This window comes from Natator depressus, chromosome 3, assembly GCF_965152275.1.
Source record: "Natator depressus isolate rNatDep1 chromosome 3, rNatDep2.hap1, whole genome shotgun sequence".
Lineage (NCBI taxonomy): Eukaryota > Metazoa > Chordata > Testudines > Cheloniidae > Natator > Natator depressus.
In genome coordinates, this window is record NC_134236.1 from 5,488,184 (window position 1) to 5,560,272 (window position 72,089).

Genomic DNA, 72,089 nt, shown 5'->3' on the forward strand with positions numbered 1-72,089 from the left:
TCCATTTTCACAGTGGAGAGAGGTAAATAGTGGTGTCCCCAGGGATCTCTACTGGGAACAGTACTGTTCAACAGATTCATAAACGATCCGGAAAAAGGGGTAAAGAGTCAGGTGGCAAAATTTGCAGATGATACAAAACTACTCAAGCTAGTTGAGTCCAAAGCAGACTGCGAAGGGATCTCACAAAACTGGGTGACAGGGCAAGAAAATGGCAGATGAAATTCAAGGTTGATAAATGCAGAGGAATGCACATTGGAAAGCATAATCCCAACTATACAGTGAAAATGATGGGGGCTAATTAGCTGTTACCACTCAACAAGAGATTTTGGAGCCATTGTGAGTAGTTCTCTGAAAACATCCACTCAATGTGTAGCAGCAGTCAAAAAAGGAAACAGAAAGTTGGGAATCATTAGGAAAAGGATAGATAACAAGACAGAAAATGTCATCTTGCCCCTCTAAGAATCCATGGTACAGCCAGATCTTGACTACTGCATGCAGATGTGGTCTCCCCACCTCAAAAAAGATATATTGGCATTGGAAAAGGTTCAGAAAAGGGCAACACAAATGAGTAGGGGTATGGAACAGCTTGCATATGGGGAGAGATGAATAAGACTGGGACTTTTCATCTTCGAAAAGACAAGTACAGGGGATATGATAGAGGTCTACCAAATCATGATTCGTGTGGAAAAAGTAAAGAAGGAAGTGTTATTTACTCCCTCTCATAACACAAGAACTCAGGGTCACCACATGAAATTAAGAGGCAGCAGGTTGAAAACAAACAAAAGGAAGTATTTCTTCACACAATGCACAGTCAACCCAAGGAACTCTTTCCCAGAGGCTCTTGGGAAGGCCAAGACTCAAATAGGGTTCAAAAAAGAACGAGATAATTTTAATTTCATGAAAGATAGGTCCATCAATGGCTCTTAGCCAAGATGGGCAGGGATGCCACACCACGCTCTGAGTGTCCCTAGGTTCTGTTTGCCAGAAGCTGGGAATGGGCGACAGGGGATGGATCACTTGATGATTCCCTGTTCTGTCCATTCCCTCTGAAACACCTGGCATTGGCCACTGTCGGAAGACCGGAGACTGGGCTCGATGGACCTTTGGTCTGACCCAGCGTGGCCGTTCTTCTGTTACAGCTCTTCAGTCTCCTTGATACCTGTGATGTCATAATCCTGCTCAGTTCTCCAGTCTTCCATGGAGTCTGGGTGGAAAGACAGGGGAGATGTCACCTCGTGAGCTGGGCCTGTAAGAGCAACCTGTGTTCAGGCAGAGAGGGGCTCCTGGGAGAGAAGAGCCAGTGCTCCGTTACAGAGCCGGAGACAAGGGCCTGACCTGAGTGTAACCCACCAAACTTTGATTACACCCGTACCCATAATAATTCCACTTTAGTGCAGGGCTAGTGAGCAGGTTCAGTCTGTTCTGACCGCGGAACTCCCACCTGTGGAGAACAACACAAATATGCCAATTGGGGCAGTTGGGGATGCCAGTCACCTGAGTTGCTCCGATTTGGAGGAAAGACACCACAGTGTAGTAAAGCTGCTCAGACTAAACAAAAAAATCCTTCCCTTTATAAGAAGAAAATCTGTGGGTTAACTAAGACGCCTCATAAATCTAAACATGCTCTTATCATTACAGCAATACAGCACCTAGCGGTCAAAGAAAAATAATCGTGTCCAACAAACAGATTTCTTCACTACTGAAAGGCACATGGGCCACTAAGCCTATGCATTTGAAGCATGCGCTGCTTATTTGGCATTTATGTCCTCACACCCTCCTGAGCTGAGCAAGCAACAAGCACCCTGTTCTTTGAATGGGCTGGGATCCTTCTCCTGGCAGTTCTCTGCTTGCTGCAGGTAGTCAAAGCAGGCCTGTGAACATCAGTCCTCAGGGCAGGGATCTTCACCGCCCCTCCGATACGGCTGTCTCCCTCTGGCGCTGGCTGAACTGGTGGAACAGGTTGGCACTCCCCTTTTTTTCAATTTGGGAGTGAAATTGGCCCTCCACCCTTCGAGATGCCCTACTGAGCATGTGTGACCCAAAGCAGCCCTCTATTCACACCCTACATGCTATGGTAAGAATCTTTGTACGAAATATGCCTTGTGAGGTACCATTTGAAAAGGAACAACTCTCTGGTCAATAAGATCATGTTGCAACGTCACATATAGAGTTAGGAGTTCCCCCTCTACGACATTACTTGGGAAAACCTGACAGCCCCTCCTAGGCAAACGTTGTTAAAGAGGTCTATCCTAAACAAAGGAATGGGGGTTTACATCAGCAGCAAACAGGGTCCTCAAGACAGCAGGGGAAGGAGACGGTAGCCAACAGAGCAATTTACTTTTCAGCAAACAGAAGGGGGGTGGGGAAAGAAGAGCATGCGTCATGTTGACAGACCCTGGTTGTTGGCAGAGCAGGATCAAACCTGGGACCTCTGGAGCTTTGTGCATGAGGTGCTACTGGATGAGCTCAGAGCCGACTGGCTGTTAGCTAAGGCTGTAGAGCAGATTCATTTCACTGTCTCTAAATGGTCTCGGTGCCACTCGATAGGACAGAACACCACACCCAGGATGTATGCGGGTTTCACCTTACTTAGAAACTACTTCTTTACAAAATCAGACATAAAATGCACTCAGCACACTCGTACTGAAAAATTGCTGACTTTCTCCTTTTGTCTGCATGAAATGTTAGTTTGTACTTCTTTTGCTCATGATTTTTATGTAGCCTGCTGGAAAACTAGGCAAATATCTACAGGAGTTGATGTACTCCCTGGAAGACCTCTGTGTACCCCATACCCCTGGTTGACAACCTCTGCTGTCAAGAATCAACTTCCAAGACTCAATGGACTATAAAAGAAAGGGGCAGACAACCCCACATTCTTTCACTTAAGAAACCAAAAACACCAGCACCTTTGGGCCCTTGGAAGAGAGCCTGAGCAAGGAGAGAGACAGTCCCCATTTTGCCGCGAGACTGTGGATGAGAAAAACCATCTTCAACATAGCCTGTGTCTTGCTAGATTAAGTTTTAGACCTTGAAAAGTGTACTTTGTTTTGTTTTACCTGCAACTCTTTCTATCGGCATTCCTTATACTTGACTTCAATGACTCCTATGTAGGTTTTGTTAATAGATTTGTTTCAGTTTTACCCTAAACTAAGGCTGCGTTTCAAGGGAAGGGTCTAGTAACCCCCAGTTGAGTTAATAAGCTGTGAAGGGCTTTGGTGTCTTTAAAGGAAGAAACAAACCATATGATTTCTCTGGACTGTCCACGGGTTGAGGAAAATCCAGGACTGGGCGCTTGATTTGGAGCCCTGCAGCACAAAACACCACCCCTTAAGCTAGAGCAGAACCTCCGTCAGCTGACACCAGGACAACACCCACACTTGTCTGCTTTGCCCATGGTGGAGAAATAATATTTATCGCTATGTTAAAAGAGTAATAGGTAAAGCAAAGCGTCACTCCCCGAACTCCTGCTTTTAATACATTCCTCTGGAAATGACTAACCCTCTTTTAATTGGATTTGATTTTTGCAGAGACAGAATGAATACAAGAGCGAAGGGGGACGCGGGGAGCTGCAAACAAACTCAGCTGAAAGGATCCGTTCCCATGACTCTGAACAACCTTCGTCCTATGAATTACCGGGTTTTAGCCCCATTTGATGGCTCCTCCCCAATCTCAGATCTCAACCGTAGGGTCGTCTCTTATTTCCATATGTTGCTTTTTATTAAACCCCACACCTGGGGCTGGATATTTAGGTAGCCACATGAAATGGGTTGGAGGGTTTGGGGGACCAGGGAACCAGGGCCCCACTGTCCTCTCCCAGTTATTTGTGGGCTGAAGCCAGCCCCTGCAATCACAGGTCTCCCATCCTCAGAGCAGGAGCTCGGGGCAGAAGCACCAGGACGATGGTGGGGGAGGCATCTTCACAGCCTCCTGGTCCCAAAAGGATGGCACCAAATTCTGCTTTCTACCTATGCACTCTGGAGACTCTTTCCTCTCTACTGATTGGCTTTTTGTGGCAACATCCTCTGAACCATCTCCCGCAGACAGTCTTACTCTCCTGCCCTCCCTGCTCCTCCCTCCTTCCTTCCCTCCTCATCATTCCCCCCTCCCCACGCTGTCATGTCCCTTTCTTCCAGGGCTGGATTAACTTTTTGTGGGCCCAACGCCAAACATATTTGTGGGCCCCCCTGTTGACCGAAATAGGAGCTGAAATTAAAAGTGGCCCAGATTTTTTGGTTTTAGGTTTGTTTTTTACCCGTATTTATTACCAGGGGCTTGTAAATTTTACATAAAACTTAAACCAAGAAAGGTACAACAGAATTTATTAAAGGGGGTGGCAAAAACTCCCGGGATAAACTAGGTAAACAGGTAACAATTAGGCAAATCACAAAATGAGGCAAGCTGTACCAATAAAGGACCTGTGAACACAATCGAGTGATGGTGACAGGACCATTTTTGGCAGCTTGATTTACAGATGTTTTTTCCCAAGGGTAGCACAGGACAGCAGGACTGCTGGATCCCTCCGATGGAACCAGGGAACCCGGGACAGGGTCAGGCGAGTGTTTTTTTAGGTAAGTTGCTAAAACCCTTCCACTCCCTATTCTGCGTTGCTGTGCGTGTGGTGAGTGAATTCTAGACAGTTGGATTAGGTGTGTGGAGGTCAGTATGACAAGTAACCCTTGTGGGGTGAATGGCCTACCCTTAATTACCGAGTTTGTCTTCACCAGACACTACCACTCAGATGGGCCGCCCCGATCTGATTTGAACACTGCCTTACCTAGACTTTTGGTCACTAGGCAGATTAGGAGATTGACAGCTCCTGTCATTTTCCGCCAAAACAGAAAAAACGCCAAACTGCAGGTAGGAGGGGACGAGAAGGGCTTACAAGATGGATGCTCAGTTGTTCTTTAGAGGAATTCGAGATGGCCTTATGATTTTATCTTTACACCCCTGGGGAATGAAGAGGCAAGGGGCAAGAGCACGGGGGGGCAGGGTGGATTTGATTTAAATCACGAGTTAGGAAGACTCGATTTAATCATGGGTTTCGAGATAAAAGTGCCTTCTTGTTGGTTGTTATAACCTGAATACATATTCTTCACAACTCAGAGATACATGTAGGTTTCAGTTTTACAATGTACACACTACACACTTTTAAACCGTGCAGGAAGAGGCTGGGGTCAGGGTCTGGCAAGGAGCTAGAATGAGGGAGGGGGCTCAGGGTTGGGGCAGGAGGTTGGGGTGTGGAGCGCTTACCTGGGGCAGCTCCCATTTGGGGCAAGGGGTGCAGGTGGGTATGTGGGGGGAAAGGTAGAGGAGCTCCCGTTTGGTGCTCAGGGTGGGGGTGGGAATGTGGGAGGGGGGGTTTGCAGGAGTCAGGACTGGGGTCTGGGTGTGTGTGAGGGGGTGCAGGAATCAGGGCAGGGGGCTGGGGGGCATGAGGGTGGTGTGGGAGTCAGGGGAGAGGCAGGGCAGGGGATATGCCCCAATTCCACCCCCTTCCCCAAGGCCCCGACCCCTTCTCTGTCCTCCCCCCCTCGCGTGGGCATACAGCTGACTGGCGGCGGGGGGGTGGTCGCAGTGCGCTGGGGGCAGAGGCGGGGGAGGGGGAACTTGGCGGCTGTGGAGCCAGCCCGGCTGCAGCAGGACAGAGCCCGGGGAGCCGCAGCACCACAGGGCCCCCCGTCCCGGCCCCGCCCCCATTCCAACCCCTTCCCCAGATCCCCTGCCCGGCCTCCTCCCCCGGGCACGCCGCATTCCCCCCCCCGCAAAGCTGGGAGGGAGGGGGGAGGAGCAGAGCGGCGGCGCGCCTCGGGGAGGAGGCGGAACAGAGGTGAGGGGGGCAGGGGCTCAGGAAGTAACCCTGGGGGGGGCAGAGGAACCGCTCCCCGCCCCAGCTCGCCTCCGCTCCGCCTCCGCCCCCGAGCGCGCCGCTCCCTCTCCGCTTCTCCCCCTCCCTCCCTCCCTCCCTCTCCAGCCCCGGAGCACCCCGGAGTCGGCGCCTGTCCACAGCACCAAGCTGAGCGAGCCGGGGAGCGCGGGGGACGGAGCAGAGCGGCTGCCGGGGCCCCTTAGGAGCGTGGGCCCGGCGCAGGGCTGGCGCCATGGTAAATCCGCTCCTGCTTCCTTCGTCTATGTGTAAACACTCTGCACACACAGCTAGAATAGATGGTCATTCATGATCCCCCTAAGTGCCTCTTATCGGAACTACAGGGGTTTCAAAGGCATTGCCCCAGGTTTTTCCTCTCATTTCAGAAATTGGGGCCATATCCCCTGTCCTCAGTCACCTTTACAGGCTTCTCCAAATCCTAGCCCCTGTAGATCCAATTCAAAATTGTTCTCGTTGTTTTCCAAACTCATTTGACCACGAATATGACAGCCACCGATTCTCCCATTTGGTTGCTCTCCCTTTCTCCACTCTTGTTCTCTGCTCTCCAGCTCCACATAACTTTCCAGAGTTGGGGAGGGTCGCTCTTTTCACTTCCTCCCAGATTTATAGGGCATTCTCCCTTCCTTCAAGCTACTTCCTCTCTTCAGATCTTGTCTAAGGACCATCTTGGTTGTGTTAGTTTGACTCAGAATCCCATTCATCTTTCCCTTCCCTCCCATTATTTCCTACTCCCATTCTTCTCCAATTGAAACTAATGTGCAGTGATAATTACCTTTTAGTTTGACCAGGACTGCTCTTAAATTTCAGTTTCCTTTTCTTTTACTTTCCTCCATCTTTGCACATTAGCACTTCTATAGCACCTACCAGCCAAGGATTTCAAACCACTTTACAAACAGTTTTGCCTCTATACCCCTCAGAGGTATTAGCCTCATTTTACTGAAAGGGGAATGAGGTAGAGATAGGACTAATCATTCTAGGTCTCACAAATCCATGGCAGAGCCAGGAGCTGTGTTCCCTCAAAGCTGCACGGTCACCCAGGAGTGAATCAGGTACCGTGCACATCCGGGGGTGTGTGTTCAGGCGCCCTCCCCCTGCTGCTCTGCAGTCACGTTGCTCCTGCCCTCTGCCTTGGAGCACCTGGCGAGCTGCTCCTGGGACCCTCCTGCTTGCTGTGCAGAGCACGGCAAGGGCGGGAGAGAGAAGGGGGTACTGATGCACACGCACGCACACACACACCCACCTCCCAACACATACTTGTGTTATTGTTGTTACTTCTTGGTACTTCCTGCAATGCACATATATTCTTGGTAATTTTATTCTTTCAAAGTGCTGTTATTTGTGGTTTTATTTCTCTTTTATGCTTAAATTTAATTCTTTGAGTAGTGAGTTCTAAAATGCTTAACCTGTCCTGACTGGAGTAATTATCCCTATGGTAACTTTTTAAAAATATATATATTATAGTGAGGTTTTTTGTTTCTACTGGTGGCGCACATCACCTCGATATTAGTGCACATGGATGGAAAAAATTAGAGGGAATATTGATCAGGCGCTGTACTCAGATGAGGAGACTTCCAGCTTTGTCCTAAATTTTGGTTGCACTGTTTCCCCTGCCCTTCCTAGGTTGCATACTAACAGATGCCCAAGTTCTGCTACACACCTGCGCCCTTGCAGACCGCCATTAACATCAGAGGCGCCATGTGTGAGCAGCTGGGTCTATGCATTCAGAGCTCATAGTGGAATGGGAGCCTCAGATTGTAAGATCTTCAGGGCAGGTATCGTGACTTCCTATGTGTGTGAATAATGCCTAGCATATTATGCGCATCATCAGAACACAAATTCCCCCACATTTAGGTGTATAATCTCAATAAATATTGGAGGCAACAAACCCTCCTTAAGCAGGGAGAACGAGACTTAACATTTCTGAAAGTTCTAGGGTTCAAAATAAGCAGAGAAAGCCAACTCCTGAAAAAATATTTTCTGGAAATGAGAGGATACAAACCCAATTTTTAAGCAATCCTTTGCAGGTCACTGTTATATCAGTACATATTTGTTTAACTGCACCGGGATGCTGTGATCACCTTGTGTAATCGGAGGTACACGTGTGCAGAGGAGAGCTTATCCACATGAAACCTACAGAATAAAAAGGCCCATTTAGCAGAGGGTCGCTTGCTCTGAAATAAATGCTACAATACAGCTTGGCATAACAGACTAGGAGGCCCATGGGTAAAAGCATTAAAATAAATTCTGAACATGCATATTTGACAGCATGCAACGGAATTGTTACACCTTATCAGGTGTTTCAATCTTTGAGCAAATATTCACCCACCTGTAAGAGGAGGAAATTGAAAAGCTAAATATTTTCTCTGAAACATAATATACTTAGACATTAACAGAAAGATCTTATGAATAAGATATTGCTATTTGCTCCCTCTAGTGATTCCTATGGAAATGACATAGATCTCTACCCTTTCTAAAAAAAGAAAAGGAGTACTTGTGGCACCTTGGGGACTAACAAATTTATTAGAGCATAAGCTTTCGTGAGCTACAGCTCACTTCATCGGATGGATAGAATGGCTTTCTAACTAACTAATGATGTGAGAGAAACAAATTAGTATATCACTATAGCAAAGCATGTTATGAAAAGCGACGGTTACTCTAACAAGACCCAAGGATCTTCCATCATAGGGTATGTCTATATTGCAATAAAACACTCACAGCTGGCCCATGTCAGCTGACTTGGGCTCATGGAACTTGGGTGCCCGTGTTATCAAATTTCAGTGTCGATGTCCGGGCTCGGGCGGGAGCCTAGGCTCTGGAGCCCGGCGATATCTACACTGCAATTTTATAACCCTGCAGTCCAAGCCCCGCAAGCCCAAGACAGCTGACACAGGCCAACCGCAGGTGTTTTACGGCAGGGTATACATACTCCCAGAGTCTTACATCCTCAATTTGCAGAGCTGGTGCAAGACAAGCAGAGGCAGGGCACACTTCTTACACACTAGCTCCACCAATATGCCTCAGTCCACCCGCAAAAAGACCATCTCTAGGAATGAGAAGGGAGGACAGTCTATATGGCCCACTCAGTCGTTAGCCTCTCAGCTGAAATGGCTAACAAGGAAGCCAGTATCAATTAAGATGATGGGGTTTGTATGTGGAAGCCTGTCTACTGAAACAACTGGCCCATTCCATTGATCATCTAACAGCTTTACAAGGCCCCAAGCAAATTTGGCCAGTGCCAACATAGAAAATCTGGCAAGGATTAACACAAAGAGCAATCGATAGCATATCTGCAGCTAACAGTGAGTTGTCCTAACTGCCCTCTCTGATTATTTCCTTTTCCATGTAGGGGGACCAAACCTACGTCAACATGTGTGGTAGAGAGCAGTGCCCACAGCCAGCCCTGTGCATGCGACCAGTTAGGTCTGCTTAGGTCAGGCAAAGCTTTTGCCTCTCAGGATTCTGAGAGTCGCTCAAGCTCAACTCATGGAGCCAGAACAAAGGCAAGAGCTGAGACAAGAAGACAGGGAATATTTCACTCTGCCAGGCAGCATGTGTATACAGTAGACATGATGGTGACATTGTGTATATACAAGTACAAGAAGAAATCAGACAAAGGGATTGGGTTGAAGACCCAGCATGCTCCTGCAGAGAGGATACTGATCTGGGGGTCAGGAGACCTCAGTTCTATTCCCATCACTGTTGCTGATCTGCCATGTGACCTGGGACATGTTATTTCACCTCTGTGCCCGTCTCCCCTATCACTAAGGCCCTACCAAAGTCTTGGCCATGAAAAACACATCACGAACCATGAAATCTGGTCTCCGCCCACGAAATCTGGTGTTTTATGTGCTTGTATCCTACATTATATAGATTTCATGGGGGAAACCAGCGTTTCTCAAATTGGGGGTCCTAACCCAAAAGGGAGTTTAGGGGGGTCGCAAGGTTATTTTAGGCAGGTCATGGTATTGCCACCCTTCCTTCTGCGCTGACTTCAGAGCTGGGCAGCCGGAGAGCAGCAGCTCTTGGCCAGGCCCCCAGCTTTGAAGGCAACGCCCCTCCAGCAGCAGCGCCGAAGTAAGGGTGGCAATACCATACCATGCCACCCTTCCCTGCTGCTGCCTTCAGAGCTGGGCGGCCGGAGAGTGGCGGCTGCTGACGGAGGGCCCAGCTCTGCAGCAGCAGCGCAGAAGTAAGGGTAGCAAGACCACACCAGGCCATCCTTACTTCTGCGCTGCTGTTGGCAGAGGTTCTGCCTTCAGAGCTCAGATCCCGGCCAGCAGCTGCCGCTCTCTGGCTGCCCAGCTCGGAAGGCAGCGCCGCTGCCAGCAGCGCAGAAGTAAGAATAGCAGAACTGCAACCTCCCCGACAATAACCTTGTGACCCCCCCCCCCCCACACACACACACACACAATTCCTTTTTGAGTCAGGACCTCTACAATTACAACACTGTGAAATTTCAGATTTAAATAGCTGAAATCATGAAATTTACAATTTTTTAAATCCTATGACTGTGAAATTGACCAGAATGGACCTATTCCTGAATAGCTCCATGTGTGGGCACACCTATTCCATGTGCACACAAGCCATGTGGATAGCTCAGTGGTTTGAGCTTTGGCCTGCTAAACCCAGGCTTGTGAGTTCAATCCTTGAGGGGGCCATTTAGGGATATGGGGCAAAAATTGGGGATTGGGCAGGGGGTTGGACTAGATGACCTCCTGAGGTCCCTTCCAACCCTGATATTCTATGATTCTATGACAAACGCTTCGGGGGGCAGGGACCAGCTCTTACTATGTGTGTGAGAAAGTACCTAACACAGTGTGTCCCCAGCCTCGGTTGGGACCTCTAGGTGCTACTCTATAACAGCCCTCCGTGACTGTGTTTCAACTAGTTAATATTCTGAATAGCACCTATAGTAGCCAGAAGAGCCTCCCACTGAAGTTCACTATGAAGGCATTTCATTTCACAAGCATAAAGGACTTACATGGCTCTTTTCAGTACCTACCAAATATCTTCAGGCCAGCCATATTTTATCAGGTCTTCATCTGCAGGCATTAAAAAAAGAATACTGAGCAAAGAAGGATACCTCCCCCAGCAGCCAGCCAAACGGCCCATTGAGAGACCGGCAATGAGGGGAAATGATTGCTTGAGTTAGGGTCCTGAACTCATTTTGACACACCACTAGTTACTTTTTAAAAGCTAAAGGGCCTTAATATCAAGAGTGGTTGCCCTACAATATGGCACCTGGAGAGCGAGTGTGATGGAACCGCAAATAAGGCCTGAAACACACAGTGCTCTCGGGCACAAAGGTGCGAAGGCCAAAACTCTGAACAGTTCTAATTTCTCCCCCTTTTCCTCCACTCCAGTCTCAGGGGGTTTTTTTATTGGGAGACACTGATCTTTGCATAACTTATCCTTTCTGCCTTCTGCGAATCTTAGATTCCGACAATATAAATGTACTAATTTCTCTCTCTCTCTCTCTCTCTCTCTCTTTAGTGGCTTGTCATACATCACTTAAAGAGTTCTCTAAAAAATACATTGATTGCACGATGTTGACCTGTAGAAGGGATGTTACACACTAGAAGTTATAACATTAGTTTGGCAGCAAAAGCAAGGAAGGAGGGAAATAGAATTCACGGCAGACTACCACCCCCTAACACAGAACTGTTACACTTCAAAGGATGGAACCTCTGAATGGCTTCAGTAGACTGTCCTTTAAAACTTAGTACCAGACACTGTTAACATCCCCACAAACTGGAAGTAAACACAGAATATTCGCTTCTGCGTTTTAAAACTCCCCTCCCACTTGGACATGCTTTTCATCATTTGAATGAAAAAATGTGAAAACGAAAGGTTAATCATCCTGTCAAGGGAATTATCAACATTCTGCAACTGCATGCTCTGAATGCTGCCAATAACCAGGTTAAACAGGGGTATTCAGCACTGAAAACTCACTTACATTTTTATTGTTAGGCACGATCCTCTATTTTTATGTGGTCCTGTTACAATATAATGCCACAGGAAGCCTCAAACTATTAACCACCTCTGAAACGTTGAGCTAGTCTACAGGGAGTGAAGCAAACATTGACCTTTTTCGATAGAGCATAGCTTGCAAAGTTGCTAATATTGTCTTCTCATATTTTAGATCCTTTGGGACAATATTAAAAGACCCCCAGTCGTTGCCAAATTGCACAAATAGAGTAAAGAAATGATACTTCTTTGGTTTCCTACAGACTGGCTCCATGTTGCAGGGAGATCATCCCAGAAGAGCTACAACTCGAACTTGCTTTTTATTTTCTACTCCCGCGGTTGGAAAGAAGGTGCACTGCAGAGGTGCCCAACTCACGGGTACATAATGACCCAACCTGTGGCATCTGAAGTGCTGACTGTGACAAGCGCTGCAGGCTTCAAGAAAACATAATGAAGTCCTGGAACATTCTTCCAGATAAATCTCTATTAAAATTAAATATTCAAAAGGACATGAGCCTCTTCTTACCGGATCACTTTATATGGAGTGGTCCCAGCAGGGACAAAATGGCACAGGTATTTCTTATATTCACACCCACCCCGCAACCCCTCCGGCCCCCGTCCCTCCACTGCCCAGTAGCAGGCAATGCCTGGCCTGCTAGAAGCTGCCTTTGTAAACGGCTCTCTAACTGCAGCCGCAACCCTCTGTATGGCCACCCAGCTCCCTGGGGGTGCATCCACACTCTTTGTAAACCCGGGGCTGCCCGATCCGTTTCCGTGACTGCACTTGAGTGTCCAGGCTGCATTGTGAGCCTGGGTTTCCAGTCGCTGGAGCCGGGTCTCACAGCTGTGTTAGCGCGTCCCTCTGCGCTACACCCACCTTCTGACTCGGGCCTGTGTCCACACTGCTCAAGGACAGGGCGTGGACCCGAGTCACAGCAGGGCTCAACTCTGACCCATGCCCCAGCCAGGACCGAGGAGCCGCATCCTGGGTGCTCGCTGGCCCGAGTCAGACTGATGTGTGTGTGAACGGAAAGGGGCTTGGGCTCAAAGCTGAGCCAGAGCCTGGGCATAGCCTGAGAGGCTCGGCCACGCAGAGTCGTTAACGCCAGCGAGATTGCTGCTCCTGCTGGGGAAATGGGCCATCCACAGGGAAATCCCTCGGCAAATGGGCACCATGAAAAGCCAGCGTGGCCCAGGCCAGCCGGATCTGGAATCGCAATTCTTGGATTTGCAAGGCATGGTCATCTCCCTCTCCCCTGCCCTTCTCCTAGACATCCCCACTGCTTAGAACTGAGGGGGATCCTTTTCCCTCCCTCTGAGAACCTGCTACTGCCTCAACACCAGCTCGGAGGAGACCCTCCGCCCCCAGTCGCCAAGCTACAAAGTCGTCCCTATCCCAGCATTACAAGGGAGGAAAGCCAGGGTCTGTCTTCACTGCAGGTGGGCGGAGCCTCCCAGCCCAGGTAGTCAGACTCTTGCTAGCAATCACAGTGCGGACCTTGCGGCTCAAGCCCACCCAACTCTACAGGCTTGAGATCCCCGGCTCTGAGCTCCCAGCTATTGCTTGCCCACTGCCTTGTGGCCGTGTAGCCGGGCTGGGCGGCTCGCTCCCAGCTGCAGCGTGGACACCCCCTTTGGCACACGCAGCAGACCCGGATTAGAACCCCAAGGCTGCTTCCTCACTTCTCTTTCAGCTCCCCTCCCCAGATCCTCTCCTGGACCCTGCCCCCCCCCCACGCCCCCAGTCTCAGATCTGTTGGTGCAAGAGCATCTCCCATGAACTGGAGCAGCCCTGCTGCATCCACTCCCCATCTGCTGCACTCCTGACACACTCCCACACCCCCTTTGCGAGTGCACGGGTAGTGTCGCTTTGTGTTTGCACTCTGGGGACCCAGTTTGTCTGGAAGAGGCTGTACAAAGAAGGCCCTTTGTCATTGCATTGTCTGTTCTCCGCCTGGGGCCCCCAGCAAGCAGCCAGTACCCATCTCCCATCTCAAACACCTGCCCTGGAGACAGAGTCCTTGGGTGGGGGTGGGGGGGTTCCTCCAGGGCCAGGGGTTGGGGAGCGGCCAGCAGCGCATGGGCTCTGTTTGCATTGGTGCTCCCTGTGCGGAGCACAGAGTCCCCCCCAACCCCGCCCCCTCGCTCAGCACTAAATCCACTGACCAAACCCAGCCTCTGGATTACAGCTGCAGGGCCAGACCAAGTCAGTTCTGCTGGGGCATTCTCAAAACGTTTTCATTGCTTTCACATTTCCCATGACTTTTTTTTTCCTATGAAAAACCTAAACAAAAACTGAACGAAAAACTCAGTGTTTGGTTAAACAAAAATGTTCCCTTTTCAAAACACGCGCGTGTTCCAGCTAATCAGTCAGAACAAAATAATTCTGAGTATCGGGGGTCGCCGTGTTAGTCTGTACCCACAAAAACAACGAGGAGTCCGGTGGCACCGAAAAGACTAACAGATTGAATTGGGCACAAGCTTTCGTGGGTAGGCTTTTCGTGGGGGTTTCTACCCACGAAAGCTTATGCCCAAAATAATGCTGCTTTCCCAAGCCCCCAACCTGACCGTTGGGTACCAAAAACGAAGCGGTTTCAGGTGTGGGGCCTGTTTGCTTCATCAACAAGCTGGGAGTTGGTCAAAGAGGTATTTTTCATCCACCCCCCCGCAAGTTACAATTTTAAAACTCTCCCCCATGTGTGCTCTGCACCCCTGGGTGCCCCTGGATTATTCCTGAGCCATAGCAGGGGGTTTCACCCTCACCCCTGCTCCCAGAGGCCAGAAGCAGTTTCCTCCAGGAGCAGATCCTTACCATCCTGCTGGTTTCACTGCGGTCTGGTCTCTGACCAAAGCAGGGCCCCTGGGCTGTGGCTCCAGGTGAAGGGGGGCTGTGGTGTGTGGGGGGCTGTGCCCAGATGGGGCAGAAGAAGACGAGCAGGAGCGGGGCATGGGGAGACCGTTCTCCTGACCTGCAAGGGCAGCGGAGAGCAGCCGCTGCGTCAGCCTGGCTGGGTGCAGTACCTGTTTGGGGAAATTTGTTAGTCTCTAAGGTGCCACAAGTACTCCTGTTCCTTTTGCGGATACAGACGAACACGGCTGCTACTCTGAAACCTGTTTGGGGAAGTGTCTGGCCAGCAAAGCACCTCCCTCCTCCAGGCTAAGAAGGGCTAATGAGAAACCGCTCTCGCCTTGTCTCTGCAACCTGCCCCCTGCCCTCCTCTGAGCAAGCCAGACCCCAGGACACAGGGGGAACCATGGCAGATCTGATCTCTCAGACCTGGTGCCCCCCGGGCCAGCTGGAACCAAAGAGGGTGGACCAGTCACGCGCGGGGCCTCCCCAGGTGGCCGGCGTGTTAGCTCCAGGTCTGGCAGGAAGCAGATTGGCACCGGGCTCACGCCTCCTGCTGCCTCCAGGAGCCACCTAGGAAAGATACAGGACACGGACAGCTTGGGATCAGCCCCCTGAATGACTCAGTCCTGGAGTTCTGCTCATCCAATCAGGGAACAGAAGTCAAGTCATATGACCCGAGTGTCCAATCCACACACTGTGAGTTTTAACGAGCAAACTGATTCCTGAATAAGAATTATTCATTGAACTCACCCCGTGATGATGTTTGAAATGGGGATAAATTTGCGTACCTTGTAAGCTTCTTACGGAGAATTTCTGAAGAGGAAAACGGGACGGATTCACAGCCTAAATTATCCCCCAGGAATTATTTGCTTGGCTATAAAGAGAAGTGTTTCCAAACCCCCCACACATCGCCAAGTAAAGCCGACCCAATTCATTCCAACATCACAAGTCAGGCCTCCCAAATCAGGAGATTTTAAAATGATCTGGGGGATTCTCTTTATTTGCCTTCTACTTTTTGAACCTTGCGGGGGGGGGTGTCACATTTTCAAGCATGAGGGGCGAGACATTTCCTATTTTTCAGAAGAAAGTGGAGATTCTTGTCGGCTCGGGGGCGGCCCCACTCTGGGGTGCTCCCTCCGCACCGGCCCTTCCCTGGCCCCTGGTCAGTGCATTGAGTTCACACCAAAGACAATGTATTAAACAGCAACGGTGAGGAGAATAAGGAAAAATGGAAGAGGGTGAAGGGGAACAAGGGACCCGCCCTGTGGGCTCGGGGGCACCACCACCGGCGTCTCCGGGACGTAGGGAAAGTTCACCGGCTCTTCCTCACACCCCCAGCCTCCCTCCCAGGCCCGGGCTGGGCGCGGTGACACCGCGGGTGGCACCCGGCTCTGGCGCTGGCCACGGGCCCTCAGGCGCGAGCTGGCCGGGCCCCCCGACGGCGCGGCTGGTCTGCACGGCCCCAGCCCCCGGCTGCTCCAGCTCCCCCAGCTCTGGCCCCGCTCCGGCTGCTGCTCTGCCCTTAGCTCGGCCCCGCTCGCCCCCGCAGCTCCCCTCACACGCAGGACGGGACCCCGGGCTCCGGCTCCCTCGTGGGCTGGCCTGCCCTGTCAGTCGGGCTGAGCTGGAGCGTTGGTGTCTCCCCGTTGGCCCTGCGGACTGTCAGTCTCAGGACCCTGATTTCTCTTCCTCCATTCCCCTTTCTTTGGGGACTGGGAGAGGCCAGCCAGAAACCCCTCTGAGTGTCAGTGGGGGCCAGCAGCCCCCTCCCGCCGGCCTGGAGCCGATCTCCAGAGCAGGCCCCGTGGACTGAACCGGAAATCGGGTTCAAAACTCACACAGGGAGCCCCTGATGCTTGGAGCTCCAAACAGTCCTTCGATCTGGCGGAGGTTCCCCTCTTCCAAGCTCTTCATCCACCCACCCTCCAGTCCCTCTTCCGACTGCACGGGAAGCCCGGGGCTGCCCTGACAAAACCTTCAGCACATCTGCCAGGGACCGGGTTGGAACGGTTCCCATCCCATACAGCTTGATATCAGTCTGTTTGCCCCGGGGGCCTCTGTCTGGGCTCGGTTGTGGTGGGTTTGCTTCACTGTGGAAACCAATGCAGATTGCCCCAGCGCCTCCTGTCTGCAGCTCAGGCTCCCCTGGGACATGGGGTTTACTGCAGGCGAAGGGGGGATGCCCCTCGATCACACAGTGGCCCAGACTCCCTGACTGGACGCCTAGGCACTACCACAGTGGGCTCTATCCAGAGCTGGAGCTGGGCAAATAATGGATATTTCCCTTCAGTGGCACTTATGAGAAATACATTTTTTTGTTTTGGGTCAAACTGATGTGAAACTTTTCAGTGACTCAAGGACAGGCTGTGCTGGGTCTATTCCAGAGCAGAGATTTGAACTGCTGTCTTTTACAGCGAGGGGAAATGCACCCGAACCACTGGACTAAAGACAGAGCAGTTGCAACAACACCAGGACCACCACCTTTCTCCTTCTCTCCTGGACCTTTTGGGACTGGCCAAAACTGTGTGTGTCAAATGCGCTATTCATTTCAGGTCACTCAGAAGTGCATTTTTCATGTAATAATCCTCCTCATCCAAAGAATGTCACCCAGTTTTACACAGAACACCAAAAGCTAAATTCACAACGGACTGAGGTGCGGTGACACTGAACGTCACCATGCCGATCTTTTGGATGATTCACAAACCCTGCGTTGGTGCCTGGGCTCCCTGTAGAACAAGTGGGGAGAGACAGACACCTGAGAAAGGGAATCACAAAAGCTGGCAATGGAGAAGACTCCAGGTTCAAGTTCCACCCTCTAGCTGAGGGGAGAAGAATTTGAATGGGGATCTGCCACCCGTCAGGTGAACACAGTGGGCTTTGGGACAGCCTGACAGGGGCTCCCTCAATCACTCCCTGTCAAGGTGCCTTCCCCACTCTGAACTCTAGGGTACAGATGTGGGGACCTGCATGAAAACATCCTAAGCTTACTTTTACCAGCTTAGGTTAAAACTTCCCCAAGGTACAAACTAATTTTACCCTTTGCCCTTGGACTTCCATTGCCACCACCAAACTTTATCTGGGTTCCTGAAAAAAACGTAGTTTGTAAACGTCTTTCCCCCCCAAAATCCTCCCAACCCTTGCACCCCACTTCCTGGGGAAGGTTTGGTAAAAATCCTCACCAATTTGCGTAGGTGACCACAGACCCAAACCCTTGGATCTTAGAACAATGAAAAAAGCATTCAGTTTCCCTACAAGAAGACTTTTAATAGAAGTAAAAAAGTATCACCTCTGTAAAATCAGGATGGTAAATACCTTACAGGGTAGTTAGATTCAAAACATAGAGAATCCCTCTAGGCAAAACCTTAAGTTACAAAAAAGACACACACACAGGAATATTCATTCTATTCAGCACAGCTATTTTCTCAGCCATTTAAAGAAATCATAATCTAACACATACCTAGCTAGATTACTTACTAAGTTCTAAGACTCCATTCCTGTTCTATCCCCGACCAAAGCATCATACAGACAGACACAGACCCTTTGTTTTTCTCCCTCCTCCCAGCTTTTGAAAATATCTTGTCTCCTCATTGGTCATTTTGGTCACGAGGTTACCTTTAGCTTCTTAACCCTTTCCAGGTGAGAGGATTTTTCCTCTGGCCAGGAGGGATTTTAAAGGGGTTTACCCTTCCCTTTATATTTATGACACTCCCGCTGAAGCTATTCTATCGTGGGGGAAATAACTAAAAAAAACCATTGGTGCAGGGAGATTGGACATTGGGTCTTCCACCTCCCCATCCTTCCTTCAACCTATGTAAGCTCCCTTAGAGGAGCCTGATTGGGCCCCACAGCCAAGTTAGGTGGCAAACTCCTACCATCCCTGGTGTGGGGGCTGCAGGGTGCATGCTCAGAAACACAGATGCCCTGTGAACTTTTACTACAAAAAATGTTTAGGATGCTGCAATAGTGAGCAGCAGCTGAGCGGGGGGTTGGAAATCCCAGTGGGGCCTGATTCTGGCAGTTAAGTGCCTAAACGAACAGTTAGGCACTTAAGCCCTTTGGTGAATCTGGCCGCAAGCAGGAGGCAGAGCTGGGAAGAGATATGAGCTCATCGGAATAAGAAATCACAACTGGGATGGGCTCAAGAAGGTTAGGGACTTACTACCCGGTATCCCCTCGGAGCCATTCCCATCTTTTGGAAAGCAAAGAAGTTCCTCCTAGACTTTAAGGCCAGGAGGGACCATTGTGATCATCTAGTCTGACCTCCTTCACCTTGCAGGCCAAAGAACCTCACCCATCCCTTCCTTTAATAGACCCATAACCTCCCCGGGCCCTTATGGCTTGGGGCAAACCAACCAGGTTTTGTCATCAACTGATGACTTGGTTTTGTCATCAGTTGATCTCATCAGGTTCCTTGGGCTAGATATCTCAATAATTCGCAGGCTGCAGAAGCTCCTTGTAGAGGTATCAGCTACAACACCTTCCCTGGGCCCTAGTGCCACCCCATCCAGCCTCTCCCCACGCCCACTGATGCTGAGGATGGCTAGCCAATGGGTTGCTTGTACTTGAGGTTTGTATCCCTTTAAGACCGGAGAGTCCTGCTGTAATAGTACCTGCCTCTCTCAGAGGGTTAGCAGAACCTTATCTCCAGCCAATTGTCTGCTCCCAGACACCAGGTAGATGGCCCACGTTCTGCTCTCCAAACCTGCGCCTTCCTACGTCCCTGTGCTGCAGGTCATTGAGCCCAGGAAGCTCAGCTAATAAGTGCAATGCAGGCACAGTGGACTGGGGTTTAAGTTGCAGGGCACCTCAATTATCCAAGCCTCAGTTCTTGAGATCTCTATTTTCTACAGCTTGGCCGTGGCCATTCATTATGCTCAAGCCCCCTTTAATTATTGGTATCTATCTCCCCCGCTCCGACACCCCAGGCCCATGACATCTCAGCTCTTGGAAGGTGTGATGTAGAGAGGGGAAATGGGGGTTGGTCATCACTCCAGGTGGATGGCACTCCTCTCAGCTCTGTGGCAGATCTCTCCTTCTTTCTCTCTTTGGTTCAAGAGTCTCACTTCCTTCCTACCCCAGCCCCTCCCTCGGGTTTTGGGTCTGCCACCTTGGAAATTCCAAACTCTGTCTTTCCATCACCCCAGGAAAGACCTGCCCTTTATCTCCCAGTAAGTTTCTCTTCTGAGCCCTGTGCAATCTAAGTGCCCCATGGAGGCCCCTGCTTTCCACCCTCTAGCATAAACATCTCTGGGGCTTTCCCCCCACTGCTACCACCCTTCCATGTCTAGCACCAGGTCAGTTTCTGAAAACTTGGAGGGTTGGCTCTTATCCTCCTCCATGGATTTTTGGCTTTTCTTCACACTTGTGGCCAAAACATCTGAAAGGACGAGACTTTGGCCATGAATCTGCAAAGGAATGATTTATTCTCGAACTAAATGAGGTAAAGTAACAAATCCAGTGAGCTATTCACACCCTCAGTCTCATCCAAGCCCCAGGCCTGGCTTTCACCTTGGAATCTGGGGTTAAACATCATACCCCAAGGAGAGTCTCTTATACACCGGTCTCTGTGTCCCAGGACAACATGCAATTGTTCTCAGCCACTTTGGTCCATGCTTACCAGGCCCGCTGGATGCGAGGGAGATGGTGGAATTTGTGGGCCCCTTCTGTGAGTGGGAATGCTGGCAGGGTGGGATTCAGTAATATGGAAACTGGAAGTAGTAGAAGGGCCCTACTGTCAAACAAACCCTAACCCCGCCCCTTGTCCCCTGAAACCCCGCCCCTTAACCCCTTAAGCCCCGACCACTTGTCACTGGAAGTCCCACCAATGGGGAATATTACTACCGGGATGAAGGCGGACATATGACCGGATGCAAAATGTGTCATGTGACCCCTCTAAGAACTCCTCCCACTGCCCTCTACCACTCAGGATGGGTTTCACCCCGATACGCCCGCTGCAAGAGGAGATTTGACCAATCAGTAGTGTTCCAGGGCAGGGTGACCCATCTGGAAGTGGTTCGTGTGACCCCTCTAAGACCTCCTCCCACCGCCCTCTACCAGTCGCGATAGGTTTCAGCCACATAGGACCACCCCGAGAGCAGATGTGACCAATCAGGGGTGTACTGGGGCGGGTGACCCGCACCGAAGAGGGCCATGTGACCCTTCAAAGAACTCATCCCAGCGCCCTCTGCCAATCAGAGCACAGCACCATCACCCCATAAGTCCCAGCACAGGGGCAGAAGAGGGCACCTTTTACCAAGAATGCGTGCTTTAGAAATTGTGAAAAGATGGACTCCTTCAGCACCCCCGTGAGAACTTTGGAGTTTGTTTTAGCCTCGAGGGCCTTTGGACCTATGTGGAGAAAGCACTACATCAGGGACAGGTCCGACGACGGCCCTTTGACTCACCCGTTGATGGATACGCCCGAACCTGAAACCCAAACCCTTCTGAGGCACCCCGAGGATCATGATGGTCTCTCATTGTCAGCCCCCCGAGAGGTGGAAGGCAAACGTAGCTCGGGGGAGTCACCGGAGGACAAGGTGAATGGAAAAGACGTCGCTCAGGAAATGAATGATTAAGAAGTGATGGCTGATGATGGGGTGTAATGGGGTTAGGAACCGGGGGGCTGTGTAAATCTAAAAACAAGCAGTGGGGTTCTTACACTGTTTCTTTTCTGAAAATCTCTCAACAGCTCGACGATGCCTTTCTAGAGGCCTTTGAGAACTTCTACAGCGGTTGCCCCGTGGGAGTAAATATTTCATGCATCCACTGGTTTTGCTCATGTCTGAGACACAGATCTCAAGAGGAAAATCCAGAAAAGGACAAAATGGAAGAATCACTCCCTTATGGTAGGGGTCATGGTGTCCATTTTTACAGGGGGCTGTAAAAGGTCATGTTAAACCAGGCGATTAATAACACTTCGTTAAATGTGTCAATATGAATGTGTCCCCCCTTCATATTTGTGTGAGTAAAAGACGGTACCAGTAAGAGTCATGTCTACACAAGCAGCTCTGTGTAAGAAAATATATTTGACCCCCCCGGAGAAGTTGGGAGCTTTGGCAGGGTGAACCCTCTTTTTCAAGTGGCCAAAAAGCAGAGTAAAACTTTAAATGAAGACGGGTAAGAGCTTGGCTTTCAGACCAGGACGCTTACACTTGACACAAACCGGCTCGAATATGTTTTAAAAGAAATAAGACCATTGTTTCAGGTGTGGATGTGTAATGGCAGGCAGATTTGATGGATATGCACCGGTCCTCCAAACGCAACAGTGGTTTTAAGTCCATCTTAACAGTCGTAGACATTCTATCCAAATATGCCTGGGCCTTCGGCCTAAAAGACAAGATGAGCGGTGAGGTATCCAAGGCCTTTAAAGCTATTTTCAACAAAGGTCGCGTGCCTCAAAAATTAGATTCCAATCGGGGGAAAGAATTTTTAAACAAACCTTGAAGGAGACTGTTAAAGCGGCATGGAGTTCACCATATTGTTACTAATACTGAAGTCAAAGCAGGGGTTGTAGAGCAATTGAAGAAAACTTGAAAAACTAGGATGTGGAGATATTTTACGAGGGTGAGACAGTTACTGGATCTTTTTACCCTGAAGAATTACAAAAAGTAAACCCCAAACGAGACAGGATTTACAGGGTTGAAAAAGTTCGAGCGGCGAAAGGAAAAGGGAGAAAAAAGCAGCTACTGGTGAAATGGTTGGGGTGGCTCGATGAGTTTAACAGCTAGGTGAAAGCTTTCCAACTCTGTGACATTTAGAGCCAAACAGAGAGAGAGAGAGGGAGAGAGAGAGAGAAATGAGGGACGGCGGGTTTTACATTACTTTGCCCAGCAATGCCAGCTCTGCAGCTTTTCCTCAAAACACCAGCTCCAAGGTTACAATAGGACTAATTAAGCCCTTGGATCTCCCGGGTGCCTGGGAGGTGGGGTTAGTGGAAAGACAGTACCCGCACAGCTGGAACACTATCCATGAAGACACCCCTTTCAAAATCACCTTTGGAGATATGAGGTGGAATTTCATCCTACGACGAGGTTATTACTCGACCATACCCGAATGACTGGATCATATGAACAGCACCGTGGCTCGTCATTCTGCACCACCTGAGGTGGTCATGAACTACGACCCTGTGGGTATGAAATTGAGACTTAAATCTGCCAATTTTACGTCCATGTTTTCTACCAGCGGGGAGCTAGCTAACATTCTGGGTTTGGGCCCCAAGCGCAGCGCCCCAAAATTTCCCATCACGGCAGACATCACAGGGGGTTTCAACTCCTTGTATCTGTACACAGATATCATACAACACCAGTTTGTGGGGGACTTTTCTGTTGCCCTGTTATGCTGCGTCCCGGTCCGAGGAAGGAACAACGAGTTTCTCACCATCACTTATGATAAACCTCACTACGTCGCTGTCAGTAAAGACCACATTGACACCATCACCACTGAACTAAAGACAGATCAGAACAGACGCGTCTCATTTTGCTTCGGCAAGGTGATCGTGAAGCTGCACCTGCGTCCGCGGAGAGAGCGAGGTTTCTAAAAAGCAAACTACTATTTTGGCGATCCTAAAAAATTACGGTGACCCCGCAATCAACAGGAACTATTACAAAGCCCAGGCTGGATACGCCCTTCCTGGATGTCATGGGGCCCCCGTGATATACGGGGTTGGTGTGGGTGGAAGATTTCGTAGCCTCTTTTGAAAAGCTGTACCACTTTTGAGGAGGGGGCTAGAGATTATTAAAGTCCACGTAAAAACCGTCGCTCAAAACATAGCTACAGACGTGGTAGGTCATGTCTCCCACGCTGTTCTGGAGAAAGTGGGGAATACAGTTTCACAGGAAGGATTGGGGCTGATGTACATTAAAAGGAGCAAGAGCACGAGAAATGTGTCATACCCGCAATGCTCAGGTCCCCCAAAACCCTTTAAAAGAAGGTCTTTGACCCGCAGGGCCAGCCACAAGTGAAAGTCCAAGAGGAAGCCTGGGTGAAAGAGGAGATGCTCTCTGCCTGGTGAAAGAGATATATTTGAATTAACATGGCTTTTGTTCACTGCGGGTCTGAAGAGTGGACCACATCCGAACTAGACTTGTTCCAAATAGCCCCTACGCAGACCAGCATTGAGAAAAGCATCTACATCGAGGTGCCGCCTCTGTCGGTCATTATGGAGTCTGCCCCCATTGACTTTTTTATAGCAGGGAATGGTGTAGATTGTATGGATTTAAACAACCCGCTGCTGGAGCTGTGTTGCAAGATTGTAAAAGGAGACGAAACTGAACTCACCGTGGATGCCAAGTTGGGCCTGGTGAATTACCCCATGGCCTCTATTTTTAGTCAGTGCGATGTCACGCTGGGAGACCGCCTTGTAAGCCAAAGCAACAACTGTTACCCTTACAGGGCCTTTATAGAATTCGTGCTCAATTACAGTGACAAAACCCTCGCCACGCAGTTTTCCACCGGCCTGTTTTACAAAGACACTGCCGGACAACAGGAAGAAATTCGAGTTGGACCGAGGGAATCTAGGGTTTGTGAGGTGTGCAGAGCTGATGGCCCAGAGCAGGACAGTAGAGCTGCTGGGTCATCTGCACAGCGACCTGTTTTTTCAAGAAAAACTTTTGTTGAACAGAGTGGATGTGAAAATTAAACTGACGCGCAGTAAAGACGCTTTCTGTTTAATGGGCAGTGCTGCTGAAGGCTTTAAACTGTGCATTGTATCACTGTATCATTGTATCAGTGTCCCTTTTTGAAGGAAGTACGGGTGTCCCCGAGTGTCGCATTTGCCGAGCGAGTGTAGAGATTTGTAATTTATCCCTGGGGTTTTTGAACAGAACCAGGTACTTTGTGTTTAGGTTAATCTTGCGACTCTTTTTCCCCTGACAAAATATGCTTTGAACTGCTAACATAATGCTCTGGTTTCTGTGATGCACGTACTTGGTAAAGCCTTTCTCGATTTCAGCGCTTTCACAAGCAGAGTTCATCAGATGGTTCATCAGACAATCATCTTTACTTTACTGGTAGGAAACAAACGGTTATCGTCACAAGCATCAGGCAGCCCCTCCACAAAATTGATAAAGGGATATTTACAGAGCAATTCTGTATACAGAGGTTGCCAACAACTGTAACACCACACGATATTCTCAGGCACAACAGACAGCGTTTGTTGGGCATTATCCAACATATTTTTTATAAAGTAACTTTTCTGGCAGTTGCTAGGCCCCGTGAGAATTGCAGAAAAGGGGTGTTTCGAAATTATCCATTTTTAAAAACCATGGGGCAGGGTTTTAAACCCTCTCCTTGACCTTCTTGTTGTAAACGACTTTCTGTGTTTGTTTTCTGAAGGGTTTTTGTCGCTATTTGCCACTGATTTTTGTTCCTTACGACAGAGGGCTGCTGCACCTCTGTCTTTTTTGAGGTGCTTTCTCGCAGGCCCGTGCAATAGTCCAGAACTCGATCTTTCATACTGTCAAAGTTGATCTTTTCACAGTTTGCTACGTTCAGGGTAATACCTTTGACTTTCCTAAGGCCTTTCCTCCCGACAGCTTATACCCATATGTTTTTGGGCCTTCCGACACAAAGTCGGTGATGTGTGGATCAGGCGGGATCTTGCTTGTGAGGTCCCCTAAATAACCCCCCAGAGAGGGATTCTAGTCACGCTCCCTTTTCACAAATGTCACCAAGTCAGTGTCGTGGTACAGACACCGCTCTTGCAACCTGTCTAGGAGGTTGTCTAGTTCTAAGTGGGCATAAGCGGTGGTGAAACAGGCTATGAAGACTGGTATTGCCAGAGACAGAGTGCAGGTCTTTTGCGTGCTTCCAAGACACACACGCGGTTTCATCCTCGATAAACTCGCAGGATGAATCCTCGTAATTGGGGGAAAACAGGTTCTGAAAGAGTTTGTCAGGATCTCTCACGATGCTGGTGTTGGGTAGGTTTGTTCTTTGTCCAAACTGACCCCACAGAGATTTTAAAAACAGTTTAGTGATTTGGCATTTAGCGGAGTTTTAGACAGGCATTTGACTCGCTTTTTCGATGCACAGTCGACGTGTCTGTCTAAACGACAATACAGTCTAGAGCTAGGACACCTCAGCAGCACGCCCACGCTGTCCAAGCACGTTACGCTCAAAAGGAGCCGGCAACGATACCTGCAAGAGTGGTCCTGACTGTACCCTGTGTGGCAAAACTCACAATAATTTTTCTCACCAAACAACTTTTTCACGTCCAGAACCCCATAGTAATGTTCATCGTGCAAGAGGATGAAAAAAGTCTTGGGGTACATGGCCCCCACCCCGCCCATTTTAAAGAAGCCCCGTCCGCCTTTCGCCGCAGACAGCACCACCTGTATGGTGACTCCTCAACGCTCTTCCAACGTTGCTACGGCACTGAGCAGAACCGTTTTTCGATCTGACCACCCCAGTTTCCCATGCAACTTTCTCGCCCCCGCTAACGATTCCGCGTCCGTAGGTTTACGGTCGGACAAAACGGCCAAGAGCCCACCCGCAAAACCGGTGTAAGTCAGGTCTACTAAGCACTGTCTCTTTATATGCATGATTTGACTACTGAGGATAGAATTTAAAACTCTATGAGCGCCGCCACCCCTGTTTGTTCCAATTGTCACAACGTCCCATCAAGATGCAACTCTCTCTTGCTCTGTAGCAGCTTTGAGGCCTGATTTAAAAAATCCTTAGCAGACAGCTCATCCCTAGTTCTTCTGACCGCAAACAAAGGGTTAGTTAAATTTCGCCTCTCTAAATGTAACTGAACAGAATCATCAGGGCCTACCCTACCATTAACCTCATCCAGAACGAACTGTATTCCCCTGTGTATGGCTTCAACAACCTGCTGAGCTGAATTTATTCACTCAAGATTGACAAAACTTGAGTGAAACAAAATATTCCTCACAATATACTGACCCCTCAAATCTGGGTAATTCACGTTGCCAACTTCTCACTCTCTCCATCTACACCTCTGCATTTTCAGGGTTACTTGGGGGCTTCCTCTACGGGACCATCAGCGGTATCTTCTACATCAGAGGCTATTTGAGAGTCAGACTCCGAGGAGCCTCCGGGAGGGTCATCAGGATAGACGGGGACCCTTCTAGAGAGCCCTCTGGGGAATTTTCTAAATCAGACTCTGCCTGAGAGTCGGGTTCTGCCTCCCCATTTTCAGACAAGCCAGTTTGAGAGCCTCCAGGAGGGGGCATCTCTTTCTGGTTCTTTTTCCTCATTACCTCTTTAGCCTTTTTAAAACATTTTACAGTGACCGTGGCCTGGAACTCTTTGGCAGCCATTTGTTTGTCCACCAAGAGCGGGCCCCCTTTTTCTGAACACCTGAGCTGATGTGTACCCTTGAGGGTGCCCTTTTTACCCAGGCCCCTTTCCACAGCTACTCACAACTGCTCAGAGCCACCGTTTGGAAAAATTGAAGTATTTTTCAAAAAGTCACCATCGCCAGAGCTTTTGCATTTTGATGTCGTTTCCAGCCCTCCTTTCTTTTAGGCCCCCGAGGATAGAGCAGCCACCAGTATTCTGAACAAAGCCTCATATTTCCCCCAAATCTTCATCATTTTCTGAATGTAGCATCATACTTTTCCCAAATACTAGAATATGGGGGAGGTGTGATGAGCTTATGGTGTTGGGAGAATGGTTTGTCAGTCCCGAGTTTTTATTCACAACCCTTAGAGCGCGTGCTCCGGGTTTGTGAATGTGGACGTTTTCGCTCACAGTTTTCTCAGGGCTTGGTGTGGTGGTGGCCTCTGAGGAACTGGAGGGGTGTTTGCGTGGTTGGTTTTTGTTTTGTCCTTGGGTTTGACGTCTAGGAGGTTTCGACTGCCCTGATGCTTCATCTGCACCCTTGTGCTGTTTTGCGTTAGCCTTCTTAAAGGTCTCAAAGCAGATTCCTGGTTCTTTGGCCGTTCTGCTGGAGGTGTCCCTGTCGCTTCGACTACAGCATTGCCAGGAAAGCTGCCCATGCCTGTGGGGGGCGGGGAAAGACATTTTACAAAACTGAACGTTACCATCTTTCTCACCCACACCTATGTATATACTTCAAATACAAAACCTCATAAAACAACCAAACCAATAAGCAAAATATATTTACTGGGCTTCATCCATCCTTCAGTCACTGACGCTGGTCAATTTTCCTTTTCAGCTGGCTCTTTTCCTTTGTCTTTTCTGCTTGTTTACCCTCTCATGTTTTGACCGCACTGTGAAGCAAACAACATTATAATAAAACACATGGAACTGTCTTGTAAACTTAAAAAAATAAAATATTCATTCGGATGTTTTTCTATTTAAAAAGTCACAGCTTTAAAGCAAAATAATCCCTTTCAGGCTGTACAACAAACACAGGTTTAGAGTTGATTTCTACCAATTGAAACAACTAACCCACAAACATTTTTTTAAAATACATCTCATTTTGCAAAATAAAAACCAAACTGCTTTTAAAATCCATTCTAAAACCCATTTTGCACAAAAACCCTTGTTAGTTTTAAAAACACCATTACCATCCGTTTGCAACCAAATACTTTTGAAAAAAACTACCCCATCTCTCTCTCTCTCACACACACACACACACACACACACACAGAGCAGCTTCATAAACACATCAAACCAGGTTTGCAACCAAAAACTCAGACACACACACACACACACTCCAGCAGTTGAAAAACACCAACAGTTTGCAATCAAATACTTTTCAGTAAACCCACATGCATTTAAAAGGCACACGGTTGTTCTGTTTCCCCGCCCCGCCCCGATGTGTGTTTGGGCCTTCAGGTTAAAGAACAAGCAAAAATGTTAAGTTAGGATTACTCTCTATACAACCTGTGTAATACCTGAAGTTTGTTTTTTGTCTGTTTGTTTTTTCTGTTTTTTTAATATAACAGTATTAAGCACAACTATAGTTAAAATGGTTTTTACCTTGGTCTGGTGGTGAAATGCAGCTTAAAGTTACCGGTTCCACGCTAAACAGATCACACTGCAAGAGAGATAGGCACCATTATTTACGAAGACAGCATGGCCAAAGAATGGCCTTATAGAATATATTTTTTTCAGAGTTAAAAACAGGGAGCATACCTCCTCTTGCAGTCCAGCAGCAATTCAAGAGAGTTTCTGTTGAAAGAGACAGTCTCCAAGCTACCTGAGGCTTTTATACCATCGTAACTCTTTGTTTCAAAATAACTAGCAGGGTGATTGGATCCCCCCTCCCTAGCATTCCCTTTTGTGATCTGGGGTGGGGGAATAAGTTGTCTGCACAACTGGGCTGCTTTTCTTTTCTTTTCTTTTCTTTTCTTTTCTTTTCTTTTCTTTAAAAGACATACAGCTCCGTGAAAAGAAACCAAGGGCCAGAGACCTTCTAACAGAAACACAGATATTCACAAAGCCCTTTTTTTCTTTTTTTTTTTCAATTTACAGCTACCAAGTTTTATGTTGCTGTTTGACCCCTCACCATTTTCTAACTTAATCCTTTTTGATTTCTTACAACTGGTCTTTTTCTGAAGCAGGGTTCTGTAACTTTTTGTGCAGACCAGACGGTCAATGTAACGCTGGAAGCAGCATCTTCCGGTTTGCTCATTTTCTTTCAAACACAGTCAGGGTCTGCACTAAATTGCACAGCATTTATCAAGGTCACCCCGTGCGCTAAATGGTCACCCCGTGCGCTAAATGGGTGAGGCACAGACATTGCACAGCATTTATCAAGGTCACCCCGTGCGCTAAATGGTCACCCCGTGCGCTAAATGGGTGAGGCACAGACATTGCACAGCTTAACCTATGGCAAGAACAGTGTTTAATAGGCTTTCCAAACACAGCTCAGCACACTGGCCCCGGAGCTGGCAGTTTATATCCACTGAAGTCCAAATCACACAGCCATGGTGACGTTGGGCTGGCGCATCCATGACACAGCCCTCACATCTTCAAACAGCTTTTCCCGAAGGCAGCGATTGAGGACAGCAGAAACAGCAACCCGTACAATAGTCCGCATGACTTTTTTACACTCACGACGTGGCACTGGCTCAGTCGGTTCCATGCCAAACCTCCTCCTAAACAACCTCCTAGCCGTCATCCTCGGAGTCCTCTTCAACAATTTGGATCAGCGCTGAGCAAAAACAAGGTGGGCCTTGTTCATCTTCGATGCTTGATGCGACGCTGTCTGGGGCCTCCGGGGCCTCTGGAAAGACATCGTCGAGCTGTCGAGAGATTTTCAGAAAAGAAACAGTGTAAGTTCCCACTGCTTGTTTTTAAATTTACAAAACTCCCCTGCCCCTCCGGTTCCTAACCCCATTTCACCCCATCATCAACCGCCACTTCTTAATCATTCATTTACCTGAGCCATGTCTTTTCCGTTCACCTTGTTCTCTGGTGACTCTCCCAAGCTTCGTTCGCCTTCCTCCTCCAGGGGGGTGGACAACAAGAGGCCACCACGCTCATCGGGGTGTCTCCACACAAGTCCAAAGGCCTTTGGGGCTAAAACAAAGTCCCAAGTTCTCACGGGGGTGGTGAAGGAGTCCATGTTTCCACGATTTCTAAAGCACGCGTTCTTGGTAAAAGATGGCCTCTTCTGCTCCGGTGCTGGGACTTATGGGGTGATGGTGCTGCACTCTGACTGGCAGAGGGCACTGCGAGTAGTTCTTAGAGGGGTAACACAACCCTCTTCTGGGCGGGTCACCCCACCACGGAACACCCCCGAAAGGTCAAATCTGCTCTCAGGGCGGTCCTATGCAGCCAAAACCCATTGCGATTGGTAGAGGATGGTGGGAGGAGGTCTTAGTGGGGTCACACGAACCACTTCCGGATGGGTCACCCTGCTCTGGAACACACCCAATTGGTCAAATCTCCTCTCGGGGTGGTCCTATGCGCCTGAAACCCCTCCTGATTTGTAGAGAGCGGTGGGATGAGTTCTTAGTGGGGTCACACGAACCACTTCTGGATTGGTCAGCCCGCCCTGGAACACCCCCAATTGGTCAAATCTGCTCTCAGGGCAGTTCTATGAGGCTGAAACCTCTCCTGATTGGTCGAGGGCAGTGGGAAGTTTCTTTGAGTGGTCACACAAACTACTTCCGAATGGGACACACCACCCTGGAACACCCCCAATTGCTCAAATCTCCTCTCGGAGAGGCCTATAGGGGCAAAACTGAGCCTCATTGCCAGAGGGCATTGGGAGGAGTTCTTCAAGGGGGTCACATGAGATACTTTGCTTCCAGTCATGTGTCCGCCTTGACTCTGGAAGTAATACCCCCCATGGGTGGGACTTCCGGTGACAGGTGGTCGGGGTTGAAGGGGTCAAGGGGTGGGATTTAAGGGGTAAAGAGGAGGGGTGAGGGTTTGATTGACGGTAGGTCCCTTATACTACTACCAGACACCCTTAGAGGCCCTTGCCTTTCGAAAGGGTGGCTTTGTAAATTTAGGATCAGGTGTTCTTGAACGAGAGTCCTTGGACATTTGGGACTTCACTTTGTTTTGAAGCTTGGAGAAGGTTTGCTTCAGGCACATTAAGATCCGTTTGAGAACTGGAACTTTGTTCCTTGAAGGGGATGATGTCCTAGCTCTGGAGGCCTTTGGTGGCTTTGGAGGAGAAGCGTCAGGACTCCCAGTTGCTTTCTCCCCTGCTTGCGAAAGCCCTGTTGTACTTGTCGCAATGGACACCATCTTCAGTTGCTTGGTGGGAGCCCTTTTCCCCATTCCATCCTGCCTCTTGCTCCTGTCTGCTAGAAGGAGCCACACCACTGGCATCTTGTTGTGGTTGGATGATGCCGTAGAGTCCCCTGGAGTCCATCGCTGGGGAATTCCATGGGACGTTCTGGGCAAGTCTGCACCTGCAGAGCCAGCTGGTCTCTTCTGTAGAACCTTTCCACACTTCTTGCAGACTCTGATAGGCTGCTGGTCCCTGAAGAGCTTTGAATTCACAGTTCCATCGAACCCATGTGGAGCCGGGATGTCTCGAAGACCATGCAGCTCAGCAGATTCTTGTGTCTCCTCCTGAGTTTTCTTACCCTTCATCTTTCCTCGAAGTGCCTTGCGGCACAGCTGGCAGACTGAGACATGGCCCGCCAAGGGGCGGGAGCTGCTCAACATTTCCATCAGGTGCTTGATCTTCAGGTCGTGTGCAGCCTGCCCAGCAATGAGAGAGTCAAGAATGGATCTTGGTAGCTGCCCAGAGCCTGGTGCCTCTCGGGCAACCTGATGGCATTGGGTCCTGGGAAGATCTGTCCTGCTCTCACCAGCCTGTGCCTCTGGCCTCAGGCAGGAGCCTTCTCTGGAGATAACCTTCCTCTCCATGTGCAGCTCCAGCTTCTCTTCAGTCCCTTTGGTGTCACTCAAACTGGGAAGGGGCTTTCTCAACTCACTCCTATCAACATAGAGTATCGCAGCGAGCGACTCTCTTAATGCGGTTCCTGGAGGCGGCGATGTCAGATCCACCCCTGCTGGCAGAGTGCAGCGATCTGGGTTAGTCTGGTTTCCTGCCGTGCCATCACTGCTGCCCGTCTCCATGGTGGTATCTTCCACTGGCGTTGGAGGACGTGTGGAACAAGAGGAGCTTGTGCTTTGCTTCCCTGTCTGCGATGCGCTGTGATGGTCTGGGCTCCCTTTTGATGCTACTGCCCCAGGATGCTTCCCGGAGTAGGACCTGGCCATTTGCTGCCTTCTGTCAGTGGGTAGAGCATGTCCATCCTCCAGCCATCTCTTACTGGGGGCCCTTAGAGGCAACTGAATAGATGGAGCCTTCTTGGAACACAGCTGAAACGGTGACAGGTAAGGAGTCGCTGTGCCCCCACACGTAGGGTGAGAGAGCCGGCCTCTCTCCTCTGGGGAAGGAGACATGAAACTCCTTCGGGAATCCTGGATCCTCATGGGCAGTCCCCATCTTTGCTGCACTTGCATCTTTATAATGTGGAACGCCAGCTGCTTCTTAACGTCCCCTCCAAGGAAGGGCAGCTCCCCAAGGATGGGAACCACCTCAACCTCGGGCATTGCCTTCAGGGAGGACAGCTTGGGAACCGGGGGTAGGAAAGCCCGCAGGGATTGACACACGGCATCCGGAAAACCCCACTCCTGCTGCAGCTTCTTCCGCTGCAAATGCCAGCCCAAGTTCTCCCTGACCTCATCAAGCAGGAAATCAGTCTGCATCTCGCTGAACTCTACACCAGCTCCCATGGCTGGGATGGCATGAGGCAGGTTTTCCGGGGGCTCTGGGTCCAGGGTGAGCGGCCCCCACTGCATGACGAGATGCTTAGGGCTCAGGTGGAGTTCCATGGGGTGGGCAGGTTGTTGTCCCAGTGTTGGGAATGCCGCTGGCCTGTGCTTCCCTGGCTCCCCAGGGGGGCAGAGTGGCCCAGGCAGGGCAGTCTCTCTCAGGAGGGGAGCATTTCTGGGTGACTCTCTCACGATCTTAGGAAATGCCTTCATTTGCATCTCCAAGCATTTCTGAGCCACATGATCCTGCAGCTTGACCACCGCTGTGGGCACAAGCCTGGCCAGGATGGCATCAGGGGATTCTCTGACGCTAGGGGCATTTTGGGGCAGGGATCCCGAGGGGCACACACATGGCTCCCGGATCTCCTCTGCACACTGAGGGCTGGCATCAGATCTCATGGGCTTTGGGACCTTTGCTGGAAATCCACATCTGGGCTGATCTGGGCTTAATTCCCATTGCTGCTTGGTCTCATGCTCACCCAGCAATGGCTTCCCCGGGATGCGGATTTGTGGAGTTGGAGGCAGAAGAGCTGTGTGAGGTTTCTGGGGGGTGAGGGGTAAGCCCTGCTCATGCTGGAGTCTCTTTGTGTGGAAGTGACAGTAAAGCTCCTCCCGGACTTCAAGGCTTCGGAAAGGGACCCTGCTCACATTGAACTTCACCCTGGGGCCTCTGTCTGGTGGGCGCAGAGCAGTGGCATTAGGGATCGTCCTGGCCAGCCACTCTGTGTATGCGGTAGGTGCCCCCGGTTGACTCTGCAGATGATTCTGTCTAATGTTGAAGTCTAAGGCATGGGCTGACGTCTGGTCCAGACCCGTGATTCGCTCTCGCCGGTCTCGTCTGCTGTGGACAGCAGGCCTGGGGAGAGGCTGGTCTTGGATGGGATGAGTGGATCCTTCCCAGCTCGTGACAGCCATGATCTCCCTTGTGTGGTAGAGGGGCTCAGACCGAGCCACGGAGGCTTCTCTCAGGGAAAAGGAGGTGGAGATCCGGAGGAAAGAGGTGATGGAATCCACAGAGGAATAGGAGAACTGGCTCACGGAAAATGTCATCACACATGGCCTGTGGGAGAGAGCAGACAGGGACAGATGGGACATGGCCCTGCTGAGCAAAGGCAAGCCTTGGGAACAGCCTTCCAACTGTACTGCAATGGGGCAGTGTCTAGGCATGCATGGCACACCACGCTCTGACACAAGGACATCAACTGGAGAATGAAGGACTGCGAGGGGGAGCTGGCACTCATTTTATCGATAACAATTACCCCTTCATCGCACGCACAGGTGCAGCACCTAGCACAATGGGGCTTGAGCATGATTGGGGACCGAGTGCTCTTTTAATAGAAAGATTAGCTAACAAAAATTGGTTTGGGTGAGGAAGATGTGAGCATGTGTATGTTACCCTTGCCAGAGGATGTTGTGAAGGCCAAGACCATAAACAGGGTTCAAAAAAGAACTAGATCAATTCCCCAATGGTTATTAGCCAGGATGGGCAGGGATGGTGTCCCTAGTCTCTCCCTGAAGCTGGGAATGGGTGAGAAGGGATGGATAACTTGATAATTACCTGTTCTGTTCATTCCCTCTGAAGCACTTGGCATTGGCCACTGTCGGAAGACAGGATACTGGGCTAGATGGATCTTTGATCTGACCCAGTATGGCCGTCCCTAAGTTCTTATGTTCTAACCCCCTGGAAAACTGTCCTCGTCGAGTGGCTGATGCACTAGAGGATAACCACCTACTACTGATACCAGTTAATGGAGTTTCTTCTGTAGCTCCAGTGGTGAAGGTCTGTGCTATTGTCCTGAAAGTCCTGGGTTTGAACTTGATGACTCAAGTTTGGGGTGTGTCACTGGGTGCACCGCTCACTTCTTGTCTAGTACCTCCTCCTGGTCACTCCGGGGATTAGCGCTCGAGCTCAACGCCCGTCCCCATTGCCACACGTGATCACATCATCTCCCTCTCGGGTCTATAACCCCTCTCTCTTCCCCGACTGCAGTGTCTTCTTCTTGACTCAGCCACGTGACTTGGCCATTCAGCATTTCCCCCTCTTCCAGGGTACAGTCCTTCAATTGCCTCTCACTCCCACCGTGACCCAGACCGTCTTCCTTTTCACTGCCCCACCCATCTATGCCATGCCCTCGGTGGCTGGCAGGGAAACCCGGGCCCACACTTTTCACCTGGTTCCAGGCCAGGGACCCTCAACCCAGCAGTTCTGGGCTTTGCTCTCCCAGCCCTCACCACTTCTTCCCTGGACTGCTTCCTGTTACTCCTCATTCCCCTGCTGGGTGTACAAGCTCCAAACACTCCCCCCTCTTCCCAGGGAAGGACTGCCCTTTCCCAGGGGCAGCCCCTGTCTGTTGCCAGCTTCCTGGCTATATAGGCCTGGCCTATTCCTGCCCAGCTGAGCCTGCTTGCCATCAATTCCCTGCTCCCTGACTCTTCCTCCAGATGCAGCCTGTGGAGTTAATAGGGCTAGCTGCCCACCTTAACCCCTTCCAGTCCTAGGTAGGGTGGACACCCCATCACAGGGTGTCATTTGATTGCTTTTTCTTTCAAACATAGCAGGGAAAGGTTCTAAACAGTCGTCTGCTGGGAGATATTGCCGTACAGAAGGCTTTTCCCTGTTATTTTAGGATCCTGGAGTGTCTGGTTTTCTCTGCTCCCTCCTCTCTACATTCACTATCCCCTCCCACCCAGCCCCCAGTCTGGTGCCCCCCGTTCAGTTGCCTTACGGTATCAGAACTTCATCCAGCTGTCTGGCCACGTACTGTATCCTCCTCTCAACCAGCCTGAGGCTGTCAGCCAAGGTGAGCCTCTCCAGGGGCACGGGGCAGCTGCGGAACAGAGAGAGCAGATAGTTGAGGGCAGGCCCTGCCCTCAGGCCCTCTTTCACCCAGGGGTGCGGCACTGACAGGCTCCCTGTCCCATTCTCCACTGAGGCAACCTCCTCCCATGCAATACCCAGGCCTTGGATGTTCTGGTTTGGGGTTAGCTGGATTGTTCGGTGATCCCTGTGCAGTGCTGAGACAGTGAGAGTGTGTCCTGCTGGCAGAGTGTGTGTCATGCACCTTCCGCACAAGCTAATCAACATGGAGGATAACTGCCTGTGACAGCTACCAACTAATGGAGCTCCCTCTTGGACTCTAAGGGGTGCTTTATGCTGCAGGACTGAAGGTCCAGGGTTCATATCCTACTGGGAACCCATGCTGGGGGACTGGAGGTGGGGGTGGAGGAGGGGTCATTACAAAAGTGCTGCCGGATCCCTTTCACCCTACTCACCGTCCCAGAAAGTCCAGCCTTCCTCCCTGAACTCTCCACCTCACCTCCCAGGTGTGCACGGGGCTGCTCCCAGAAAGCATTTTCTCCCCCTCTTGGGAGGGGAGGATGGTCCACTCCAGTCAACACAATCTACCATCCCCCGCTCCCCCCCCCAGATTAAATGAGCCTCATGATGCTAGAGAAAGGGAATGACCCACTGTAGGATGCATGGGGTGGCTTAGAGATGGCAACGTCTGCTGGGTGAGAATGAATTGCATGATTCTAAAGGAGAATAGGTTTTAGAGTCGCAGCCGTGTTAGTCTGTATTTGCAAAAAGAAAAGAAGTATCATAGAATCATAGAATACCAGGGTTGGAAGGGACCTCAGGAGGTCATCTAGTCCAACCCCCTGCTCAAAGCAGGACCAATCCCAATTTAAATCATCCCAGCCAGGGCTTTGTCAAGCCTGACCTTAAAAACTTCTAAGGAAGGAGATTCTACCACCTCCCTAGGTAACAGATTCCAGTGTTTCACCACCCTCTTGGTGAAAAAGTTCCAGACCCCTAATCATTTTTGTTGCCCTTTGCTGGACTCTCTCTAATTTTTCCACATCCTTCTTGTAGTGTGGGGCCCAAAACTGGACACAGTACTCCAGATGAGGCCTCACCAATGTCGAATAGAGGGGAACGACCACGTCCCTTGATCTGCTGGCTATGCCCCTACTTATACATCCCAAAATGCCATTGGCCTTCTTGGCAACAAGGGCACACTGTTGACTCATATCCAGCTTCTCGTCCACTGTCACCCCAGGTCCCTTTCCGCAGAACTCCTGCCTAGCCATTCGGTCCCTAGTCTGTAGCGGTGCATGGGATTCTTCCATCCTAAGTGCAGAACCCTTAGTACTTGTGGCACCTTAGAGACTAACAAATTTATTTGAACATAAGCTTTCCGTGAGCTAGAGCTCACTTCATCGGATGCATTTCGATGCAGTCAGCTGTAGCTCACGAAAGCTTATGCTCAAATAAATTTGTAAGTCTCTAAGGTGCCACAAGTCCTCCTTTTCTTAAAGAAGAATAGTTGCTTGCCTGGTATATAGGTTGGGGCAGGGGAGGGATTACTAGGGCTACTGCCCCAGGGTGGGTTCTGAATCTATGAATGATTTTACACCTCTGGCATGTTCCCTCTTGAAATAGTCCCAGTCTTTTCAATCTCTTTCTGTACAGAGGAGTCTTTCCAGGCCTTTCATCACTTTGGACCCTCCAATTTCAACACATGACAGGATGCCCCACCCTACCCCACTGCCCCCGGAAGAGGAGGTTAAGGTGCTTTGGAATGCAGGAAAAGTACCTTCCACACCCCAAAGGGATGGTCCCTGATGACAGCTGGCTCTGGGGAAGAAGCTTCTTAAAAGGAAGATTTTGAGCCATGGGAGAAGTCCTTGTTCACAGAAAGGAGCACACTCAGTCTGGGCCTGGGTTGAGAATACTTGTCCTACAGAAAGGACCCAGAGCTGAGCAGACTGATGCTCTCTCAACTCAGGGTGCTTGGTCCTCTTAGCACTGTCATAACAGTCCCCGGTCAACCAGGGACACTTTGTTGTGAGTTAATGCCTTAAGAGGGTGAAATAAGACCTGCAGTGGGTATGTAGCGAAGTGGTTGAAGCCTGAAGTTGGCAGACCTTCATCAGCCCCATGGGGGCTGGCAGGTGTGGTGCCAAGAGTGGGATCTACAAGGCACCATATCCCAATGACTGCTGCTGTGGTGGGCAGAGAACCAGACCCAGCAACAGCACTGCTATTCCTTTGACAAATGGCATCTCGGCAGCCTCGGGGGGCATGGATCAATGTTCACATTGCGCTCCCTGACCCCAGCAGTACCCAGGCCGGGCCGGGGAAGCCAATGATCCAACCAACAGACCAAATTCATTGATGAATCCTGGTCACGTGCCACTTCAGGCACGTTGTGCATACGCTAAGAAGAAGAAGCAGCAGCCTCAAATGTGAGATAGCAGCTTTCTCCAGCCTCCGTTTCAGACGCCACCCCTACCTTCAGGACTAGCCTAGGACTGGCCACCAGAACCAGCACCACTGACCCAAATGGTCCTGATCATGATCCTGAGGTCACCATCAAGAGCGCATCAGTGCTCAGCAGCTCAGGCAAGTGGGCTGAACTCATGCCAAACTGTTTTCTTTTGGTGTAAAACAGCTGCCGTTTCAGGATGATATCGGGGTTAAATGAGCACTTGTTTGGGAGGATTTCTATAACCCACTCCTGGCTTCACCACTCAGGAGTAGCATGGCCATCCCAAATGCATGCAGATAAAACCCCTATATCATGCATTCCCTAAATATGGAAACAGGAAACACTGTGGTCCAGATGTCGGATTTCTCCCCCAAGGTCTGAATTCGGGGACTGGTATCAGTGGTTCGTTGCATACCCTGCAGTCCTTAAATCTGCAGAGTTTTAGAAGCTTTGCAGGAGAGAAAACTTTGCAGGATCTCTCCTTCAATGCTGATAAACTCTGCAGGCTCCTAGTACAAGCAATCCCTGTTTCTCCAACCCGTCGATGATTCCAGGGACCCCTGTTATGGGTTGTGCTGTGTTACACCAAAAGAAAACTGTTTGGCATGAGTTCAGCCCACTTCCCTCTGGCCCCACATGGCAATCCCCTCTGGCTCCTTGTTATCCCAGTTTTATTGAGGAGTTCTCTCTAACCCTGCTGCTTTTTCTGTGTGTGGCAGGCTTCTCAGAGGAAGACGAGGCACAGACACAAAAAGAAGGAACAGAAAGGTAAGCAGTCCCTGACCCCACAGCTGTGGTGGCAGACTCAGGCCCCATGCAAAGCAGAGAAATCGGGTCTATTCCCCCACTTGCCTCCCCTCTTCCTGCGAAGGCACAGACAAGCCCAGAGTCCTGCAGAAGCACTGTCTGGGGCTCCGTTCACATGCTGCGCCTGAAATCTGGGGATCTGGGATGCTAGGAAGCAAAGGATGCCCAAGCAGCTCAATATCTCCTTTGCGTCTCACTTCTGGCAGATTTTGGACGCTGTGAGGAAGAGTTGGAGGAGGCTTCTGCATCCCAAGAGACATGGTAAGCAATGCTCCCCTCTACAAATCTGCAGTGGGTCAGACCCCTCCTTTAGATTCAAAGTAACCCTTGCCACAGAATGGTGTGAAGGCCAAGACCATAAACAGGGTTCAAAAAAGAACTAGATCAATTCCTCAATTACTATTAGCCAAGATGGACAAGGATGGTGTCCCTAGTCTCTGCCTGAAGCTGGGAATGGGCGACAGGATGGATCACTTGATAATTACCTGTTCTGTTCATTCCCTCTGAAGCACCTGGCATTGGCCACTTTCGGAAGACAGGATACTGGGCTAAATGGATCTTTGGTCTGACCCAGTATGGCCGTCCTTAAATTCTATGTTGTAACCCACTAGAAAACTGTCCTCGTCGAGTGGCTGATGCGCTAGAGGATAACCATGGAGTTTCTTCTTTAGCTCCAGTGGTGGAGATCTGTGTATGGTCCTGAAAGTTCTGGGTTTGAACCCAGCTGATGACTCATGTTTGGGGCGTGTCACTGGGTGCACTGCTCACTGCTTGTCTGGTACCTCCTCCTGGTCACTCCGCGGATTAGCACTCGAGGTAAATGCCCCTTCCCATTCTCACACGTGGTCATATCATCTATCTCTTGGGTCTGCAGCTCCTCTCTCATTCCGAGAACTACAATCTTCATGACTCAGCCCGCTGGCCCTTTCACTCAGCGTTTCTCCCCTTTGGGGTACAGTCCTTCAATCTCTATCACTCTCACAGTGACCCAGTCAGGCTTCCCATTCATTGTCCTGCCAGTCTATGCCACTCCCTCAGTAGCTGGTAGGGGAACCTGGGCCTGCCCTCTACTCCGGGTTCCAGTCCAGGGACCCTCCATCCAGGAGTTCTGGGCTTTCCTCTCCCAGCCGTCTCCGCTTCTTCCCTGCACTGCTTCCTACCACTCCTGGTTCCCCTGCTGGGTGTACAACCTCCCAACACTCCCCCATCTTCCCAGGGAGGGACTGCCCTTTCCCAGTGGCAGCCCCTGTCTGTTGCCAGCTTCCTGGCTTTTTGGCCTGACCTATTCCTGCCCAACTGAGCCTGCTTGCCATCAATTCCCTGCTCCCTGACTCTTCCTCCAGATGCAGCCTGTGGAATTAACAGGGCTAGCTGCCCACCTTAACCTCTTCCAGACCGATGTAGGGTGGACACCCCATCACGGGTGTCATTTGATTGCTTTTTCTTTCAAACATAGCAGGAGAAGGTTCTAGACAGTCGTCTGCTGGAAGATACTGCCATACAGAAGGATTTGATCCGACTCCCAACCCCAGTTTGTAGTCTCTGCATTTAATTTCTGATAAGCCCTCACCTCACTTTCACTGGTATCTCACCTTGGAAGCTAAAGTCTCTTAGTGGCTTTTTCCCTGTTATTTTAGGATCCTGGAGTGCCTGGCTTTCTCTGCTCCCCCTCTCTACATTCACTGTCCCCTCACACCCAGCCCCACGTCTGGTGCCTCCCGTTCAGTTGCCTTACGGTATCAGAACTTCATCCAGGTATCTGGCCACGTCCTGTACCCTCCTCTCAACGAGACTGAGTCTTTGAGCCAAGGTGAGCGTCTCCAGGGGCACGCGGCAGCTGTGGAATAGAGAGAGCAGATAGTTGAGGGCAGGCCCTGCTCTCAGGCCCTCTTTCACCCAGAGGTGCGGCACTGACAGGCTCCGTGTCCCATTCTCCACTGAGGCAACCTCCTCCCCTGCAATACCCAGCCTTGGATGTTCTGGTTTTGGGTTAGCTGGATTGTTCGGTGATCCCTGTCTAGTGCTGAGAAGGTGGGAGTGTGTCCTCCTGGCAGCGTGTGGGTCATGTCCCTTCCGCACAAGCTAATCATCATATAGGATAACGGCCTACTCCAGCTACCAACTAATGGAGCTCCCTCTTTAGCTCAAAGGGGTGTTTTATGCTGCAGGACTGAAGGTCCAGGCTTCAAATCCTACTGGGAACCCATGCTGGGGGACTGGAGGCGGGGGTGGAGGAGGGGCCATGACACAAGTGCTGCCGGATCCCTTTCACCCTACTCACCGTCCCAGAAAGGCCAGCCTTCCTCCCTGAACTCTCCACCTCACCTCCCTGGTGTGCAAGGGGCTGCTCCCAGAAAACGTTTTCTCCTCCTCTTAGCGGGGAGGATGGTTCAGTCCAGACGACACAATCTACCGCCCCTCCCCCCGCCAGGTTAAAGGAGCCGCATGATGCTAGAGGAAGGGAATGACCCACTGTATGATGCATGGGGGTGGATTAGAGATGGCAACTTCTGCTGGGTGAGAATGAAGTTCATGGTTCTAATGGAGAAGAGTTGATTGCCTGGTATACAGGTCGGGGTAGGGGAGGGATTAGTAGAGCTTCTACCCCTGTGGCAAGGGTTACTTTGAGTCGAAAGGAGGGGACTGACCCACTGCAGACTTATGGAGGGGGGCATTGCTTACCATGTCTCTAGGGATGCACAAGCCTCCTCCATCTCTTCCTCACGGCATCCTAAAGCTGCCAGAAGTAGACAGAAAGGAGACATTGAGCTGCTTGTGCACCCTTTGCTTCTCAGAACCCCAGAGCCCCAGATTTCAGGGGCACCATGTGACCGGAGCCCCAGCCAGTGCCTCTGCACGACTCTGGGCATGTCTGTGCCTTCGCGGGAAGAGGGGAGGCAAGTGGGGAATAGACCCGATTTCTCTGCTTTGCATGGGGCCCGAGTCTGCCACCACAGCTGTGGGGTCAGGGACTGCTCACCTTTCTTTTTCTTCTTTTTGTGTCTGTGCCTCGTCTTCCTCTGAGAAGCCTGCTACACACAGAAAAAGCAGCAGGGTTAGAGAGAACTCCTCAATAAAACTGGGATAACAAGGAGCCAGAGGGGATTGCCATGTGGGGCCAGAGGGAAGTGGGCTGAACTCATGCCAAACAGTTTTCTTTTGGTGTAAAACAGCTGCCGTTCAGGATGATATCGGGCTTAAATGAGCACTTGAGGCTGCTGCTGCTTCTTCTTAGCGTATGCACAACGTGCCTCAAGTGGCACGTGACCAGGATTCATCAATGAATTTGGTCTGTTGGTTGGATCATTGGCTTCCCCGGCCCGGCCTGCGTACTGCTGGGGTCAGGGAGTGCAATGTGAACATTGATCCATGCCCCCCGAGGCTGCCGAGATGCCATTTGTCAAAGGAATAGCAGTGCTGTTGCTGGGTCTGGTTCTCTGCCCACCACAGCAGCAGTCATTGGGTTATGGTGCCTTGTAGATCCCACTCTTGGCACCACACCTGCCAGCCCCCACGGTGCTGATGAAGGTCTGCCAACTTCAGGCTTCAAACACTTCGCTACATACCCACTGCAGGTCTTATTTCACCCTCTTGAGGGATTAACTCACAACAAAGTGTCCCTGGTTGACCGGGGACTGTTATGACAGTGCTAAGAGGACCAAGCACCCTGACTTCAGAGAGCATCACTCTGCTCAGCTCTAGGTCCTTTCTGTAGGACAAGTATTCTCAACCCAGGCCCAGACTGAGTGCGCTTCTTTCTGTGAACAAGGACTTCTCCCAAGTCTCAAAATCTTCCTTTTAAGGTGCTTCTACCCCAGACCCAGCTGTCATCAGGGACCATCCCTTTGGGGTATGGAAGATACTTTCCCTGCATTCCAAAGCACTTTAACCTCCCCTTCCGGGGGCAGTGGGGAAGGGTGGAGCACCCTGTCATGAGTTTTAATAGGAGGGTCCAAAATGATGAAAGGCCTGGAAAGACTCCTCTATACAGAGAGAGATTGAAAAGACTGGGACTATTTCAAGAGGGAAATTGCTAGAGGTGTAAAATCATTCATAGATTCATAGCATTTGAGGCTAGAAGGGACTATTCGATCATCTTGTCTGACCTTATGTATCACACAAGTCAGAAAATTTCATCCTGTATCGAGTCCTATCACTTGAGTTTGACTCAAAGAATGGTTTCGAGAAGGCACTCCCTATTCACCCTCGAGTACTGCAGGAATTCGGATATGAAATTGCAGAACTACTAACTGTGGTATTTAAGCTATTGCTTAAATCATCCTCTGTATGAGATGTCTGAAGGGTAGCTAATGTAACGCTGATTTATAAAAAAGGTTCCAGAGACGATCCTGGCAATTACAGGCCAGTGAGCTTAGTTTCAGTACAAGGCAAATTGGTTGAAACTCTAGTAAAGAACAGAATTATCAAATACATCGATGAACACGATTTGTTGGGGAAGAGTCAACACGGCTTTTGAAAAGGGAAATCCTGCTCACCAGTCTCCTGGAATTCTTTGAGGGGGTTGTGATGGGTTGGACCCCCCATTGCGGGGTGCCACCTGATGTACTGGGGTCCCACTGAGCCCATCTCTTCCACCAGCCTGGGCTCCCTCACCCTGCCCTGCTACACACACAAACTGGCAGGGACACACCCACCTGCAGAATCACACAAAGTATTCTATCCGCTCTGTTTGGGAAGACTCAGCTCCGGGAGTGCCCAGCACCCTCTGGGGTGTAAACCCCAAATTATATTGTCTTGCGCTGTACAGAGGTCTATGCAATGTAAGCTCATGACATTCTCTCCCTCCCTCAATGTGCAGGAAGATATGCATAGCTGCCCCCAACCCCGCCAGTTATGAATTGCACAAACTGACTTTTAGAGGAAACCAAAAATAAGTTTATTAACTACAAAAGGTAAATGTTAAGAGATTAGAAGGGATAGCAAACAGATCAAAGCAGATTACTGAGCAAATAAAACAAAACACACCACCTAAACTCAATACGCGAAATTAACTGCTTAATAGAAAGTACATTCTCACCCTAAATGTTGTTTTGTGCAGTTGCAAAGTTTCTTGAAGGTAAACTGCACTGCTTGCAGCTTAAATATCCAGCTATTTCTTTCACAGGCTAGATCTTTCTCACCTGGGCTCAGCCCCTGCCCTCCTCCCCCACAGTTTAGTTTCTTTTTTTCTCCAGGTGTTTTCAGCAGTCTTCCTTTTTGAGCAGGGAGGTGGTGGACAAGAACCCAGATTAACTCTAGTCCAAAAGTCTTAAATAGGATTTGGATAGGACAGGAATCCTTTGTCTTCCAGTTTGACCCCCCACTCCCTCCTAGTGGACAAATACCACCAGTCCATAATGATGCTCAGTACCGGGTGACATGATCACATGACCCTGCAGTGTCAAAGCAGCATCCCAGGAAACTTCTCAGGAAGGAGGAAGATTCGTATCTTCCAAGTCCTATTGTCCTTCCTAATGGCCCATCCAGGCTGCCTGCCTACTGTTTGGTGGGCATTCCCCTGGTGCAAGCACTTCTGTAATTGATACATAGCTCATATTCCTGACTTCAGATACAGAAATGATACATCCACACAAAAAGGATAATCACATTCAGTAAATCATAACCTTTCCAATGATATCTCACACGACCCATATTGCATAAAACATACCTTAGTTATGCCACATTCATCTAACAATATTTTTATGAAGAATATGGGGCGTCGCAGGGGTGAACAAGCATGTGGACAAGGGCGATCCAGTGGACCTAGTGGACCTCAATTTTCAGAAAGTTTTTAAGCAAAATAAGTTGTTATGGGAGAAGAGGGAAGGTCTTCTCATGGACCAGTAACTGGTTTAAAGATAGGAAACAAAAGGTAGGAAGAAATTTTGAGTTTATAAAGAGAGATAAATAGCAAGGTCCCCCAAGGATCTGTACTGGGACCAGAGATGTTCAACATATTCACAAGTGATCTAGAAAAGGGGGGAAACAGGGAAGTGGCCAGACTGGCAGATGATACAAAACTAAAGCTAGTTCAATCCAAAGCTGAATATGCCCTCCCTTTTCTAGATGTATAACTCTGTTTTGGGCTGTGTGAACATTCATTTTGTTTGAATGGGCCCCATTTGCCAAACAAACTCTCCAGAACTCTCTGTGTGACTGCCCTGTCCTCATCGTTATTCACCATTCTGCCAATCTTCGGGTCATCAACAAATTTTTATCAGCAGCAATTTTATATTTATTTCAAGTCATTGATAAAAATAGTGACTAGCATCAGACCGAGTACTGATCCCTGCAGAGCCCCATTAGAAACATCAACATTTGAGGAGCCCATTGACAATTACTTTTTGAGATCTGTCAGCTGGCCATTAGTCTGTACTCAATCCATTTAACCTGTGCTCCATTGATATTGTATAGTTCTAATTTTTTAATCCAAATGTCCTGTGGTACTTGAATGCATAAACAGGGGAATCTCAAGTTGGAGGAGAGAGGTTAGAATCCTGTGTCCAGTTCCGGTGTCTAACATTCAGAAAGGATGTTGCTAAATTGCAGAGGGTTCAGAGAAGAGCCAAAAGACTGATTAAAGGATTAGAAAACATGCCTTGTACTGATAGACTCTAGGAGCTCAGTCAATGTCGCTTAAAGAGGTTAAGGGTGGTTTGATTAAAAGGCTATAAATAACTACATGGGGAACAAATAATTACAAATGGGCTCTTCAGTCTAGCAGAGAAAGGTCTAACATGGTCCAATGGCTGGAACTTGAAACTAGACAAATTCACACTGGAAATAAGGCGTACATTTTTAACAGTGAGAGTAATTAACCATTGGAACAATTTCCCAAGGTCCTGGTGGATTGATTCTCCATCGCTGGCAATTTTTAAAATCAAGATTGGATATTTTGATAAAAGGTATGCTCTAGGAATTACGGTGGGGAAGATCTTTGGCCTGTGCTATGCAGGAGGGTCAGAACTAGAAGATCACAATGGACCCATCTTGCCCTGGAATCTGTGAAAAACAACACCTCACAAAAGTCTAAGTTTGTCACATCCATGTTTGACATGACCCATTTTCCATAAAACATTGTTCACCTGCTTTAAATATATTCCGGTCCTTTAATTCTTTAGCGATTGAATCCTGTATCGCTTTGCCCATTATTTCAGGCTAACTGGCCTATAATAAGCCGGGTCAACCTCCCATACCTTTTTGAATATTGACAAAACATGAGCACACTTCTAGCCTTCTGGAATTCCCTCAGTAATCCTAAATTTGTTCAAAATTAATGTCACTGGGCCAATAACCTCGTGAACCAGCTCTTTGAGGACTCTTTGGTGTAGATGATCCAAGCCTGCTGATTTAAAAATACTTATGTTTGGTTCTGCATTCAGCTGGCATCAGTCCAGCCTTTCCCTCTCTCAAGGATTCTCACTTACCTCCGATGTGGCGAGGCTCATCACAGCATGAAAGGCAAGAAACAGCACCGTGCATCTCATGATCGTTAGGCAGGAGGCCCAGTTGAGATATAGGAGGAGTGAACTCATTTCCCAGGGCTCAGACACTAAGAACCACAGATACTCTCAAACCAGCAACAAGTACCCAGGCTACACCTGACTGCAGCTTGCTGCTCTGGCATCAGGCAGGCGCTGATGTCGTCTCTAGGTCAGAATGGGGCTGCCCTCCTGCAATCTCCCTCTCGCCTGTGAGCTGTCAATGCCGTACTTACATCAGGAGATAGGATGGGGCAACCGCCCCAGGGGGCTGAGCTGCTGAGCTCAGAATAAGGCAGGAGAGAGGGCATCCGATTTCCCAGGATAACCCCGGCTCTTTTCCGAGCTTTACGACTCTCAAGCCCCTAGGCAAGGGACGTTTTCCCCCTACTTGTGGGAACTCATAAAACCCCTGTGACTGAGGCAGAATCTCCCAGCCTGAAGTGAGAAGCAGCCCGGAAGTGATTATCTAGCGCTACGAGTGCAGACAAACTTTCACGGTATCGCCAGCCCAAGCATTCCAAAACCATGAGTTAGGCCCCACCAAAATCATGAGATTGGCTTCAAAATAATGAGATCTTCCAAAAAAATTCCTCTGGGGAACTCTTCATTTGCCTGCTGGTGTCTAAGCCGGTAGGGTGCATTCAGTTCACGTCCTCCAGCTTCTCTTTGCAGCCATGAGGGCTTGAAAATGGTTAACAAATAAAATAAAAAGCAGAGATTCTCAAATAATTCACTTGACTCCAGGCCTGGAAGCTTTAGGAAAAGCACCCTCTATCATAAGATAATAAAGAGCCCTAGCTCTTATCTAACATGTTCAATCAGTAGATCTCAAAGCACTTTACAAAGGAGGCGTGGAACATTAGCCCCCTTTTAGAGATGGGAAACTGAGCCACAGAGAAGAGCAGTGACTTGCCCAAGATCACCCAGCAAGACAGTAGCAGAGCCAGGACTAGCACTTAAGCCTTCTCAGTTCCATCTAGTGCTCTATCCACGAGGCCACAGTGCATTTGAAGTAAGGGGTCATAGTCAGTACATTCCTGTGGTGCTTAGTTTGGGCTCTTCCAATCACCATTGTTCTTGAAGTTACACGTTTTGACCTGTGACCTGTGCTGGCACAGGGGCATCATTATTAAAATGAGTTTCTCACAGCAGGTTGCATCTGAGTTCTTGTTCTGCCTGAACACAAGTTAACTGGACCATGTCTCCGATGTCCCCATGAGAAAGTTTAGAAGCCATTGAAGGCCTTGCAGTGCACTGACATACTGGGATTTTCAGAAAGCCTTTGACAAGGTCCCTCACCAAAGGCTCTTAAGCAACGGAAGCTGTCATGGGATAAGAGGGAGGGTCCTCTCATGGATCAGTAACTGGCTGAAACATAGGAAACAAAGGGTAGGAATAAAGAATCCATTTTCACAGTGGAGAGAGGTAAATAGTGGTGCCCCCAGGGATCTCTGCTGGGAACAGTACTGTTCAACAGATTCATAAACGATCCGGAAAAAGGGGTAAAGAGTGAGGTGGCAAAATTTGCAGATGATACAAAACTACTCAAACTAGTTGAGTCCAAAGCAGACTGCGAAGGGATCTCACAAAACTGGGTGACTGGGCAAGAAAATGGCAGATGAAATTCAAGGTTGATAAATGCAAAGGAATGCACATTGGAAAGCATAATCTCAACTATACAGCTAAAATGATGGGGCTGATTAGCTGTTACCACTCAACAAGAGATCTTGGAGGCATTGTGGGTAGTTCTCTGAAAACATCCACTCAATGTGCAGCGGCAGTGAAAAAAGGAAACAGAAAGTTGGGAATCATTAGGAAAAGGATAGATAACAAGACAGAAAATATCATCTTGCCCCTCTAAGAATCCATGGTACAGCCAGATCGTGACTACTGCATGCAGATGTGGTCTCCCCACCTCCAAAAAGATATATTGGCATTGGAAAAGGTTCAGAAAAGAGCTACACAAATGAGTAGGGGTATGGAACAGCTTGCATATGAGGAGAGATTAATAAGGCTGGGACTTTTCATCTTCGAAAAGACAAGTACAGGGGATATGATAGAGGTCTACCAAATCATGATTCGTGAGGAAAAAGTAAAGAAGGAAGTGTTATTTTCTCCTTCTCATAACACAAGAACTCAGGGTCACCACATGAAATTAAGAGGCAGCAGGTTGAAAACAAACAAAAGGAAGTATTTCTTCACACAATGCACAGTCAACCCAAGGAACTCTTTCCCAGAGGCTCTTGGGAAGGCCAAGACTCAAATAGGGTTCAAAAAAGAACGAGATAATTTTAATTTCATGAAAGATAGGTCCATCAATGGCTCTTAGCCAAGATGGGCAGGGATGCCACACCACGCTCTGAGTGTCCCTAGGTTCTGTTTGCCAGAAGCTGGGAATGGGCGACAGGGGATGGATCACTTGCTGATTCCCTGTTCTGTCCATTCCCTCTGAAACACCTGGCATTGGCCACTGTCGGAAGACCGGAAACTGGGCTCGATGGACCTTTGGTCTGACCCAGCGTGGCCGTTCTTCTGTTACAGCTCTTCAGTCTCCTTGATACCTGTGATGTCATAATTCTGCTCAGTTCTCCAGTCTTCCATGGAGTCTGGGTGGAAAGACAGGGGAGATGTCACCTCGTGAGCTGGGCCTGTAAGAGCAACCTGTGTTCAGGCAGAGAGGGGCTCCTGGGAGAGAGGAGCCAGTGCGCGGTTAAAGAGCCGGAGACAAGGGCCTGGCCAGAGTGTAACCCACCAAACTTTGATTACACCTGTACCCATAATAATTCCACTTTAGTGCAGGGCTAGTGAGCAGGTTCAGTCTGTTCTGACCGCAGAACTCCCACCTGTGGAGAACAACACAAATATGCCAATTGGGGCAGTTGGGGATACCAGTAACCTGAGTTGCTCCGATTTGGAGGAAAGGCACCACAGTGTAGTAAAGCTGCTCAGACTAAACAAAAAAATCCTTCCCTTTTTAAGAAGACAATTTGTGGGTTAACTAAGACGCCTCATAAATCTAAACATGCTCTTATCATTACAGCAATACAGCACCTAGCGGTCAAAGAAAAATAATAATAACAGATTTCTTCAGTACTGAAAGGCACATGGGCCACTAAGCCTATGCATTTGAAGCATGCGCTGCTTATTTGGCATTTATGTCCTCACGCCCTCCTGAGCTGAGCAAGCAGCAAGCACCCTGTTCTTTGAATGGGCTGGGATCCTTCTCCTGGCAGTTCTCTGCTTGCTGCAGGTAGTCAAAGCAGGCCTGCGAACATCAGCCCTCAGGGCAGGGATCTTCACCGCCCCTCCGGTACGGCTGTCTCCCTCTGGCGCTGGATGAACTGGCGGAACAGGTTGGCACCCCCCTTTTTTTCAATTTGGGAGTGGAATTGGCCCTCCGCCCTTGGAGATGCCCTTCTGAGCATGTGTGACCCAAAGCAGCCCTCTATTCACACCCTACATGCTATGGTAAGAATCTTTGTACAAAATATGCCTTGTGAGGTACCATTTGAAAAGGAACAACTCTCTGGTCAATAAGATCATGATGCAACATCACATATAGAGTTATGAGTTCCCCCTCTACGACATTACTTGTGAAAACTCGACAGCCCCTCCTTGGCAAACGCTGTGAAAGATGTCTTTCCTAAGCAAAGGAGTGGGGGTTTATACAAGCAGTAAACAGGGTCCTCAAGACAGCAGAGGAAGGAGATGGTGCAGAACAGAGCAATTTACATTTCAGCAAACACAAGTGGGGGGGAAAAAGAAGAGCACATGTAACGTTGACAGACCCTGGTTATTGGCAGGCAGGATCAAACCTGGGACCTCTGGAGCTTAGTACAGGAGCCGCTACCGCATGAGCTCAGAGCCGACTGGCTGTTAGCTAAGGCTGTAGAGCAGACTCATTTCACTGTCTCTAAATGGTCTCGGTGCCACTCGAAAGGACAGAACACCACACCCAGGAGGCGTGCGGGTTACATACTTTCCCTCGCTGAGGAAGCATGTCCCGAGCTCAGAGACTTCCCGGTTGAAATCCCAGACGAGCCCCCACTTGTACCCTTGACAGACCCCTGTTGGCGGCGAGCGGGATTGAACCTAGGGCCTCTGGAACATACTGCATGAGTCTCTACCGCATGGGCTAAAAGCCGACTGGCTCTGAGCTGAGGCTGTAGCGCGGACTCATTTGATCTCTCGCTCAGTAAGTGGTCTTGGTGCCACTAGATGGGACAGGACACCTCACCCAGGAGCTGTGTGGGTTACACATGGAGCCTTCACCACCAGACTTCAGGTCGCCTTCCTCACAGCTTGGATAAACTTTCCTTTGAGGGGTGTACTGTAGAACAGTGGCTCTCAACCTTTTCCGTCTACTGTGCCCCTTTCCCGAGTCTGATTTGTCTTGTGTACCCCCAAGTTTCACCTCACTTCGAAACTACTTGGTTACAAAATCAGACATAAAATACAGATGTGTCACAGCACACTCTTACTGAAAAATTGCTGAATTTCTCCTTTTGTCTGTACGAAATGTTAGTTTGTACTTATTTCGCTCGTGCTTTTTATGTAGCCTGCTGGAAAACAAGGCAAATATCTGCAGGAGTTGCTGTATTCCCAAGCAGACCTCTGTCCACCCCGTACCCCTGTCTAAACTACTGCTTTGAAGAATCAACTTCCAAGAGTCAATGGACTATAAAAGGAAGGGGCAGACAACCCCACATTCTTTCACCTAAGAAAAGAAAAACACCAGCACCTTTGGGCCCCTGGAAGAGAGCCTGAGCAAGGGGAGAGCCAGTCCCCATTTTGCCGCGGGACTGCGGATGAGAGAAACCATCTTGAACGGAGCCTGTGTCTAGCTAGACTAAGTTTCAGACCTTTAAAAGTGTTGCTTGTTTTGTTTTACCTGTATCTCTTTCTATCTGCATTCCTTATACTTGACTTCGATCACTCCTATATAGGTTTTGTTAATAGACTCATTTCAGTTTTACCCTAAACTCAGGGCTGCGTTTCAAGGGAAGAGTCTAGTTACCCCCAGTTAAGTTAATAAGCTGTGAAGGGCTTTGGTGTCTTTAAAGGAAGAAACAAACCAAATGATTTGTCTGGACTGTCCACGGGTTGAGGAAAATCCAGGACTGGGCGCTTGATTTGGAGCCCTGCAGCACAAAACACCACCCCTTAAGCTAGAGCAGAACCTCCGTCAGCTGACACCAGGACAACACCCACACTTGTCTGCTTTGCCCATGGTGGAGAAATAATATTTATCGCTATGTTAAAAGAGTAATAGGTAAAGCAAAGCGTCACTCCCCGAACTCCTGCTTTTAATACACTCCTCTGGAAACGACTAACCCTCTTTTAATTGGATTTGATTTTTGCAGAGACAGAATGATGTACAAACCCGGCTGAAAGGATCCCTTACCATGACTCTGAACAACCTTAGTCCTATGAATTAGGGGGTTTTAACCCCATTTGATGGCTCTTCCCCAACCTCAGATCTCAACTGTAGGGTCATCTCTTATTTCCGTATGTTGCTTTTTATTAAACCCCACACCTGGGGCTGGATATTTAGGTAGCCACATGAAATGGGTTGGAGGGTTTGGGGGACCAGGGAACCAGAGCCCCACTGTCCCCTCCCAGTTATTTGTGGGCTGAAGCCAGCCCCTGTAATCACGGGTCTCTCATCCCCAGAGCAGGAGCCGGGGGAGCAGCACCAGGACGATGGTGGGGGAGACATCTTCACAGCCTCCTGGACCCAAAAGAATGGCACCAAATTCTGCTTTCTACCTATGCACTCTGGAGACTCTTTCCTCTCTACTGATTAGCTGTTTGTGGCAACATCCTCTGCACCATCTCCCGCAGACAGTCTCACTCTCCTGCCCTCCCTGCTCCTCCCTCCTCCCTTCCCTCCTCATGACGGGGGGAAGGATTGCTCAGTGGTTTGAGCTTTGGCCTGCTAAACCCAGGGTTGGGAGTTCAATCCCTGAGGGGGCCATTTAGGGATATGGGACAAAAATTGGGGATTGGCCCTGCTTTGAGCAGGGGGTTGGACTAGATGACCTCCTGAGGTCCCTTCCAACCCTGATATTCTATGATCCCCTGTCCCTATGCTGCCATGTCCCTTTCTTCCAGGGCTGGTTTAACTTTTTGTGGGCCCGGCCCCAAACATATTTGTGAGCCCCCCCTGGGGAATGAAGAGGAATCAAGTTATGTTGAAAACTTTTCAGATGAGTTTTACAGCTATATCTCTGCACTGAGCTGAGGATGGGGGTGCAGGGTCTGGAAGGGAGTTAGGGTGCAGGAACAGGCTGGGGGTTGGGGTGCAGGGTCTGGCCAGGAGCTAGAATGAGGGAGGGGGTTCAGGGTTGGGGCAGGAGGTTGGCGTGTGGAGCGCTGTCCTGGGGCAGCTCCCATTCGGTGCAAGGGGTGCAGGTGGGTATGTGGGGGGGAGGTGGGAGAAGCTCCCGTTTGTTGCTCAGGGTGGGGGTGGAGATGTGGAGGGGGGTGCAGGAGTCAGGACTGCGGGCTGGGTGTGTGTGAGGGGGTGCAGGAATCAGGTCGTGGTGTTTGGGGTGGCTGGGTATGTCTGGCGATGCAGGAGACAGGGCTGGGGTTCTGGAGGCATGCAGGAGTCAGGGCAGAGGGCTGGGGGGCGTGGGGTGGACGGGAGACAGGACTGGGGGCTGGGGGTAAGGGAGGGGGTGCGGGAGTCAGGGTGGAGGGTGGGGCAGGGGGATGCTGCAAGACCCTGGCCCTCAGTGGCCCACGGCAGGGGGCTGGAAGGGATATGCCCCGATTCCACCCCCTTCCCAAAGCTCCCCGCTTCTCCTCCCTCACCCCACCTCGCGCGGGCATACAGCAGATCGGTGGCAGGAAGGGCGGGGGTCACAGTGCGCTGGGGGAAGAGACGGCGGGCGGGGGGAACTTGGCTGCCACGTAGCCTGCCCGGCTGTAGCAGGACAGAGCCCGGGGAGCCGTGGCACCAAAAGAGCCCCCTATTCCAACCCCTTCCCCAAATCCCCTGCCCTGCCTCCTCCCCCGCGCCGTGCTGGGGGCCGTGTCTCCTTCCACTGCGCATTCGACACACACAGCTCGCGGAGAAGGAGAACAAGGGGGGAGAGAAAAATCAGACAAAGGAGACGTCCTCCCAGCCCAAGGCCGGGCAGACGAGACAGGCCTCAGCTGGAAACACGGCCTGTTCCAATCCTCACACCTGCGGATCAGCGTCCATCTCGAGCGCTGCCCTCCAGCGCTGCCTTTTCTCTTGCATGATGGGGAAGCTGGTTAATTCGCGCCAGGGTGGCCAGAGGCTTCCTGTTATGTCACAGAACAGCAGCTCCGCGGAGGAGGTCACTGTACGCGCTGACACTCACCTCTCCGGGCCCTTGGCGATCGGGTCTTAGGCATGACGGAGCAGCCCGGGACCCCGCTATGAAAAGAGGCTGCGGGGCAGCGTGGTTGGGTGTCTGGAGCCAGACCCTCCGTTGGCATAAAGCAGGAGAACTTCATTGGTGTCACTGGAGCTGGGCTGATTTACATCAGCTGAGGATCTGACCCATCGTTACCAGGCTGAGCGGTCTCTGGGCCGCTGGTTCTGACCCACGTTAGGCTGGCAGTGAAGGGAGTTTAGGCCCAACTCTTCCAAAGTGGCCCCTGGTTTGCGGGGGGCTCTTCTCTTTTCTATGCCCCGCTGAGATTCCTGCAGGCCACTTTTCCAAGATGCTGAGCACCAGGGGCTGCCGTAGGAGCCAAGTGGAGTTGTGAGTTCTGAGTGCTCAGCACCTCTGCAGCTAGCTCCAAGGTGTAGCATGTTGGATGCCCAGAAACAGGGACGCCCACCAAGCGGGGGTCCTTGGGGGACATACAGGGCTGAGGGATTATCGGCTTCCTTCTGAGCACCCAGATTTCCTATTTGTTTCTCCTTTGAAGAAGAGGCCAGAGGATGTAGGATGACATATTTCTTTTAGTTCAGGCCACGGGGCTGTTTAGGAGCAGTCAGAGGTGACCAGGGACACTGGGGGCCTGACCTGAGGCCCTGATTCTCACCCTCACTCCAAAAATTAGATCCCTTTAAGGAGAGCCAATCTGGGCCCTCAGAAAATGGAGGCATCTGAAATCACTAGGCCCGGCTGAAGATCTTGGCTCGGAGGATGAGAGTTAACATCTTGTGAAGGCCCCAGAAGTCCTAGCATGTAGCACGCTGCAGGCCAAGAACGCGGGCGGGGGGATCTGTTGTGGTGTTTAGCGGCCACATTGCAGCCTATGCTCATGCTTCTCTCGGCCACGTGTAACTGGTGCAGATTTCCTTTTGCTGAAGTGTTTCTGCCTAATTCCACTCGTCCAGGTTCCCCCGGTCTGTTTTCCCTCGGAGTGAATAATAAGCCCGCTCCTTTGCTCACCACCCTGCCTTTCCTAGGGCAGCTGAAATACCTACTTCCCAAACGCTGGCCTTTGGTCCTGACTGCTCCACACCTGAGCACATCCCCGGCCTCCTACAATCTAGTGCTCAGCACACGCCAACACCAGCTGCTTTCGCTACAGGGTTTCTGTGCGATCGGCCCAGAGCGACTTCTCCAGGCCCTGAGCAGAGCCCTTCTGGCTCCTGACAGCTCACATGGGAAGCTCACCTGGCAGAGCCGCTACCTACAGGCTACGAGGATCCCAAGTGCTTTGGGAAACTGAAAAAAAAAAATCAGACCTCCCCCATGTATGCCTTGCTGACCTTTGGGAGATGCTTATAAACATAGTGATCTCTGGTGGTAACTGGCTGGTGGCCCACTGAACTGCCCTCCTCCTGTGGGAGAGGGTGGGTGCCTGCCTATCCCTGTTGGAATTGCTGTTCAGCCTTTCTGCCCCAAATGAGATCAAGAGCCCCCGGTGCATCCGCATAGCGAGCGACTCAGTCATTGCCCCGCAGAGCTTGCAGTCTAAGTGTTGGGGAGCGGGGCGTGGGCAGTGTGGTCTAGTGGTCGCAGCAAGCATCAGGAGCAGGGAAATCAAACCCAGAGTCAGAACCAGAGTTAGAGGGCAGATGCCAGAGCCAAGGATCAAGCCAGAGACAGAACCTCAGGAATTGTAGCCCAGTGTCAGAATCGAAATCAGGGGTCGAATGCCAGGCCAAGGGCCAAGCCGAAGTCCGAGTCCGAGGCAGGGACTGGAGCTGCAGACCAGAATGGGGGTCCCTGGAGTCAGGGAAGGCAGGAGAAGGGCTGGGTCCAAGGCAGCAGCAGCAGCCCTCAGCTGGTCTCCTTAGAGCAGATCTGCTGATCCCCTCATCCTACAGGCGGTTTGGCCAATCAGGTGGCTCAACTGGGGCCCAGCTGGATTCGTTAGGCTGGAGAGTTTAAGCAGGCTGCTGTGGGTCCTTATTCCTGACACTAAACACACAGAATGGGCAACAGGCAGGAAGGCAACCAACCACAGGGAGAAGCAAAGTGACTTGCCCAAGGTCACAGAGCAAGTCAGTGGCGGAGCCAGGAAAAGCCACTCCATCTCCTGCCTCTTCATCCACAAACCAGGCCGCTCTGCCACATACATATGATCAGAGTACCTCACAGCCATTAATTAACGCTCACATCCCCTCAGGTGGAACCCGTAACCCCTCCTGCATGCCGCACCCCATGGCTCCAGCCCGGAGACCCTTCCTGCACCCCAAACACCTCATCCCCCGGCCTCACCCCAGAGCCTACACCCCTAAAAATTACTAGCACCCTGCCCTGGATATGCCCTATCTACAGTCCTTCCTTGCCTCCTGTGAGATGTGTGCCCACGCCAAGATGCCAAGCTACAAGCCTCCCAACCCGGCCACCTCAGACCTGTTGCAGCAGATTGGTGAGGCCCAGGAAGAAATGAAGAAGCACCTGGAAAAGGCAAGAGTGAATTATAAGCAGTATGCAGACAAGCATCAACAGCAAGGCCCCACCGATGCAGTGCGACAAAAGCTATGGCTCCCCACGGAGCATCTCTGCACGGGCAGACCTGCTCACCAGCTGGACTTTCGGTTCCTTGGCCCTTTTCAGATCCTGCGGCAGGTTAATCCAGTCATTTCTGAGCTCCAACCACCCCGCTCTCTGCAGGTCACCTGGTGCGTCACGTATCACTTTTGAAACCCTACCCAGAAAACCCTTTTCCTCACAGGACCCAGCCAACTCCTCCAGTGGTACAGGGCCACGAGGAATACATGGGCCACAAAATCCTGGACTCTAAAGGTGACCGTGGCAGGCTCGGGTGTCTTGTTGACTGGGAAAGGTATGGTCCTGAGGAGCGCACCTGGAAGCCTGTGGAAAACATAGATACTCCTACCTTTGTGCAAACGTTCCATAGGAATCACCCTGAAAAACCTGGTCCCACGTCACTCTGAGGGTGCCCCTCAGCAAGGGGCTGATGGCAGAGACTGTAGTTCTTGAACCCTTGTCTGTACAGGCCATAGGCACTAGTGTGGTCTAACCTGCCGTGCAGTGACCATCTAACAGCTGCTGGAATAGGAGCTGAGCTCTGAGAGAGACTGTCAGTTCTGTCATCTGATTGACAGGACTCTGGGGATCCTGATTGGCGCACAGCTTCCATATAAACCCAGCAGAGGAGCAGGAAGTTATCCATGCAAGTGGGATCCACCTACCCCTGCCTGACTCCTGGTTTTGCCCTCTGGCCCACCTGGGGCTCTGACTTCCTGCTTGCTAATGTGGCCTGACTCCTGCTCTGATCACTAAGTTAGACGACCCATGCCCTGCTCATGACAACAAGTGGTCCATACTGGAGGGGGAGGGAACTGGCGTAGGGCAGAGGAGTGATCAAAGGCTTCACAGAAGAAGTGAGTTTTTGCTCTGCACATACAGCACCTAACACACTGGGGCCCTGATCCGTGACTAGGGCTCCTAAGTGCTACCAATATACAAATAATAATAATGCCTAGAATCCAGAGGTGCTGAAGGCAGAAAGGGCTACCCCACCTACTCCCAGTCTGAGCCTTGTCACCGAGAGCCCACTGATCAGGCAGGATGAGGGGCCGATGCAGACACAGCCAGGGGACAGTAACTCTTCATCCTTAGTTGAGCGATCTCTGCACAGTCTGCTCCCTAGAGCTGCTGTTCTTGTGAGAGCCGGGCTGCCTCATGGGTGCATCAAGCAGAGTCAAAAAGGGTAAAGTTTACAGTGTGAAGGGAGAGGAGGAACCCAGTGGTTCCTGGTCTTGTTGGCTGCCCCTGTTGCCGGCACCCAGTGCCGAGAGGCTAAACAACAGCTGAGGTTGGTTCGCTACCCGGTGTGCTACACCCAAGAATCACAACGGGGTGGAGAAGCAGAAAAGTTTATTTGCAGCTGCAAAAAGGTACAGGGAGAATAGAATCTCAAATCCTGCACCCAGAGCAGGAAGTTACACAGGCTTTTATACATCCTTTTTCCCAGCATACTTATCCAATAGCAAGCTGCCCTAAGTATCCATATAGCCAGCCAATCCAGTTCCCAGCTAGTTCCCTTCTTCTCTGTATCATTTGTTAAACCATATATAAAGCTGCTTTATTCAGCATTGTTCTTCCATATCTGCCCTGTTTGGCCTTGTTTAGTTTCAGGCAGTCTGACTCTGCAACATATTGTTGCAGATCCTCAGCATAACTGCTGCGAGTGCCTCCAGGTCGGGGGGCCAAGGACACTTGGGCCTAGTACGCAGAGCTGCTGCGAGTGCCTCCAGGCGGGGGGGGCAAGGATACTTGGGCCTAGTGCGAGGGGGCTTCATCGACACTCGTGGTCTTCCATCCCCTCGAGTTACCAAGTGGCCATGCCCCAGTGTCCCCAACACCCCCAAGGAAATCTTTCAGAGCGATTTCTGTGTGAACCTGTGTGGGTAACTCTCTGCCTTGCCCTGTTCCCTGGCTTTGCTTCTTACTTCACATCCACTTAGCCCCTGAGCCAGGCAGCTCCCCACCTGTCTCTTGCTCTGTGTTTGCCCAGCCCTGCGGCCCTTCCCTCCCTCTGCACCGGCCCTTCCCTGAGCCCTGGTCAGTGCATTGAGTTCACACCAAAGACAATGTATTAAACAGCAACGGTGAGGAGAATAAGGAAAAATGGAAGAGGGTGAAGGGGAACAAGGGACCCGCCCTGTGGGCTCGGGGGCACCACCACCGGCGTCTCCGGGACGTAGGGAAAGTTCACCGGCTCTTCCTCACACCCCCAGCCTCCCTCCCAGGCCCGGGCTGGGCGCGGTGACACCGCGGGTTGCACCCGGCTCTGGCGCTGGCCACGGGCCCTCAGGCGCGAGCTGGCCGGGCCCCCCGACGGCGCGGCTGGTCTGCACGGCCCCAGCCCCCGGCTGCCCCGGCTCCCCCAGCTCTGGCCCCGCTCCGGCTGCTGCTCTGCCCTTAGCTCGGCCCCGCTCGCCCCCGCAGCTCCCCTCACACGCAGGACGGGACCCCGGGCTCCGGCTCCCTCGTGGGCTGGCCTGCCCTGTCAGTCGGGCTGAGCTGGAGCGTTGGCGTCTCCCCGTTGGCCCTGCGGACTGTCAGTCTCAGGACCCTGATTTCTCTCCCTCCATTCCCCTTTCTTTGGGGACTGGAAGAGGCCAGCCAGAAACCCCTCTGAGTGTCAGTGGGGGCCAGCAGCCCCCTCCCGCCAGCCTGGAGCCGATCTCCAGAGCAGGCCCCGTGGACTGAACCGGAAATCGGGTTCAAAACGCACACAGTGAGCCCCTGACGCTTGGAGCTCCAAACAGTCCTTCGATCTGGCGGAGTTTCCCCCCTTCCAAGCTCTTCATCCACCCACCCTCCAGTCCCTCTTCCGACTGCACGGGAAGCCCGGGGCGGCCCTGAAAAACCTTCAGCACATCTGCCAGGGACCGGGTTGGAACGGTTCCCATCCCATACAGCTTGATATCAGTCTGTTTGTCCCGGGGGCCTCTGTCTGGGTTCGGTTATAGTGGTTTTGCTTCACTGTGGAAACCAATGCAGATTGCCCCAGCGCCTCCTGTCTGCAGCTCAGGCTCTCCTGGGACATGGGTTTACTGCAGGCGAAGGGGGGATGCCCCTCGATCACACAGTGGCCCAGACTCCCTGACTGGACGCCTAGGCACTACCACAGTGGGCTCTATCCAGAGCTAGAGCTGGGCAAATAATGGATATTTCCGTTCAGTGGCACTTATGAGAAATACATTCTTTTGTTTGGGTCAAACTGAATGTGAAACTTTTCAGTGACTCAAGGACAGGCTGTGGTGGGTCTATTCCAGAGCAGAGATTTGAACTGCTGTCTTTTACAGCGAGGGGAAATGCACCCGAACCACTGGATTAAAGACAGAGCAGTTGTAACAACACCAGGGGAACCACCTTTCTCCTTCTCTCCTGGCCCTTTTGGGACTGGCCAAAACTGTGTGTGTCAAATGCGCTATTCATTTCAGGTCACTCAGAAGTGCATTTTTCATGTAATAATCCTCCTCATCCAAAGAATGTCACCCAGTTTTACACAGAACAACAAGAGCTAAATTCACAATGGACTGAGGTGCGGTGACACTGAACGTCACCATGCCGATCTTTTGGATGATTCACAGACCCTGCGTTGGTGCCTGGGCTCCCTGTAGAACAACTGGGGAGAGACAGACACCTGAGAAAGGGATTCACAAAAGCTGGCATTGGAGAAGACTCCAGGTTCAAGTCCCACCCTCTAGCTGAGGGGAGAAGAATTTGAATGGGGATCTGCCACCTGTCAGGTGAACACACTGGGCTTGGGACAGCCTGACAGGGGCTCCCTCAATCACTCTAGTTGTATCTGGTCCATAGTGGGGAGAATAATTAAAAAATCTTGGGTGCAGGGAGACTGGACATTGGGTCTTCCACCTCCCCATCCTTCCCTCACCCTCTGTAAGCTCACGTAGAGGAACCTGATTGGGCCCCACAGCCAAGTTAGGTGGCAAACTCCTACCGTCCCTGGTGTGGGTGCTGCAGGGTGCATGCTCAGAAACACAGATGCCCTGTGAACTTTTACTACAAAATATGTCAGTGTCAAGTGAGTTTAGGACCCTGCAGTGGTGAGCAGCAGCTGGGCGGAGGGTTGGGAATCCCAGTGGGGCCTGGTTTTGGCAGTTACGTGCCTAAACCAGCAGTTAGACACTTAAGCCCTTTGGTGAATCTGACCCCAAGAGGGAGGCAGAGCTGGGAAGGGATATGAGCACATAAGAAGAAGGAATCACAACTGGGAGGGTCTCAAGAAGTTTAGGGGCTTACTACCTGGGATCCCCTCTGAGCCATTCCCATCTCTTGGAAAGCAAAGAAGTTCCTCATAGACTTTAAGGCCAGGAGGGACCATTGCGATCATCTAATCTGACCTCCTTCACCTTGCAGACCAAAGAACCTCACCCATCCCCTCCTTTAATAGACTCAAAACCTGCCTGGGCCTTTATGGCTTGGGGCAAACGAACCAGTACTTGGTTTTGTCATCAATTGATCTCATCAGGTTCCTTGGGCTAGATACCACAATAATTCCCAGGCTTGAGAAGCTCCTTGTACAGGTATCAGCTACGACACCTTCCCTGGGCCCTAGTGCCACCCCATCCAGCCTCTCCCCACGCCCAGTGATGCTGGGGGCGGCTAGCCACTGGGTTGCTTGTACTTGAGGTTTGTATCCCTTTAAGACCGGAGAGTCCTGCTGTAATAGTACCTGCCTCTCTCAGAGGGTTAGCAGAACCTTATCTCCAGCCACTTGTCTGCTCCCAGACACCAGGTAGATGGCCCACGTTCTGCTCTCCAAACCTCGGCCTTGCTATGTCCCTGTGCTGCAGGTCATTGAGCCCAGGAAGCTCAGCTAACATGTGCAATGCAGGCACAGTGGACTGGGGTTTAAGTTGCAGGGCACCTCAATTATCCAAGCCTCAGTTCTTGAGATCTCTGTTTTCCACAGTTTGGCCGTGGCCATTCATTATGCTAAAACCCCCTTTAATTATTGGTATCTTCTTCCCCAGCTCCGACACCCCAGCCCCATGACATCTCAGCTCTTGGACGGTGTGCTGTATAGAAGGGAAATGGGGGGTAGTCACCCTCTAGTATAAACATCTCTGGGGCATTTCCCCCAGCCCCCACTCGCTGCCACCCTTCCATGTCTAGCACCCAGTCAGTTTCTGAAAACTTAGAGGCTTTGCTGTTATCCTCCTCCATGGATTGTCGGCCATTCGTTATGCTAAAGCCTCCTTTAATTATTAATATCTACCTCCCCAGCTCCAACACCCCAGCCCCATGACATCTCAGCTCTTGGATGGTGTGCTGTAGAGAGGGGAAATGGGGGTTAGTCATACTCCATTTGGATGGCACTCCCCTCAGGTCTGTGGCTGATCTCTCCTTCTTTCAAGGGCCTCACTTTGGTTCAAGGGCCTCACTTCCTTCCTGCTGCAGCCCCTCCCTCGGGTTTTGGGTCTGCCACCTTGGAAATTCCACACTCTGTCTTTCCATCACCCCAGGAAAGCCCTGCCCTTTATCTCCCAGTAAGTTTCTCTTCTGAGCCCTGTGCAATCCAAGTGCCCCATGGAGTCCCCTGCTTTCCACCCTCTAGCATAAACATCTCTGGGGCTTTTCCCCCCACTGCTACCACCCTTCCATGTCTAGCACCAGGTCAGTTTCTGAAAACTTTGAGGGTTTCCTCCATGGATTGTTTGCTTTTAGTCACAAATGTTGCGAAAACATCTGTAAGGACGAGACTTTGGCCATGAATCTGCAAAGGAAGGATTTATTCTTGAACTAGATGAGGAAAAGTAACAAATCCAGTGAGCTATTCACACCCTCAGTCTCATCCAAGCCCCAGGCCTGCTTTTCACCTTGGAATCTGGGGTTAAACATCATACCCCAAGGAGAGTCTCTTATACATCAGTCTCTGTGTCCCAGGACAACATGCAATTGTTCTCAGCCACTTTGGTCCATGCTTAGCAGGCCCGCTGATGCGAGGGAGATGGTAGAATTTGTGGGCCCCTTCTGTAAATGGGAATGCTGTCAGGGTGGGATTCAGTAGTATGGAAACTGGAAGTAGTATAAGGGTGCTACCGTCAAACAAACCCTAACCCCGCCACTTGACCCCTTAAACCTCAAACATTGACCCCTCATGCCCCGACCACCTGTCAGTGGAAGTCCTACCCATGGGGAATATTACTTCCGGGGTGAAGGCGGACACATGACCGAATGCAAAATGTGTCATGTGACCCATCTAAGAACTCCTCGCACTGCTCTCTACCAATCAGGATGATTTTCACCCCCATAGGCCCACTTTGAGAGGAGATTTGACCAATCGGTTGTGTTCCAGGGTGTGTTCCTGTCTGGAAGTGGTTCGTGTGACCCCTCTAAGACCTCCTCCCACCGCCCTCTACCAGTTGCGATGGGTTTCAGCTGCATAGGACCGCACCGAGAGCAGATTTGACCAATCAAGGGTGTTCTGGGGCGGGTGACCCACACCGAAGAAGGCCATGTGATCCCTCAAAGAACTCATCCCAGCACCCTCTGCCAATCAGAGCGCAGCACCAGCACCCCACAAGTCCCATCGCAGGGGCAGAAGAGGCCACCTTTTACCAAGAACGTGTGCTTTAGAAATCGTGAAAACATGGACTCCTTCACCATCCCCGTGAGAACTTCAGACTTTGTTTTAGCCCCGAGGGCCTTTGGACTTGTGTGGAGAAAGTGCTCCATCAGCGACAGTTCCGACGAGGGCCCTTTGACACAGCCGTTGATGGATACCACGGAACGGGAAATCCAAACCCTCGTGAGGCACCCCGAGGAGCATGACGGCCTCTTGTTGTCAGCCCCCCAAGAGGTGGAAGGCAAACGCAGCTCGGGGGAGTCACCGGAGGACAAGGTGAATGGAAAAGACGTCGCTCAGGTAAATGAATGATTAAGAAGTGAGAGCTGATGATGGGATGTAATGGGGTTAGGAACCAGGGAGGCTGTGTAAATCTAAAAACAAGCAGTGGGGTACTTACACTGTTTCTTTTCTGAAAATCTCTCAACAGCTCGATGATGCCTTTCTAGAGGCCTTTGAGAACTTCTACATCGGTTACCCCGTAGGAGTAAATATATCATGCATCCGCTGTTTTTACTCATGTCTGAGACACAGATCTGAGGAGGAAAATCCAGAAAAGGACAAAATGGAAGAATCACTCCCTTATGGTAGGGGTCATGGCATCCATTTTTACAGGCGGCTGTAAAAGGTCGTGTTAAACCAGGCAATTAGTAAAACTTATTTAAATACGTCAATATGAATGTGTCCCCCTTCATATTTGTGTGAGTAAAAGACGGTACCGGTAAGAGTCATGTCTACACAGGCAGCTCTGTGAAAGAAAATATATTTGACCCCCGGGGAAGTTGGGAGCTTCAGCAGGGTGAACCCTCTTTTTTAAGTGGCCAAAAAGCAGAGTAAAACTTTAAATAGAAGACAGGTAACAGCTTTGCTTTCACACCAGGACGCTTACACTTGACACAAACAGGCTCAAATATGTTTTAAAAGAAACAAGACCATTGTTTCAGATGTGTATGCATAATGGCAGGCAGATTTGATGGATATGCACCGCCTCTCCAAATGCAACAGCAGTTTTAAGTACACATCTTAACAGTCATAGACATTCTATCCAAATATCATAGAATCATAGAATATCAGGGTTGGAAGGGACCTCAGGAGGTCATCTAGTCCAACCCCCTGCTCAAAGCAGGACCAATTAAATCATCCCAGCCAGGGCTTTGTCAAGCCTGACCTTAAAAATTTCTAAGGAAGGAGATTCTACCACCTCCCTAGGTAACCCATTCCAGTGTTTCACCACCCTCCTAGTGAAAAAGTTTTTCCTAATATCCTACCTAAACCTCCCCCACTACAACTTGAGACCATTACTCCTTGTCCTGTCATCTTCTACCACTGAGAATAGCCTAGAACCATCCTCTTTGGAACCACCTCTCAGGTAGTTGAAAGCAGCTATCAAATCCCCCCTCATTCTTCTCTTCTGCAGACTAAACAATCCCAGTTCCCTCAGTCTCTCCTCATAAGTCATGTGTTCCAGACCCCTAATCATTTTTGTTGCCCTTCGCTGCACTCTCTCCAATTTATCCACATCCTTCTTGTAGTGTGGGGCCCAAAACTGGACGCAGTACTCCAGATGAGGCCTCACCAATGTCGAATAGAGGGGAACGATCACGTCCCTCGATCTGCTGGCTACTTATACATCCCAAAATGCCATTGGCCTTCTTGGCAACAAGGGCACACTGTTGACTCATATCCAGCTTCTCGCCCACTGTTACCCCTAGGTCCTTTTCCGCAGAACTGCTGCCTAGCCACTCGGTCCCTAGTCTGTAGCGATGCATTGGGTTCTTCCATCCTAAGGCGGAATATGCCTGGGCCTTCGGCCTAAAAGACAAGACGAGTGGTGAGGTATCCAAGGCCTTTAAAGCTATTTTCAGCAAAGGTCACATGCCTCAAAAACTACATACCGATAGGGGGAAAAAAATTTTAAACAAACCTTTCAGGAGATTGTTAAAGCGGCATGGAGTTCACCATTTTGTTACTAATAATGAAGTCAAAGCAGGGGTTGTAGAGCGATTTAAGAAAACTTTAAAAACTAGGATGTAGAGAAATTTTACAGCCCATAACACCTTTCGCTACATTGACGTGTTACCTGATTTTATAAAGAGTTATAACCAGAGCTTTCACAGAACGATACTCACCAGACCCGCTGATGTTAACCCTTCAAATTCTTTGAAGGTATGGAAAACGGTTTAGGGAGATGATTTTAAAATAAAACCAGTTGTTGCCCCTTTTAGAAAAGGCGACCACATGAGACTAAAACCAAAGGAGCTTATGAAAAAGGTTATGAACAGTCATTTACCGATGAGATATTCATCGTGGATGAAGCGTTAACCAGGGTCCAGAGACCTGTATACCAATTAAAAGGTTACGAGGGTGAGACAGTTACTGAATCTTTTTACCCTGAAGAATTACAAAAAGTAAACCCCAAACAAGACAGGATTTACAGGGTTGAAAAAGTTCAAGCAGCGAAAGGGAAAGGGAGTAAAAACAGCTACTGGTGAAATGGTTGGGGTGGCCCGATGAGTTTAACAGCTAGGTGAAAGCTTTTCAGTTCTGTGACATTTAGACCCAAACGGAGAGAGAGAGAGAGAGAGAGAGAGAGAGAGAAATGAGGGACGGCGGGTTTTACATTATTTTGCCCAGCAATGCCAGCTCTGCAGCTTTTCCTCGAAACACCAGCTCCAAGGTTACAATAGGACTAATTAAGCCCTTGGATCTCCCGGGTGCCTGGGAGGTGGGGTTAGTGGAAAGACAGTACCCGCACAGCTGGAACACTATCCAGGAAGACACCCCTTTCAAAATCACTTTTGGAGATATGAGGTGGAATTTCATCCTGCGACAAGGTTATTACTCGACCATACACGAATTACTGGATCATATGAACAGCACTGTGGCTCGTCATTCTGCACCACCTGAGGTGGTCATCAACTATGACCCTGTGGGTAGAAAAATGAGTCTTAAATCTGCCAATTTTACGTATATGTTTTCGACCAGCAGGGAGCTAGCTAACATTCTGGGTTTGGGCCCCAAGCGCAGCGTCCAAAAATTTCCCATCTCGGCAGACATCACAGGGGGTTTCAACTCCTTGTATCTGTACACGCAAATCATACAACACCCGTTTATAGGGGACTTTTCTGTTGCCCTGTTATGCTGCGTCCCTGTCCGAGGAAGGAACAACGAGTTTGTCACCATCACCTACGGTAAACCTCACTACGTCCCTGTCAGTAAACACCACATTGACACCATCACCATTGAACTAAAGACAGATCAGAACAGACGCGTCTCATTTTGCTTCAGCAAGGTGATCATCAAGCTGCACCTGCGACCGTGGACAGAGCGAGGTTTCTAAAAAGAAAAACACTATATGGCGATCCTAAAAAATTACAGTGACCCCACCATCTACAGGAACTATTACAAAGCCCAGGCTGGATACGCCCTTCCTGGATGTCATGGGGCCCCCGTGATACACGGGGCTGGTGTGGGTGGAAGATTTCACACCCTTTTTTGAAAAGCTGTACCACTTTTGAGGAGGGGGCTAGAGATTATTAAAGTCCACGTAAAAACCGTCGCTCAAAACATAGCTACAGACGTGGTAGGTCATGTCTCCCACACTGTTCTGGAGAAAGTGGGGATTACAGCTTCACAGGAAGGATTGGGGCTGATGTACATTAAAAGGAGGAAGAGCACGAGAAATGTGTCATACCCGCAATGCTCAGGTCCCCCAAAACCCTTAAAAAGAAGGGCTTTGACCCGCAGGGCCAGCCACAAGTGAAAGTCCAAGAGGAAGCCTGGGTGAAAGAGGAGATGCTCTCTGCCTGGTGAAAGAGATATATTTGAATCAACATGGTTTTTGTTCACTGCGGGTCTGAAGAGAGGACCACATCCGAACTAGACTTGTTCCAAATAGCCCCTACTCAGACCAGCATTGAGAAAGGCATCTACATCGAGGTGCCGCCTCTGTCGGCCATTACGGAGTCTGCCCCATTGACTTTTTTATAGCATAGATGGAAATGGCGTAGATTATATGGTTTTAAACAACACGCTGCTGGACCTGTGTTGCAAGATTGTAAAAGGAGACAGAACTGAACTCGCCGTGGACACCGAGGTGGGCCTGGTGAATTACCCCGTGGCCTCTATTTTTAGTCAGTGCGATGTCACGCTGGGAGACCGCCTCATAAGCCAAAGCAACAACTGTTACCCTTACAGGGCCTTTATAGAATCGGTGCTCAATTACAGCGACGACACCCTCGCCACGCAATTTTCCACCAGCCTGTTTTACAAAGACACTGCCAGACAACACGAAGAAACTAGAGTTGGACAGAAGGAATCTAGGGTTTGTGAGCCGTGCAAAGCTGACAGCCCAGAGCAGGACAGTAGAGCTGCTGGGTCATCTGCACAGCGACCTGTTTTTTCAAGAAAAACTTTTGTTGAACAGAGTGGATGTGAAAATTAAACTGAAGCGCAGTAAAGACGCTTTCTGTTTAACGGGCAGTGCTGCTGAAGGCTTTAAACTGCGCATTGTATCACTGTATCATTGTATCAGCGATCCTTTTTGAAGAAAGTACGGGTGTCCCCGAGTGTCGAATTTGCCGAGCGAGTGTAGCGATTTGTAATTTATCCCTGGGGTTTTTGAACAGAACCATGTACTTTGTGTTTAGGTTAATCTTGCGACTCGTTTTCCCCTGACAAATTACGCTTTGAACTGTAAACATAATGCTCTGGTTTCTGTGATGCACGTACTTGGTAAAGCCTTCCTCGATTTCAGCGCTTTCACAAGCAGAGTTCATCAGATGGTTCATCAGATAATCGTCTTTACTTTACTGGTAGGAAACAAACGGTCATCGTCACAAGCATCAGGCAGCCCCTCCACAAAATTGATAAAGGGATATTTACAGAGCAATTCTGTATACAGAGGTTGCCAACAACTGTAACACCACACGATATTCTCAGGCATAACAGACAGCGTTTGTTGGGCATTATCCAACACATTTTTTATAAAGTAACTTTTCTGGCAGTTGCTAGGCCCTGCGAGAATTGCAGAAAAGGGGTGTTTCGAAATTATCCATTTTTAAAAACCGTAGGGCAGGGTTTTAAACCCTCTCCTTGGACCTTCTTGTTGTAAACAACTTTCTGTGTTTGTTTTCTGAAGAGTTTTTGTCGCTATTTGCCACTGATTTTTGTTCCTTACGATAGAGGGCTGCTGCACCTCTCTCTTTTTTGAGGTGTTTTCTCGCAGGCCCGTGCAATAGTCCAGAACTCAGTCTTCCATACTGTCAAAGTTAATCTTTTCACAGTTTGCTACTTTCAGGATAATACCTTTGACCTTCCTAAGGGCTTTCCTCCCGACAGCTTATACCCATATGTTTTTGGGCCTGCCGACACAAACTCGGAGATATGTTGATCAGGCGGGATCTCGCTCGTGAGGTCCTCTAAATAATCCCGCAGAGGGGGATTCCGGTCACCCTCCCTTTTCACAAATGTCTCCGAGTCAGTGTCGTGGTACAGACACCACTCTTGTAATCTGTCTTTGAGGTTGTATAGTTCTAAGCGGGCATAAGCGGTGGTGAAACAGGCTATGAAGACTGGTATTGCCAGAGACAGAGTGCTGGTCTTTTGCATGCTTCCAAGACACACACGCGGTTTCATCCTCCATAAACTCGCAGGATGAATCCTCCTAATTGGGGGAAAACAGGTTCTGAAAGAGTTCGTCAGGATCTCTCACGATGCTGGTGTTGGGTAGGTTTGCTCTTTGGCCAAATTTACCCCACAGAGAGTTTAAAAACAGTGATTCGGCATTTAGCGGGGTTCGACCTGACCTCGTGTTGGCATAAAAGCACGCCTACTTGCTGGTAGAAATCGTTAACGTATTTATTTTGTTTTTCTTCCTTTGTGCACCAGCTGGGACACCCTGAAGCCTCTTGTTTTTGGCAGAGGTGTAATTTTATGTACTCTGAAAAGAGTTCATCAGATTTTTCATTAAAATGCCAGATTTCATAGATTTTAGCCACCGCGTACTCCTTCGCTATGGCCGCGTTCAATTCCACCGTGCACCAAGTCCCCAGGATGGCCCTCTCCTTGTCAGTGTGGGTGCACATCTCCTGCTGCTCGGTTTCCACACAGGTTCAGTATAGCGGGAACAGAAGCTTGCCACCCACTCTGACAGGTATCAATGGGACAAAGAGGCTTCGCAGGGGGTACACTTTAACTTTTGCAATTCCAAAATAATTTGCAAGGGGTCCAAATTTATCGTAAATTATATCGGGGTGTCCGATGGGGTATTCTTTGGTTTTGTTTACAAAAGGGTACAGGCTGGTAAAATCATAAGAGTGGATTTCTTCCCCAGGGTTAGGTTTGTAATACAGACGGAAAGCATTTGTCCTCCCCCCGTAAAGTGCATCCTTTGGCATGAGAGGCTGGGGCAACTTGGCTCGGTTTAAAAGATCTGCAAGTTCCCTCTCTGTTTCTTTCATCACCTCCCACTCCTGCTCCCAGAGAGTCACCACTACAAAACCAAGTCTTTTCACATAATCAGTCTTGAGCTGCGTCTTGTAATAAAGAAACCCAAAAGTTGTCCCCATCATAGGATTTTGTGCTTTTTCACAATAATAGGTGACACTACCGCAGACAAAACACCCATGAAACTCAAAGGCCACGCTTACCCCATCAACATTGGCATAACCGTCTAAAAAGTAGGGGCCTACCTGTAGTTCCCCACCCTGTAAAGCCTGCCGAATCTGTATATTTTCTTTGTGAGAGGTATACAACAGCCACTGAATAGATGGGGTTGAATATCTCTTTTTCTACCTGTGATCATTGTCTGGAGGGAGAAGAGCTACCGTGTTAGGCTCCAAAACCAAAATCCTGTACATAGCCATGGAGACAGATGCCAGCGTTATGTACCGAAATGGATCTATACACAGTTTTATCTCGGTGAATTTACCAGGTTCTTTCTCTACTATATCTCCCATTTCCGTCATTTTCATAATCTCTTTTCCATATAGGATACAAGCCTGTCTCAAAATTTTGACATCCTGCTGACAGGAATACGCGAGCTCATTCTGCAAGTCAAACGTCTCATATCTGTGGTCCCGATACCAGTCAAGAAACTCTGCTTTCTCCCTGGGCATCATGCTTTCCACACCAGAGTGCTCCACACCGGGCATAGGCCCCGTGTAATTTTGATTTTCTAAAGTGTTAAAAAAGGTGGAAAATACACTTTGCACCCTTCAAACCCCGTCGCCTGCAGGAGCTTGCTGAGCTTCATGGGCAAGAAGTTTGAAAAGAGTCTATCAAATGAATGCCCAGGGCTTTCACTTCCACACACATTAGTTTACTACCCTGAGTGATCAGTTCTATGCACATCTTTTCCCTCAGTAACTGTCTCGCGATGAAGTATGCATCGTAACCTTTGGAACTGTGCGCTAGGAACGTGTAATCCCAGAACTATTTGCCAACAAAGGTCTAAACAAACAGAGAAAGACACTTGTTGCCCTTAAATTCCCAGGATTTCTCAGGCTTTAGGGACATAGCAAAAATGTAACTGGGCGTGTGAAACCCAATCTCCTGCGTACATTCAAAATCATAAAAAAGAAAAATACTTTTCCGAGGATTCAGGCTTTCTAATGCTCTCCAGAAAACACAGGTGACTGTCTACCTCACCAGCGATCAAACCCTGACCTTGCTTACAGTGCCTCCCTTCACACCTGTGCCGCTTGTCCACACAAGACTGACATTTATCACACAAAGTTTTAGACAGGCATTCGACTCGCTTTTTCGATGCACAGTCGACATGTCTGTCTAAACGCCCTTTGGACCAACAATACAGTCTACAGCTAGGAGACCTCAGCTGCACGCCCATGCTGTCCAAGCACATTACGCTCAAACAGAGATGGCAACGATACCTGCAAGAGTGGTCCTGACTGTACCCTGTGTGGCAAAACTCACAATAATTTTTCGCACCAAACAACTTTTTCACGTCCAGAACCCCATAGTAATGCTCATCATGCAAGAGGATGAAAAAAGTCTTGGGGTACATGTGTCCCCCCGTTTTAAAGAAGCCCCATCTGCCTTTTGCCGCAGACAGCACCACCTGTATGGTGACTCCTCAACGCTCTTCCAACGTTGCTACGGCACTGAGCAGAACCGTTTTTGGATCTGACCAGCCCAGTTTCCCATGCAACTTTCTCGCCCCCGCTAACGATTCCGCGTCCGTACATTCACAGTCGGACAAACCAGCCAAGAGCCCACCCGCAAAACCGGTGTAAGTCACGTCTACACTAAGCATTGTCTCTTTATATGCATGATTTGACTACTGAGGATAGAATTTAAAACTCTACGAGCGCCACCACCTCTGTTAGTTCCAACTGTCACAACGTCCCATCGAGATGCAACTCTGTTTTGCTCTGTAGCAGCTTTGAGGCCTGATTTAAGAAATCCTCAGCAGACAGCTCATCCCTAGTTCTTCTGACCGCAAACAAAGGGTTAGTTAAATTTCGCCTCTCTAAATGTAACTGAACAGAATCATCAGGGCCTACCCGACCATCAACGTCGTCCAAAACGAACTGTATTCCCCTGTGTATGGCTTCAACAACCTGCTGAGCTGAATTTATTTGCTCATGATTGACAAAACGAAATTCCTCACAATATACCGACTCCCCAAATCTAGGTAATTCACGTTGCCAACTTCTCACTCTCTCCATATACACCTCTGCATTTTCAGAGTTACTTGGGGGTTCCTCTATGGGATCATCAGCGGCATCTTCTACATCAGAGGCTATTTGAGAGTCAGAGTCCAAGGGGCCTCCGTGAGGGTCATCAGGAGTAGATCGGGACCCTTCTAGAAAGCCCCCTGGGGTATTTTCTAAATCAGACTCTGCGTGAGAGTCGGGTTCTGCTTCCCCATTTTCAGGCAAGCCAGTTAGAGAGCCTCCAGTAGGGGGCATCTCTTTTTGTTTTTTTTCCTCATTGCCTCTTTAGCCTTTTCAAAAAATTTTACAGCAATTCTGGCCTGGAACTTTTTGGCAGCCCTTTGTTTGTCCACCAAGAGTTGTCCCCGCTTTTGTTTACACCTGAGCTGATGTGTATCCGTGAGGGTGCCCTTTTTACCCAGGCCCCTTTCCACGGCTAGTCACGCC